This window comes from Ovis aries, chromosome 6 (genome assembly GCF_016772045.2).
Source record: "Ovis aries strain OAR_USU_Benz2616 breed Rambouillet chromosome 6, ARS-UI_Ramb_v3.0, whole genome shotgun sequence".
Classification (NCBI taxonomy): domain Eukaryota; kingdom Metazoa; phylum Chordata; class Mammalia; order Artiodactyla; family Bovidae; genus Ovis; species Ovis aries.
This window is the reverse complement of record NC_056059.1, coordinates 38,662,392-38,734,480: the sequence shown is the minus strand read 5'-3', so window position 1 is coordinate 38,734,480 and position 72,089 is coordinate 38,662,392. Positions and strand designations below refer to the sequence as shown.

The 72,089-nt window shown below is 37.9% G+C and overlaps 1 protein-coding gene across 1 annotated transcript; it reads left to right on the top strand.

Annotated features, from left to right (window-relative positions):
- Positions 1–36,117: 36,117 nt before the first annotated feature.
- Positions 36,118–57,809, top strand: LOC132660032 (craniofacial development protein 2-like; the record flags this gene model as incomplete). Its single annotated transcript, XM_060417736.1, has 3 exons — positions 36,118–36,163; positions 56,007–56,146; positions 56,895–57,809. Coding segments are annotated over exons 1-3 (1,101 nt in total), but the record flags the coding sequence as incomplete, so codon positions are not given.
- Positions 57,810–72,089: the final 14,280 nt, after the last annotated feature.

The following is a 72,089-nucleotide window of genomic DNA, read 5'->3' as shown; positions in this document are numbered from 1 at the left end:
ACCAGTTTGTTGTTCCATGTCCAGTTCTAACTGTTGCTTCCTGACCTGCATACAGGTTTCTCAAGAGGCAGGTCAGGTGGTCTGGGATGCCCATCTCTTTCAGAATTTTCCACAATTTATTGTGATCCACACAGTCAAAGGTTTTGGCATAGTCAATAAAGCAGAAATAGATGTTTTTCTGGAACTCTCTTGCTTTTTCCATGATCCAGCGGATGTTGGCAATTTGATCTCTGGTTCCTCTGCCTTTTCTAAAACCAGCTTGAACATCTGGAAGTTCATGGTTCACGTGTTGCTGAAGCCTGGCTTGGAGAATTTTAAGCATTACTTTACTAGAGTGTGAGATGAGTGCAATTGTGCGGTAGTTTGAGCATCTAATTGCAAAAGTTGGAAAATAGAATGAGACCAGGATTTCCAAGCAGGCTTTGGCATTCCTTTAATTTATGACTTTGAACGTCGTCTACGTCTCTGGGTCTGTTTCCTCAGCTGTAAAATGAAGTAATTGTATGTATGATTTCCAAGGACATGCAGGCTTTAGAAACCAGAGGATTCACGTGCACTCCTTACATTAGGAGGGCTTGTCCCCAGTAGAGGTGAAGCACAGGGACTTTAGCTATGCTGCTGAGTTCACCTCTCAATGTTGCCACCTGCTTATAGTGGGGAGCACTACCTACTTTCAGGGTTTCATGCCCTACTTTGTAAAACTGGGATAATGATAATACTCATAGGATTGTTGGGAAAACTGAAAGAGTTAAAATTTAGGAGAAAACAGTTCTTAGCACAGCATGAGGCTCACTGTAAAAATCTCTATGCTCACTACCATGCTAAATTTCTTACTTAAGTTTTATTATCCAAACCTCACATCCCTCCTGCAAAGCAAGCTTATATTCTCATCCCTGAGAGTCAGGATGCTATACAATTGGGATTGGTAAGATTGTATAGCAGCAGCTACACAGTTGGTAAGATCGAAGTGGCATTTTAACCATGCAAGAAAGAGCCCCCCAAATCTTTCCATCTTTGATCACATAACACTGTCTCCCCAGTTTTTTCTTTCTATTCTTTCTAGCCCTTTCTTTGTGCAGAACCAAAGTTCACCACATAAAAGTTAGCAAATGAGTTCAAGGAGGTGATATGTTTAAAACCTTCCCTGGATGCTCAGATGGTAAAGACTCTGCAATGCAGGAGACCCGGGTTCGATCCGTGGGTCTGGAAGGTCCCCTGGAGAAGGGAATGGCTACCTATTCCAGTTTTCTTTCCTGGGAAATCCCATGGACAGAGGAGCCTGGCAGGCTACAGTCCATGGGGTTGCAAAGAGTTGGACACAGGTGACTAACACTTGCACTGTTTTAATGCTTAAAACCACATTTGCAATGACTTGAAAGTCCTAGAATTAGATATGACTATGAAAATTAAGTTAATTCTCTCCTCTGGGGTTCTTTATTTTAGTGAACATTATCACCTGCCACAAAGTCTCCCAAGCTAAGTTTCTAAAATGAGATTACTACCATAAAACCAAAAGTTGTACTCATGAGAACAGGTAAGCCCATTTAATCATCAAGAGAGAAGTACAAAGTGATTCTCATATAGGGGCCAAATATGTCATTGATCCAATCAAGTATCTATTACCGATAAACTATGTCAAAAATATAGCATAATATATAGTAGTGTGAGTCAAAATTGATCATCGTGTTTAACTATGGCACACAACAAGGTATTTCCATTAAAATCAAAGGAGGGAAAAAACGCAACCACTGACACATATGCAGTTTCTTCTCTGGAACATCTAAACAGTGCTATAGGATATGAAACTGGTACAAGAGATGCGACTATTATAAATAATGAGAAAAAGTATTATTAATTCAAAATAATTATATGTTTGTAAATCTCAGCAAACCAAGCAAGCTTCCAGAATTATAAGAGGATTTTTAATAAAGTAACTAAATACAAAATAAATATTCAACAATTAATGGCATTGTGTCTTACCATCACCACTACAGTAGCCTCTCATAGGAGAGGCTCTTTTCCTCCTCTTGTTCACACCCCTTATAATCTATTGTACACAAAGTAGCTAGAATAATCATTTTAAAACAAATCTGATCATGCCACTGGCTATTTTCCTATCCTTCTGCGTCTTAAATACAATCAGATGTATAACTCTGGCCTCACCTTCTGCTCAGCCTCATTGCCTGCCTCTATCCCTTGCTTGTGTCTCTTCTTCCTTTGGAGAAGATGTGGACTGTAGATGAGGACTAAGACTGTTCTCATGAAATTCTAGTAGCACATCTGGAAAAAACTGACTAAACAACTCTGAGATTCATAGAAAACAATAAACAGATAATGGTGGGAATTATAATTTTATAAAGAAAGTAAAATAAAAAGAACTATCCTCGCAATATATTAAGCTCTATTATACCTATATTTCAAAGCTATAGTCATTAAAGTAATTAAGTAGAATAAGACTAAAACAATTGCTAGTGAATGCAACATTTAATATATGATAAAGGCAGTATCCCATTTAACAGGTAAAGAGATGGATTTATTCAATAGACTTTATTCAAGAATTTGTCTATATAAAGAAAATTTTCTTTGGTTTTTCTACTATACACCATAAAATAGACCAAAGTACAGATAATTTATCTGTTAAGTATTAAATACATAAACAGAACTGATAGATAACACTTTAAGGATCTCAAGGATCTTGTGATAGAGAAAAGCTTTCTCAGCTTACATGCAGTGAATGAAAAGACATCTCTACAGTAAACATAATCATGAAAAACTTTAAATTTCTTGAAAATTACTTTATCAAGAAAACTATTAAAAATGTGCTTATAATATGATAATATTCTATATAGAATGTTTACAAATCAGTAAAAAAAAAAATCATTCAAATCCAAAAACAAAAATAGGCAAAGGAAATCAGTAAATAATTCACATAAGTAAATGACAAATGTGGACATACTAAAACAATGATCACCTGTCTAATAATCAAGTAAATATGAATTTAATGACTAAATATTAAGTATTAAAGTAGTACAGATTTTTCAAAGAGAATCCCAGGGTTGGCAAGGATGCATTAGACAGTCACTCATCCATTATGATACAGTGAATTGGCACAACTTGATTAAAATGCAATCTGGCAATGTAAATTGAGAGTTTTTAGAATATTTATTATCTATGAAATCAGTAATCTTCCAGAAATACATCCTGAATAGTCAACATGAGTATATATATTTGTGTACAAGTATACTTAATAATACAATATTAATTACAATGGAAGGAGAAATGTTTCTAGCCTAAGTGCATAATAGGGCAACATTTAAACATGTGATGATATATCTCCTTTATGAAATATAGTTTAACTATTTAAATTAATGTTTTGAGAGACTAAGACTATTAGTATCAGAAAATACTAATGACATGCTGCTGCTGCTAAGTCATTTCAGTCGTGTCCGACTCTGCATGACCCCATAGATGGCAGCCCACCAGGCTCCCCCATCCCTGGGATTCTCCAGGGAAGAACACTGGAGTGGGTTGCCATTTCCTTCTCCAATGCATGGAAGTGAAAAGTGAAAGGGAAGTCGCTCAGTCATGTCCGACTCTTCGTGACCCCATGGGCTGCAGCCTACTGGGCTCCTCCGTCAATGGGATTTTCCAGGCGAGAGTACTGGAGTGGGGTGCCATCACCTTCTCTGACTAATGACATAATGTTGAGTAAAATAAAAGATTATCCTACTAAGCCACATTCAACATCATCCTAATTTTTGTGTATATTTATACAATAAAACTTTAGGTAATACAATGAATTTTAAAATCAGTTATCTTAAGATGGTTAAACTACAATTACTTTTTACTCTTCAATGTTTTATATTTTGTTTAATATGTTCACTACTATTACTTTAGGAATATTATCATTTTGGCACCAAAAGTTATTTTAAGTTTAGCAAATGATTAAAAGAAGAGAAACAAATTTAAGAATTTAAGGAGAAATTCAAAGGAAGGTTTGTTTTAGAAAAGTTAAAGTTTGATTTTCATCTGTAAAGTGATAAAATTATTAAAATCAGAATATGGAGAACAGTATAAGAAAATATGATCAATAAGCATATGCAAAAATATTACAGCTTAATCAATAAGCTATAAATAAAATAACAAGACAAATTACATGGCAAAGTATTTCATCAATTAAATCAGTAACAAGGAAGTTGATAGCCATGTGTGCAGTGAGGGGATGGGAAATCAAGTTCTCAACAATCACAAGGTCAAAATTTTGTACAAGTTCATTATTAGCGTTGATACAAACTAGAGCTGGAAACTAGTTTCCGAATGTATAAAAGCCATAAACAAACCAAAAGTTCTCCAGGCAAGCATGCTGGAGTGGGTAGCCATTCCCTTCTCCAGGGGATCTTCCCTACCCAGGGATCAAACCTGGGTTTCCCACATTGCAGGCAGATTCTTTTCACCTAAGCCTCCAGGGAAGTTCAAAACAAACCAAAGGAAACAAAAAGTTATATACTCAAAACAGGCATGACAGTATTCTTGATAAAAGTCCCAGATCAAAAGGAATCCAACTCTTGGAAATTTTGGGGATAGTTAAGTAAACGATCAAACCATCATTTAGTTGTCTTTTAATATATGAAGATTGCTACACAGCAGTATGTCTACATTGTGTCCATAAAGCATTAAGAGGCCAGACTGCAAAATTTTACATGTACATGACCGCAAGAAATGTATGACTATACATAGGGCCCAAAACTAAAAGTTTTCAAAGCTGATGGGTTTTTCATGGACTTTTATCTTAATTTTGTTTTATACATAATTCTACTCTGATTTATATTTTGACAGACACAATGAAAGAGAATAGTGTAAGTGAAGCAGACTCCTAGAAGAGAGAGCAGTGAGTCCAGCAAACAGATTTGCTCCTGTGGGAAAAATGAGGCTCCAAAGTTCTCAGTGAAAGTCTATTGGGTACTTTGAAGTACATTAGCTCATTTATTACTCAAACTATTATTCAGTTCAGTCGCTCAGTCGTCTCTGACTCTTTGCGACCCCATGAATTACAGCACGCCAGGCTTCCCTGTCCATCACCAACTCCCGGAGTTCATCCAGACTCACGTCCATCAAGTCCGTGAAGCCATCCAGCCATCTCATCCTCGGTCATCCCCTTCTCCTTCTGCCCCCAATCCCTCCCAGCATCAGAGTCTTTTCCAATGAGTCAACTCTTCGCATGAGGTGGCCAAAGTACTGGAGTTTCAGCTGCAGCGTCATGCCCTCCAAAGAAATCCCAGGGCTGATCTCCTTCAGAATGGACTGGTTGGATCTCCTTGCAGTCCAAGGGACTCTCAAGAGTCTTCTCCAACACCACAGTTCCAAAGCATCAATTCTTCAGTGCTCAGCTTTCTTCATAGTCCAACTCTCACATCCATACATGACCACAGGAAAAACCATAGCCTAGACTAGACGGACCTTTGTTGGCAAAGTAATGTCTCTGGTTTTCAATACGCCATCTAGGTTGGTCATAATTTTCTTCCAAGGAGGAAGCGTCTTTTAATTTCATGGCTGCAGTCACCATCTGCAGTGATTTTGGAGCCCCCCAAAATAAAGTCAGCCACTGTTTCCACTGTTTGCCCATCTATTTCCCATGAAGTGATGGGACCAGATGCCATGATCTTCATTTTCTGAATGTTCAGCTTTAAGCCAACCCATTCACTCTCCTCTTTCACTTTCATCAAGAGGCTTTGTATTTCCTCTTCACTTTCTGCCATAAGGGTGGTGTCATCTGCATATCTGAGGTTATTGATATTTCTCCCAGCAGTATTGATTCCAGCTTGTGTTTCTTCCAGCCCAGTGTTTCTCATGATGTACTCTGCATATAAGTTAAATAAGCAGGGTGACAATATACAGCCTTGACATACTCCTTTTCCTATTGGAACTAGTCTGTTGTTCCATGTCCAGTTCTAACTGTTGCTTCCTGACCTGCATATAGCTTTCTCAAGAGGCAGGTCAGGTGGTCTGTATTCCCATCTCTTTCAGAATTTTCTACAAAAATTTAAAAAATAAAAAACTAATTAAAAAAATTAAAAAATAAAAAAATAATAAAAAATAATAATAATAAAAAAGAATTTTCTACAGTTTATTGTGATCCACACAGTCAAAGGTTTGGCATTGTCAATAAAGCAGAAATAGATGTTTTTCTTGAACTCTCTTGCTTTTTCCATGATCCAGCGGAGGTTGGCAATTTGATCTCTGGTTCCTCTGCCTTTTTCTAAAACCAGCTTGAACCTCTAGAAGTTCACGGTTCACGTGTTGCTGAAGCCTGGCTTGGAGAATTTTGAGCATTACTTTACCAGCATGTGAGATGAGTGCAATTGTGCAGTAGTTTGAGCATTCTTTGGCATTGCCTTTCTTTTGAATTGGAATGAAAACTGACCTTTTCCAGTCCTGTGGCCACTGCTGAGTTTTCCAAATTTGCTGGCATATTGAGTGCAGCACTTTCACAGCATCATCTTTCAGGATTTGAAAGAGCTCAAGTGGAATTCCATCACCTCCACTAGCTTTGTTCGTAGTGATGCTTTCTAAGGCCCACTTGACTTCACATTCCAGGATGTCTGACTCTAGTTAAGTGATCACACCATTGTGATTATCTTGGTCGTGAATATGTGTGTTATTTTTAATCCTCATTTTCTGTACAAAGAACAATGGGCTCAGAATGGCTAAGTAAGTTGATGAAGGTCACACAGCAGTAAGTCTAAGAGTCTAGATTCAAACCCCATGCTCTCTTATTCTAAAGCCTAGCTCTATCTACTACACCTGTCCAAGGAAATCCCTTTTCCTTCAGACAGCTAGAGGAGGAGTGGTTGAATGAAAGTAAGTTTATCTGGAGTGGTGTGGGGGAGAGTGGGAAACAAATGGAAAGATGAGGGAGCATTGAATGACTTCAATCTTCTCAGTCAAATGAAGGTGAAATTGTTTGCTGAGAGTGAGATCATAAACCTTCCAGACACGGGAAACTTGCCATCAACAGCATTGTTAGAAATCAGGTCTGATACCAGCAAGGACCCAAGGGAAGATTTTGATTACTATTTGGGAAAGATGCAATTCCAAGTGCTTTCAGGAAATGCCAAAGGGAAAGAACATATACTATGAAATCACACAGTTTAAACTCTGAAAAATGTTGTCTTCAAGACAGTCTACAATGGTGATGATTCTCAACCAGGGATGATTTTTCCCATCCCCAATCCATTCCAAGGGACATCTGGCAATATCTGGAAACATTCTCGGTTGTCATAGCTGGAGTTAGGGTGCTACTGGGTCGGGGACAAAGGTGCTGCTATTACAAGCTTTAAATATTAGAGGAATCTGCTTGCAACATGAAGCGCAGTGTCCAGTCACATGGGTTCTCCTCAAGCACCATTATGTTTCCACTTAACCAACTGCCCTTGGGCTCCCACTCTCTCAGCTTCCTTAAATAACTACCAGATCCAGCCCCTGATATCTGGTCTCAATATTGACCTCCTTGTCTATCAACCAATCAGCTTAAACCTTGACAACTTAAAAGTTGAACTGAACCAATATTTCTATATATTACAAGCTAAGAATAAAGAGGTAAAATGCCAAGATATTACTCTGAGATCCAGGAAGCCATTTTAATTCTAGAACTGTGTCAATAATAAAGAAATCATCATGGATATGCATATTGATTTATCTACAAAGATGCTTATTCCAGAGTTGTTTGGGACAAGGAAGATACAGCAACAACCTAAACATTTACTAGTGGGGATTAGTTAAATTAATGGTAACACTTCCAATTTGGAGAGTCTAATTTTTTATGTAAAAAGATAAAGACTAGATTACAATTTAGTCTGTAAAACATGAAATCATTATCATAAAATACCAGTTAGCACAGAAAATACCTGGAAAGACAAACATCAAATTAGGAACAGTAATTATCTCAGGGTAGTAGAATTATAGCTCTTTTAAAATAGACTTTACTGTATATTTCAGATTTTCTAAAATGAGCTTGGTATTGTCACTTTAAACAAAATATGAGTAGTAAAGAACACAATATTTTTTAGTTAAATGTGTATTTTCATCAGGCTCAAAAAAGAAAATTAAAGGAAATCTGAAAATGTGAGAGAGGCTCAAAAGGAGAAAAAGAAAACTACTAAACTGACAAAAAGCTTCCTTTCTGTACGGAGTTGCCAACTTTAGTGTAAAACACTTGCAGCCAAAGAGTGAGACGTGAAATCTTAACTATCCCAAAGAAGCTGCTTCTCTTCCAAAGCAACAAGGTTCCCACCCAAATTTGCCTGTTTTTTTTTTTTTTTTTTTTTTTTGCTTTGTGCTGTCAAATGGTCATTTGCCTTATCTCAACTGAGAAAACTTCGTCTGAAATATCCAAGTAATTATATACAAATGATCTTAAAATCAACACAAAAAAGCTTTCCTATCCTTCTTAGGCTTTCTTCAGTTTTGCGTGGTAGAGTAATTTCCCATATTTTTAAGTGCACCTATATATAAGAATTAAAGAACGAAAACTGTGAAGCATTCCAAGTGCTTTTAGGAAATGTTTTTCATCTGTAAGTACTTCAACGTGGTGTTTATGTAAGTTGGGGAAAAGAGCAGCTTTGCAATGAATCCAACCAGCAAAAACATCCACTCTTCTTCCACAGCTAGGAAACTTCCACAGAATACACATTTTTTTTTTTCAGAATACACATTTTAAAAATGGAATTCCTAGATTCTCCTAAAAATTACCCATCATTTTCCTAATTCAAGCTGTATCTACCAAAGCACCATGCAGCGCAGACCAATAACATCCACATCCTTGTGCCGCCTAACCTGAGCGTCCTGGACTCTTTCACTTTATTCTTAGCCATATTCTCTTCAGTTCAGTTCAGTCACTCCGTCATGTCTGACTCTTTGTGACCCCATGGACTGCAGCATGCCAGGCCTCCTTGTCCATCACCAACTCCCAGAATTCACTCAAACTCATGTCTGTTGAGTCAGTGATGCCATCTAACTATCTCATCCTCTGTCGTCCCCTTCTCCTCCCGCCTTCAATCTTTCCCAGCATCAGGTTTTTTTCAAATGAATCAGTTCTTCATTCAGATGGCCGAAGTATTGGAGTTTCAGGCTCAACATCAGTCCTTCCAGTGAAATTCAGGACAGATTTCCTTTAGGATGTACTGTTTGGATCTTGTTGCAGTTCAAGGGACTCTCAAGATTCTTCTCCAACCCCATAGTTCAAAAGCATCAATTCTTCAGTGCTCAGGTTTCTTTATAGTCCAACTCTCACATTCAAATATGACGACTGGAAAAACCATAGCCTTGACTAGACAGACCTTTGTTGGCAAAGTAACATTTTTGATTTTGAATATGCTGTCTAGGTTGGTCATAACTTTACTTCCAAGGAGTAAGCATCTTTTAATTTCATGGCTGCAATCACCATCTGCAGTGATTTTGGAGCCCCCCAAAATAAAGTCTGACACTGTTTCCACTGTTTCCCCATCTAGTTGCCATGAAATGATGGGACCAGATGCCATGATCTTCGTTTTGTGAATGTTGAGCTTTAAGCCAACTTTTTCACTCTTCTCCTTCACTTTCATCAAGAGGCTCTTTTAGGACATGGGAGTAGACTTGGCTCCTGTAACTGTAACCACCAGAACTCTCTTGGCATGGCTTTATGCTTGCCGTCTGAAGTCTCTCCTTGCTGTTGCCTTTGGTGTTCACCTGGTCTGTAACACCTGTCTGGCACAGATCTATGAGGAAAGCATGTTTGCTAGGCAGCCCTATCCACTTTGTGATGTTTAATTTTTTCTGTCAACTTGGCTAAGCCAATGGTTGCTCATCTTTTCTGGGTGTGTCTGTGAAGGTGCTCTGGAACAGATTAGTATTAGGACCAGAAGACTTAGTAAAGAAGATCCAAATGATGTAATTGGGGCTCCATTTTTCTCAGGTAGATAGATTATCTCCGGGTAATGGGTGTGATGGAGTCTTAGAACCCAGCAGTCATATTCTGCCACTGGAGAAGTCCTTTTCTCCATAGCGCTGGCGAAAAAGAAATAGATCTCAAGGGGAACTCTGGCTGTTCTCAAATCACGTGCCGGTGGCTGAACCAGCAACCCTGACCAAGGCATTGGATGTTTGTCTGGACATGAATTAAGTGCCCAGACCTATGGAAGGTAGAGAAGAAGGAAGAGCCCATCAACAGAGCTGCTTGGAACTGGTTCTCCAGCAAGGTTGGTGGGTCTATTAACAGAAAGAGGAATTGATGTTGGACTGAAAAGAAGAAGGCTGGTAACTTATATGATCTTGAGTTTCTTCACAGCTAGTTTTTTCTATTTTCTACTAATCTAGGCCTCACTGCAAATAAGTACCTGAGAAGCTGTGCTAAAATCTGAAGCAAGGAATGTTTAACACCACAAAAGAGCAGAAATAGGATGTTTTAGGACAAATGGGAGCTTTGTACCAACATATGCTCTGAAGTGAACAAACAGCAATTATTAAGCTCATTGCTTTGTGCCTCACGGCCCACTAAGCCCAGTTGGGAAGACATACGGTAGTAAGTATAAACCAGTAAGGTCAGTAAACATGTTTGAAATCAGAAAACTTACCTCATGTAAATCTCTGGAGTACTCTGAATCTGACCTGTAAAATGGGTACATTAACACAAATACCCTCTCCAAATAATCGCCAAAACCAAAAGAGATAAATGTAAAACCATTTAAAAAATATGATGCAGTACAAACTTAATTATTTTTACAGAACAGATTTTAAATAGGTGCTAGGTTTTGTGAGGAGAAGGCAATGGCAACCCACTCCCCACTCCAGTACTCTTGCCTGGCAAATCCCATGGACAGAGGAGCCTGGTGGGCTGCAGTCCATGGGGTCGCTAGGAGTGGGACATGACTGAGCGACTTCACTTTCACTTTTCACTTTCATGCATTGGAGATGGAAATGGCAACCCACTCCAGTGTTCTTGCCTGGAGAATCCCAGGGACGGGGGAGCCTGGTGGGCTGCCGTCTATGGGGTCGCATAGAGTCGGACACGACTGAAGCGACTTAGCAGCAGCAGCAGGTTTTGTGGCTTCATAAGCGCTACAGAGATACAAATCAGGCAGAGGGAGTAACAGTCTGATCAGAAGGGAGGTGGGATTAGAATGGGGCCTGTAAGGGTGGATGTAGTTCGCACAGAGAGAGTCAAGAGTTATCTCTTACAATAGTCTTGTGATTTGACTGTGGATTGACTTACAGAAATTTCCAGGATCTAAGTTTTCTACCTTGTGCAGGTTTGCAGTCAAATTTACAGTTTTCTTTCATCTGTTCACTGTTTGTACTCTGCTTCCAGAGCACAGACAAATTTCACAAGTCTCAGTTGACGAAGAAAGTGCTATATGGAAATCCTGTGCCAGAGAGAAAGTTCTCTGATGCTTATAGAAAAGAACAGAGGTTTGCCAAATAGTCTGAGAACAATTTGGAATTTGATATCAATGGGGTCCTGGCAAAAGTCTGTGCTGAAACAAATATTTAAACTCATCCTTGGCATTTCAAATGACAAGTATTACATGGAGAAATTAGAGCTATTGGGCAGCGGAGCCTATGTTAGCTCCTTTCAGAAATAAAGTATTAGTATTATTAAAATAAAGTATTATTTTCTTTTCTTCAGCCTCTGAGATCTTTCCTACTCTTCTACTCCATTATTCAGCAATGATTTATTATGCCCTTCTCTGGCCAGGAGCTTGTAAGGTTCAAGGGAGATAAGGATAAAAGTCATTGTACCTGACCTCAGCAATCTTGCGTCTACTGATGTAGGCTGGGATTACTGTTCAAAGAAGATAGCACAAAAGAAGGATAACCTTTGAGATAGTACACGAAGAGACATACATGGAGACAACGGCACAATTCTAACACGGGATAGAATAGGATTGACTTGGACCAAACTGAGCTTAACCATCGATCTGAATCAATGAAATCATTTTTAGTGAATGGAAATCCCAAACTTCTTATAATATTTATTGTTTGAATTGCACCCGTTTTATAGATGAGGACCCAAAGAACCGCAGGGTTTATATAGAGCAACACTATGAAGAGATGACTTCTCTTATGCTAAATGTTGTGCCCTTCCCCTGTATTTTCTGACACTGTTCTAAGATGTCTATCCATGTTTGCCATGTCCTCACCATCTTATCAATTTAAATTTGTGAGGAGAAATTGTGAATTAATGTCAAATAATCTTTCAACACATATTATTAAGGTACTATGCCAGACACTGAGGATATCAAGACGAAAACAACACAGTTCATCCTTCTCCTCAATTTTGAACAACAGATAAATAACTTCATATTACACAGGGCATTATAACATGGTATTTAAGAATCTAGATTCTGGAAGAGTAATAGACTGAAGAAATATTCAGGAGGTAGGTATCAATAAGACATGCTAATTGACTGGAAGTTTAATCAATTTTCTCTATTTTTCTGGTTTTTATTTCATTGATTCCCACACTTTTTATTTCTCTCCATATACTCATTTTGAGTTTACTTTGCTCTTTTTCTAACTTCTTAAGGTCATGTAAGATGATTGAATACAACCTTTTCTTATTTCTAATCTGAGCATTTAAAAATTCAAAAATAAGCAAAAGACTTGAATAAACATTTCTCAAATTACATAGAAATGGCCAATAAGCACATGAAATGTTACTCAAAAATTATAGACATGCAAATCAAAACTCCAGTGAGACACTACTTCATAACCATTAGTTTGGTTATTATTAAAAAAAAATGTATACTATCATGTAAGAATTGAATCGCCAGTCTATGTCTGACGCAGGATACAGCATGCTTGGGGCTGGTGCATGGGGATGACCCAGAGAGATGTTATGGGGAGGGAGGTGGGAGGGGGGTTCATGTTTGGGAACGCATGTAAGAATTAAAGATTTTAAAATTTAAAAAATAAAAAACTAAAAAAAAAAATGTTATCAAGAAATTGGGATGCTGGTGCACTGTTGGTGGGAATGTAAAATGTTGCCACCATTATGGAAAACAGTAAGATAGTTTCTCAAAAAATTAAACATATGAAACATGTGATCCAGCAATTCCACATCTGGGTGTGTACCCCAAAGAACTGAAATCAGATATTTATACTTAAATGTTCAAATTACCAATATCACAACAGCCAAAAAGTGGACATAGTTCAAATTTCCACTGATAAATGAACAGATAAACAAAAGGCAGTGTGTATATGCAATGAAATATTACTCAGCTCTAAAAATGAATGGGATTCTGACACAACATGGATGAACCTTAAAGACATTATTCTAAGTGAAATAAATCATACAAAATAGGAAAAAATGGGCTTCCCTAGTGGCTCAGACAGTAAAGAATCTGCCTGCAATGCCAGAGACCTCCTGCACATACCACAAAAAGGCCATGTGAGGATGTGGCCTTCTGCAAGCAAGGAAGAAACTTCTCACCAAAAACTAACTCAGCTGCACATTGATCTTGGAATTCCCAACCTCCAGAACTTGATAAATAAAAATATCTGTTATTTAAGACACCAAGACTGTGGTATTTTATTACAGAAGCCAAGGACATTAAAACATTGCATCCGCATGCCACAGTTTTCTAGCTTTCATTTTATTTCAGTTACTTTTAATTTCTCTTGTGATTTCTTTTTTGACCCATTGGTTGTTTGATTTCCAGATTTGTTGGAATTTTCCAGATATTTTTCTACTATTGATTTGTAAGTCAAGTCCACTGTGGACCAAAGAACTGAAACTTGTCTTATGGAACAAAAAATGATCCACATTGGTAAAAAAAAAAAAAAAAAGAATGTGCTTTTCAGCAGATAGGTGGCAAATTCTATAAATATCTATTTGGTTAAGCTGGTTGATAGTTTCTTCTATATCTCTACTGACTTTGTGATTATTGTATCATTGTATCAGTCCATACTTTCCAGGTGGTTCAGTGGTAAAGAATCCACCTGCCAATGCAGGAGATGCAGGAGACCAAGGTTCCATCCCTGGGTCAGGAAGATCCCCTGGAGTAGGAAATGGCAACTCACTCCACTGTTCTTGCCTGGAAAATTCCATGGACAGCAGAGCCTGACTGGATGCAGTCCACGGGGTCACAAAGAATTGGACAGATCTGAGGGACTGAGCACACACACATGCACACATTATATCAGTTAATGAAAAAGAAGCGCTGGCATTTCCAGCCACATGTGTACATTTCTCCTCTGTTTATTTCTTCTATTTCTCTATTCTGTATTCTTTTATATCTATGTTTCTGCCAATTTTTGCTTTGTGTATTTTGAATATCTGCTGTGAGATACATACACACTTAGATTTGTTATGTGTTTTAAAAGGTCATCTTTTTATCATTATAAAATGTCGCTTTTATCTCTGACAGTAGTAGCCCAGAAACTTACTCTGTCTGGTATTAATGTAGCCCATCACAGCTTTCTTATAGTTAGTGGTATCATAGAATATTTTACTTCATCCTTTAATTATTTTTTTAGAAATACTTTATTTTTGGAATAGTTCTAGATTTACAGGAAAAAGAAAAAAAAGATTCTGGGACCCCAGTTACAGAATATGTGTGTTAGACAGTTGATATTATTCTCAAGCGACTTAGACTTTGTCTTTGTTTATTATTTCCCTCCTATTTATTTTGAATGGTTTTTGATGTTGTGTTTCAAGTTTACTGAGCTTTTCTTCTGAAGTATTTGTTTTAAGAGCAGGCAGTGACAATTTTATTTCAGATATCTTATTTTCCACCTTTAGAGTCTCTATTTGTTTTTTAAATCTTTCTCCCATGTCTTTCCTCTTTAGGTTCATGTTTCTTTAAAAGCTTGAGCATATTTATAAAAAGTCTTTTAAGATCTCTGTATACTACTTGTTTCATCTCTGTTATTTATGGGTCTATTTTTCTATCATCTCATATTTTTCTTTCTAGTTACAGGTCACAATTTCTTGCTTCTTCACATGTCTCACACTTCTTGACTGGATGCCAGACATTGTGAATGTTACATGGTTGAGTGTTAAATTTTGGTGTAATCTATGAGAGTTTTGAATTTTGTTGCAGTGAGCAATCATGCTGTCTGCTCAATAATTTGTTTCTTCTGAGTATGTTTTCAAGATATTTTAGGGGTAATCCTTGGCAGACTTACCTATGGGTAGAATTTATAACACTGCTAAGGCATCACTCTTCTCAGGCTTCTAATAATCATCCCATATATTTAACACATTCTCTCTATTCTGAGTGTAAAAGTCAAATGATTCTTGATCTTACGTGACTCTGCGAATTAGTCCACTTACAGCTCTCAGGAAATTTTTCTTCTCTCAGAAGTTGTCTTAGGTTCATACTTGTGAAATTTCACCCAGTGTATTCACAGACTGGTAGTCAATCAAAGACTCAAGAGGACTGCTACACTGACCTCTTTCTTTGCTAAGTTCACTTCTCTCCAGGATTCTGTCCTGAAAATTCTATTCACTTATGTCTCCCCAAACTCCAAATATCTGTCTCTTTAACCCACAAGACCATTGTTCTCTGCTTGGGTTCCCCCTGCCTGCACTATACACTGAAAATGACCTCTGGGCGGAAAGCTGGGCCTGGTGCGTGTGCTCATCTTGTACGTGTCTCTTCTCTCAGGGAGCCTGAGTCCTATGATGCCTGTTGTCCAGTGGCTGAAAACAGTAATATTTTTGTCCAGTTTTTCTAGTTCAAGTTTGGACCATTAGTCTCATGGATGTACAGAGAAAGACAGAGAAAAAGAGGCGGAGAGAAAGAGATGGAGAATTCACTCTGAAAATGGGTTGTCCATGGGAGTAAGCATTGAGTAAGCATAAATCACATGACCAGAAGCCAAATACATTTTAGTCAGCAAAGTGAGGCGTGAAGGGGGCATGGGACCCAAGAACAAATATAACAGTGCACCCTAGAGATGGCAGCTCTACAATGAAGCCAACTCTTATCAGCCTCCTACTCCTACACTCTTTTGGTGTCACGACTTTACAAAAGGTCCCTTTTAACACCAGTGATAAAGGAGAAGGGGAGGAAAAACAAGGGGGAAAAACCAAAAAATGACAGAACTAGGCTCCAAGTTACTGAGAAAGTATAGATGAAAAATATCAAGGTTTCTGCCACTGAATGAAGGAAATTAGGTTCAGTTGTAGAAACAGAAAATCACTTTCTCCCCCTTCAGCAGTTTCTTAGGAGGACATTGCAGCATCATTTATAATAACTACCCACGCCCCTCTGTTGTCCATTGTTTGCTGATGGCTCTAGGCGTGCTCGCCTTGCATTCTCAAGTGTACTGTAAGTCTCTCAAAGACAATATTTTTTAATACTTCGTTTTTTTTTTTAAATATCCCACAACATGTAGCACAGAACTGAGACCATAAGAGGGGAAATTTAACAGGTACATGGAAGTTTACCTGAAAATCACCTGCCTGTTTTTCTAAATAATTCTTCCTGAAAGTTGCATCAGAGCTTACAATCATCTCTTCTTTCTTCTCCTGTTAGGAGAAACCAGTGCTACTCATGAGCTGTTTCTTAGACATCCCTCATTGCCAACATTGCTCCCATTGCCACACGATGTATGAGACAATTTGTCCCAATATTTTGTTCAGAAAAATATGATCATTGCATTTTAAATCATTATGACAGCAAGAAATGTTCAACCTTTGTTGGCTCTCACTTTTAATGTATAACTTTGAGTGCCACTCCTCCATGAATCTCCCACTAGATAAGCATTATATTATTTATCAAGCAAAAAGATAAAAGCTGTTTAAAAATATTTTCCCATTTTCTTTTCAAAAAAAATTTTTGAAAGCAAAATATGTGCTCAATTGTGTTATGCAGTAATGATACCCACAAAATATTCTGATTGTTGGGGAAAAGATATGGCAAGTCTTAGTGAGAATATGATTTTATTTGAAATACTTGATTGCATCTTATGTTTTAATTGCAAATAAAACCCAAGTCACTGGGGCCTCTCCAGGAGAAAACAAAAGTGAAAAAAAAATCTATTGACAAGGAGCTAGGTGTTAAGAAAAGGGGACAGCTCAAATCTGCTTGATTTAGACTGGCAAGAATCCGCAGGAGTTACAGAATTAATTATACTAAAAAAATAGTGACTGACCTTTGGTAAGTGAACTTTGCTTTAAAGTAAAAATTTAAAAAGCACCTATTCTGCTGGGTTTCAGATGCATGGGCAAAGAAGGGGCTAAACAGTCTTTGGGAGTCCATGGTTGCCATAGAAACATTTATGAGTTGATCTTTCTATGCTGAGAGGTGCTTTGCATACAGGCTATCTAAGGTGAGGCAAATCCCCAAGGGACAGATTCACTCAATGCCAATTAATTATAACAGTGTGGAAGAATCAGAAGAATAGGAAGGGAGTGGAAAAGCACAGAAAAATGGTTATTGCATTATGAAAATGCTAGTTTCAGATATTTACATCATGGTTGCCTTAACCATGGTAAAGACGCAGATCTGTTTTCATCACATGGCATGTTGGTTTGCAAATTTGATCTTACAGATCATTTACTGAATGTTTGCCTTGAACAACAGATCTAATCTCTCTGAGCTTTAATTATCTCATCTGCAAAATGGAGTTATGGATACTAACTTTGCAGATTAAGAGGGATTTAAAAGGGAAAATATACGTAAAATATTGCACATATTTCTGAAACTATTCCAAATGCTTAAAAGATTTGGTTAGGGAACTGTTGACTGAAACTACCCTCCTTGGCCAGGCAGGATGACCACTCGTATGAGTTGTCGCACAACAGGCAATCTGAGTAAGGAACATGGTACTGCCCCAAAACTAACTGGGGAAATTCAAGAGGACCAAAAAGAGGGAGGAAACACTAGCTCATACTATGTCTCAGCACTATTTGCAATAGCTAGGACATAGAACCTACCTAGATATCCACTGACAGATGAATGGATAAAGAAGTTGTGGTACATATATACAATGAGATATTAGCCATAGAAAGGAGCACATATGAGTCAGTTTTAGTGAGGTGGATGAACCTAGAGCCTGTTATACTGAGTGAAGTAAGTCAGAAAGAGAAAAATAAATATCATATATTAATACATATGCATGGAATCTAGCAAAGAGTCGGAGATGACTGAGCGACTGAACTGAACTGAATGGAATCTAGAAAAATGATACTGATGAACCTATTTGCAGGGCAGGAACAGAGATGCAGACATAGAGAAGAGGCTTGTGGACACAGTGCAGGAAGGAGCAGGTGAGACAAATTGAGAGAGCAGCATTGAAACATCTGTATTACCATACATAAAACAGATAGCTAATAGAAAGCTGCTGTGTAACACAGGGAGCTCAACCCAGTGCTCTGCGACAACCTAGAGGGGTGGGATGGGGTCGGGGGTTGGAGGGAGGTTTAAGAGGGAGGGGACATATGTGTATTTACGACTGATTCACATTGTTGTATGGCAGAAACCGATAAACATTGTAGAGCAATCGTCCTCAGATTAAAAATAAATTTTAAAACAAAACAAAAATAAATGGAATGTTCAGGAGGGAGCGGACACCAGCCTACCAACCTCCCAGAATCCTTTGTGCTGAAATCCAATTTGACTGAATGATGTGCCTGCCACCAGGTAGACCTGAATCGGACCAAATATGGGTCAAGAAAGATAACTGCCCAGAGACAATCTGGAAACAACCCGTTACCATAAAACCTGAGACTGCAAGCCACGTGGCAGAGCAACGCTCTTGGGATGCCCTACCCCACTGCTCTCTGCCAGTAAGTCTCTTCCCAACAAAGTCTTTTGCTTTTTCAGTGTGTGTGCTTCCTCAGAGAATACATTTCCAAATGCTAGACAAAAGCCCTTGCTCGGGCCCTGGAGGGGGTTCCCTTTCCTCCAACAATTTTAATTCTTTTCCATATCTTGCTGGATTCTATAAGACTTAGCATACTTTTAGAGAAAAGGAAATATGGTCAGTCTCCATATTCCACTCTTATTTATAAATCTCAAATATTCATTAGACTATTGAAATCATTAGGTGTCTCTATTGCCTTCTCACCTATTTATATAGAGTATTTAAATCAATATAAATAGATAATGATAGTTGAGAAACAAGATGTCTTACTTAAGAAAACATCTGGTGCACAGAAAAGCAACTTTCCAAATAATTTTATACAACAAATACATCAGTCATTAAAACGTTGTTCAGTTGCTAATTCATGTCCGACTCCTGTGACTCCAAGGACTGTAGCTCACTAGACTCCTCTGTTAAATATAGGTTGAGAATAATTGAATCTCTTTGATGATTCAGAGGTTACTTAGTTTCTTTCAGGGCTTAGGTTTGGGAATATCCATTTCACAGAAGAGCTGAAGTGCCAATTAATGAGATTGGGTTGATAAGGTGGATAGAGGAGGTGACCTTATAAACATCTTTTGAGAATTTGTTCTCCATAAACAGGTTGCTATCAGGCAATATGTAAAACACTGAGACAAGAAAACAAATCAGGCTATTCTGAGTCCAGGATGAGCTCATTAGAGTGAAAGAAGGAAACACAAAACATATCCTAGCACAAAAATAATTTTCAGTGGAATCATAGGCAGAATTACAGAGAGAAACAGAGGCACAGAAAAGGGGCATATTAATCTAGCTTGCAATGGACACCAAGAAACGTCACATTAATCTTCCTAAGGCATAGTCTGATAAACAAGATGACAGCCCTGCTCAAAATGTTTCAGTTACTCCCCACAATCTAAGAATGAAGATAATAAGATGATAATCTATAGCCTGATTGGAAAGTTTATCCCTTTACCATCAAGACATCAGCTGCTTATAAAGGTGCTCCAAGCTCAACTCATATTCTCTTGAGGAAGCATCAAGCTCCCTAATATCCAGAATTTCTATGACACCAATTCCCACCTTTACTAAGGGCATAAATATGATAGGATTTAGATAGAAGCAACAGCCACCCTTTGTACTATAGCCTACCAGGCTCCTCTGTCCACTGGATTTTTCAGGCAAGAACACTGGAGCAGGTTGCCATTTTTCTCCTCCAGAGGCTCTTCCTAATCCAGGAATCAAACCCACATCTCCTGTGTCTCCTTCATTGGCAGGCGGATTCTTTACTTGTTGAGCCATCGGGGAAACCCAGCTGTCCAGCAGAAGCAAGAACAGATAGTGGGAGAAAATCAAGAATCTCAAGCATCTCCATCACTGATCTGACCAGATAACATGCAAATTTTCATCTTTTATTGTGTTTAATGGTGAAGCATACATTAGGCTGTATTAATTTATGGACTCCAGTACTTTTGCCTGGAAAATCCCATGGACAGAGGAGCCTGGTGGGCTGCAGTCCATGGGGTCGCGAAGAGTCGGACACGACTGAGCGACTTCACTTTCACTTTTCACTTTCATGCATTGGAGAAGGAAATGGCAACCCACTCCAGTGTTCTTGCCTGGAGAATCCCAAGGACGAGGGAGCCTGGTGGGCTGCTGTCTATGGGGTTGCAGAGAGTCAGATGAGACTGAAGCGACTTAGCAGCAGCATGACATTTAGACCACCTTAGTTCGTTCCCTTTCTCATGATAACTTGTTCCTTAATCAATCCCTGCTGATAATTATGATTCCTATAGCCTGTTGTTGCTCAGTCTGACTCTTTGTGACCCCATGGACTGCAGCATTCTAGGCTTCCCTGCCCTTCACTATCTCCCAGTGTTTGCTCAAACTCATGTCCATTGAGTCAGTGATGCCATCCAACCATCTCATCCTCTGTCACCCCCTTCTCACCCTCAGTCCTTCCCAGCATCAGGGTCTTTTCCAATGAATTGGCTGTTTGTATCAGGTGATCAAAGTATTGGAGCTTCAGCATCAGTCTTTCCAGTGAATATTCAGGATTGATTCCTATATAGATGTCCTTAGAAGTTATAAGCAGAGACAACGACCATTCTCTCTTTGTGATCACGTAGGAAGTCTACTTTTTCCAACCTCCCACAGAGTTACAGTGAGCTAATACGTAGGAGTTCTGGCAAATGGAGTGTGGTAGAAATGATATAAGTACGCCTAGCTATTTACACATCCCTTGATATCCTCCAAGCCTCTCTTCACTGTTTGTGCAACTTTGAAGGCCACATGTTCCAGATGGCATGGCTCCAGGATGCAGGAAGGTTACCTAACTTATACCAAACTTAGTATGGGCAAAATCAGACACAGTCAAGCCACCATGTCAGCTAGTATTAAGTACTCTGACTAGCACATCCAGTAAGTGTATCTGTTCCTTACTTTAAATTTTTCTGCTTTGGTTCTTTTCTTAGTACGCTGAATTGTTCCTATTCTACAAGTATTAGCTCAATCTTCACCAATTTACTAAACCTTCTATCCTTTAGCATTCATTTCCCCATAACCTTTACTGTGTGTCATTCATCTCACATATAAAATTGCTGCATCTAAAGAAAAATAGATCATTACTTTCTAAATTATACACTGTGACACATATGGTAACTGAAAGTGTTTGCATGGCAAATGGATGAGGTTGTTTTTGAACAATGATGACCACTCAAGGAATATTAGCCACCCCCAGAACCTGCTCAGCTGCTTGGAGGTCAGAAAGTATTAATAACTCAAGGAATCTATTGTCTATTCATACCATACCATCATGCCATGGTACACTGGCTGGGAAGTTTTGAAAGAAAAGAAGCCTACTCAGAGTCCTACATAGTAGAATTGTCTTTGAGCTATCACCATGCTACAGAATCTGAGCTACATTTTTAAGGTCTTCTTACTATGTATTATACTACCATGTGAAGAGCATTTATTATATTATTTATATTATAGATCATAGGTCTCATTAATCCTCAAAGAATCAAGAAGTAGTGTTCATCATTTGTAATCAGAATATAAAGAAACTGAAGCTCAGAGAGGTTGAGTAATTTGCACATGTGCAGTTTTGCATCAAAACTCAAGTGAGGCAAGCTCCAAAGTCATGTTGCCTCTGTGAAAAGACTCTCCTTTATTACTGAACCAGAGTGATTGTATAAACCAAACTTCACAGATGGTGATATATAAAGTAGAAATCCAACTTTTGCCTTTACAGTGGGAAATGTATTACCAAACAAATTAGAATACTGATTTCAATTCCTTATTGCATTCTCATATCTCAATTCTCAGAAGATAAAAACCCATGTTCACGTAAACCTGGTTGAGATATAATATTCTGAAAGTGTAAGTTACACTGTAGTGTAGATTTGCCTATAAATTTCAGTACAAGGGACCAGGGTTAGAGTTGAGAAACAGTATCTTAGAGTGTACAATATCATAACTCAATAATCCATCCTGTACCAAGTTGGCAATTTAGGGCAAAGCAAAAAGAGGGAGCCCTAGTAGAGAGCCAAACAGAAAGAAGGCAAAAAAATGACAAAGAGGGATAGTTCAAAATAATGTAGAAAGCCACTTATGAAATAAATCTAAAGACCAAAGACAAACAGCTGAATTGGTGGGCAAGAGCCAGGTAGGAATCTCTGAGAAGATGCAGCTAACATCACAATTTCTTTGTTTCAGAAAAGTCAGCATGGGACCAAAACGCATCAGCAGAGAGAGGTGTGGGGTGCACAAAATCTTAATAAATACAAAGAAAGGAAAATTACTATACTAGAGCCACCAAGTTAGCTTGATGGCACCTTCCCAGTATAGAAAGGACTGCAATACACATCAGAATATGTAGTGCTAATAACTCATCTTTCAGTAACATTGTCTGTCAATATGATAGAACTACTCAGATTATCTGGTCTCACATTTTGAGTTCCTACCTTCAGCATAGCCCCACTCTGCTTGTTCCCTGAACAAATGTAAGTAGAGGACTTGAAAAACAAGAGCATAGTCAAATACTGTTCTAGCCTTTTTGGCATTAATTTCACCTTTGTTTGGTAAAGCACAGTGATTTTCCCTTTGGGAACCACCATCTGGTTGGGAAAGAATTCACCCTCTGATTTAAGGGATGTGTAATATGCAGCCTGAGAAAATGAGTATATCCTATTCCCCTAGCCTGAGAGGTGGATTCAAAGCTGGATACCTAATTCAGGTTGAACACTGGAAACTTTAACAGGGATCTTTTGTGAAATTATTGAGAATAAAACATTTTCTTTTTGTTACTATGGTAGACTGAAAGAATTTAGGTCTAGAATTGGTTGGGATATCTTGCCACCATGAGAGAAAAACCTGCCTAAGAGTGAAATGGGGAAAAAACTATTTCACCTTCCAAGTTCGACAATACCTGATGCCAGGTCCCTTTGACTTTCAGTTATGTGAACTATCAGGTAGCTGAGGCTCTCAGGTGAATTTGAGCAAAAGTGGAAACACTCTGACAACTTTGGGTTGTCATTCACACTCTGAATCAAATTGACCATGGAACTATACTGCAAAATGGTTTGGACATTATTCTCAGATTGACTAAACTTTAGAAATGTTTTTTCCTTACTCCAGGCCCCTGACTTCCTTTTTATTATAACATTACTTTATTTTTTTATTTTTTATTTTTTTAACTTTTTATTTTTACTTTATTTTACTTCATAATACTGTATTGGTTTTGCCATACATTGACATGAATCCAGTTGTAAATTCTTCCTCTACACTTGTGAGATGTAAATCACCTTTAAGTCTCTTGTTAGTTTTATAACCCAGATATATCTTTCTCAAGGATCTAGGAGTCATATCTTTGAAATAAAATTATCAAGAAAGATAATCCCCTGTCTACCAGTCCCTTTGAGAACTTGGTGGTCTAACTTTGATAAGTGTCAATTATCAAATGCAGATGACTCAATCACATTGACCAATTCTCCTCCACCAATATCATCTACTGATTTTGCACCTCCTCACCCCAGCATGTAAAAACTCTCCTGCCTTTTGCTTCAGTGGAGTTGAGTTCAATTTCTCTCTCCTGTTGCAACAGTCTTGCATAAGACTGTATTGCCTGTTTACTTTTGATGCAGTGTTTGACACTATCTTATGTTGGGGCTTCTTTTTATGTAAGAAAATGCATTCCTTTATTTAACACAGTTGAGTCACATGTTTTCTGTTATTTGCAGCCAAAATTAATTGATGCAAAGATTATTATTTTCTTCCCTAAATGATACAATTTTAAAGAATTTGGAGCTCTTAACCATCTATGTAATCTTTTATTAGACTTTTTGCTTAATTCTTTTATTTCTATCCCCTATGGCCCCAGAGTACCTTCCTAAATTGGACATCTTATATTATCTCGGTCATTTGTCAATGTTTTTCCCATACCAGAGCCATATGACATATATTTATCCTGATTACTAAAATAAAATGTTTTGGTATTGCCTCAAACTCCTTTGAATTCTTCTATTGTTCCTTTACTCCCAAAAGAAGAGAAGAAGAAGAAAGAGGAGGGGAAAGGAAGGAGAGGGAGAGGAGAAAGAAGAGAAGGAAGTTGTGAAGGCAAGGAAGAAGGTTTGACAAGAGAGGGTGGGAGAATTCTCATTGTATGTCAATAGAACAGCAGTATGATCTCCCATGAGTCTCAGTGTAGTCTCAGAGGGAAGAAGAGACTTCTACTCTAAAATGAATTACGTCCCTGTGTAAGGCAAGGGGCAGATACAGAGGACTGTCTCCAAGCTGGCTAGAGATGAGGGAACTAACGAAGCAAAAGCAAGGCATTCTAAGAGGTACGTTTGTAAATAACCACATTCTGAAGACATTATTCAAGACCACTGGTATCTGAATTGTGGCTGAGCCCAGCTCCACGTCCATGGTTGCTCAACTTATTTTTACCCCACATCTCCCACATGGTGCTTTTCACATGTTTGTAACCTTGGCCTCCCTCCTCCACTCTAGGTAACTGACACTTTTTCACATTAAAGATGTAACATTTGTCATGTGAAAAAGTTTCATTTCCCTTCCTCTTACCTCCTAATGCGTGCCTCTATATTTCCTTTCCTAAAATGAGCTCAGAAATAGCACTTTCCTTCAAGAGGTCTAAACCTAACAAAATGTGCTTGCAGCTACTGTGTTTTCTATTGGTTTTATGGGGGAAAAGTCTCCTTTGATCAAAAATGTATCTCTAATATAGAGATTAAAATAGCAAAAATCTCTCTCCATGTAACTATCTTATCCAAAACAAATAACTTCTGGGATAATATTTAACAGAAAGTATATTTGAAAATTAATTTAAAGAAGTGGAATCCACCTTGGGACATTACACCCATCTCCTGCCAGCCTTTTTAGTATTAATTCATCTCACATTCACAATGTGACAAGGTCTCAGCAGACATTTCCAGTGATGTGATCATAACTAGAGCGACACTAGATAAAGAGTCTAGACTGCAGTTGGGCCTTGAAGTGTGAGAATGGCAGGGTAAGGGTGAGGAAGCAAGGGAGGGAAGTGAAGAATAGCTTTGGAGAGCACAAAGGTCTTGAAGCAGAATGAAGTCCACATTGTAAATTTTGTGATTGGACCTGGAGCTAAGCCTGTCCGGAAACAGAGAAAGAAGAATTCATATACCAACTCAGAGTCAGGATTCATTTCTACAAGAATCCATTGAACTCCTGCTATGTAGCAAGCTGCCTATTAGTCACTAAGGTTACAAAATGAGTCAGTCACGGCTTCTAGCTCTGAATCTCATTAGATTCCAGTAGAAATGGGTTCTTTCACTGTTCACAAAAAAACTTTCATATACATTATATTTGGTTTTCACAATATTCCTAGAAGAAAGGCAGAGTAGGCATTAACATCTCTGCTTCACAAGCAAATAAACAGAGGTGTAGAGAAATTAAAAGATTTGCCCAAACTAGGAAGCAGCAAAGCTGAACTGCAAACTCAGGTCTTCTGACCTATAATCTGATCTTCTTTTTTGGATTTTATACGATATTGTGTTTATAAAGCCTTTACTACCAGACTGCTGCTGCTGCTAAGCCGCGTCAGTCGTGTCCGACTCTGTGCAACGGCAGCCCACCAGGTTCCCCTGTCCCTGGGATTCTCCAGGCAAGAACACTGGAGTGGGTTGCCATTTCCTTCTTCAATGCATGAAAGTGAAAAGTGAAAGTGAAGTTGCTTAGTCGTGTCCGACCCTTCGCAACCCCATGGACCGCAGCCTACCAGGCTCCTCCATCCATGGGATTTTCCAGGCAAGAGTACTGGAGTGGGGTTAGCTTATAAGCCATCATTCAGTCAGTCCAATATTCCAAATATAATGTGGAAGGCATTTATTCATGAAGCATATGAACAAAAGTAGATCTTACTCATAATGCTCATCCTATCAATAAGAGAAATAAGATGATTATACCACTTTATTAGGAATAATTTATTTCAAAAAGCACTCTCAAAGGTATCAATATTTGGTTCTCTGAATTTATATGAGAGGCTCAGCATAAATTATTATCTCTGTAGTATAGAGGAAGAAACTAAGGCAAAGAGAGGGCTTTTTTGCCAAAAGTCACTCATTTAATTAATTACACTAAACAAGGGCCTAAGGCCTAGATGTACCTATTTTCAGTCTAAAGCTTTGCTGGCTAAAACTCTCTGCTAAAAGGAGGAAGAGCAATTCTTACAAGAGTGGGTGACCTGAAGCATTTAATTCTCTGTCAGTTTTTTTCATCAAATGAGGACAATATTTGCTGATTTCTTATTAATAGTTACCTGAGTTCTTTTGCTCCCACTAAATTATAAGCTTTTAAGAGCAGGATACAAATCTCATTCAGCTCTGATTAACCCCAGTATCTAGTGAGTACCTTGAGCATAGAGGCATTACATGTCTGGGTAACGAGATGGATTGAACTGAACAGCACTGAGACATTCAGGTGCTCTGAATATTCATTTGTTTTGAAATACTATAAATAAAGAAGAGTTCCAATAATATTAATTTAGGGGAATGAAAGATGGATTTAGGGATGGAAAAGTAAGCGTTATCTGGCTTACTAATACTAAATTACTAATGACTGTAAAAATACTGTGGCATAATAGAAATTCCTAAATCTTTTAAATCATGTGGACATGAACTTGGGTTAATTTTTTTATCTTCAGTTTCTTTACCTGTGAAATGAGGGATACTATATTCCCAGAAGACCAAAATGATACAAGGTCACTTTAGTAAAAAAAAGATTTTAGACACAGGATGCCAAAATTTACCATTCACCACCCATTCCCTTTAGGATTCTGGCAATGAAAACCACACAGCTAGCAAAACCTGTATAAACCTCCACAACACGATCCTTACAATGTCATTTGTATCCCATTCTCAGGCAAGAGCAGGCGTCCTCAGGAATTCAGGAACTACATATTCTAGACTACCACAACACACCAGTCTCAGGTCTCCTGAGATCTCCATTCAACTGTCCATATGTAACTGTGACCTAAGTCTTCATCAGAGGGTTAAGTACCCCAGATTATCTGCCATCACAGCCTCGTGCTATTCTAAATGACTCCCTTCTTGAAGTTGGACTAAAGGTCAGAGAAACATTCATCTTCCTTTCCTCTGCCTCATTGTAACTGCGTCTCCAATCTTCCTTCTCAAAACCCAGCTCCTTTGAAGAATATCTCTCCATTTTCCCAGCTGATACCCGTCCATGTGCTGTCCAGCCACTTCCTTTAAAGTATTGTTGACTTCAGCACCTGGTTTACTTTCTCCTTCTCTGTCACTGACTTCTATCTTTACTTGGGAAGCTTCAAAAACAATACAAATTATCTATAAAAGGTCTTGGTCAAGTTCTTTGACCTGATTGGCTCTATCACCAAATCCCACTTCAGCCGTCCACACCTATGTGTGCATTTTCAGCCATGTATTTACCAATGACTGCCCTCCCTCCATCAACTTGATATCAATATCCACTCTTCACACAACCCATTATATATTTTGAACTCATCGTCTGTAGTAATTTACTCAAACTTTCCTTTTACCCCACTGGAACTGTGAATCATACCAAACTGGCAAAACTACAAGCCTACTTAGATCTTCTAGCTGTGTCTTCACCTGAGCTGCTAAAACTTGTTGGGGAAAATACATCACTAGTGACCAAACTCACTTCAAATTTATGGATATAAGTCTCAAATGAACACTCAATATTAATAGTGTCTGCTTTGTTCCACTCCTGAATTCAGTTCCCCTACTTTGCTGCATCACTTTTTTCTACCTTCTTTCTTCTCAAATCCCCAATAAATCTCCCACTTCATTGTCTTGAAATGATTTGCAAATTTTTTTCCCCCATTTTGGCTTCTCTGTGCATCGTGTAGGATCCCAGTTCCCCAGACCAGGGAAAGAAGCCACGCAGTGGAAGTGCAGAGTCACAGTTGCTGGACCACCAAGGAAGCCCCAACTTGCAAATTTTTATAGAATAATAGACACTAACAAACAAGTACCTTAATTTTTTGCTTCATTATTTCCACCTGGATCTGCCTCCTTTCCTGTTAAAATGAAGAAAACAGCCCCAATCCTATTAAATCCCCTTCTCAGTGTGCTCTGGATCCCATCTCCTCTCACCATTTCCAAGTCCTTACCTCAATTATCTCCCATCTCTACAGCATTGTTGATTTCTTCTTTTACACTAGCTCATTCCCAGCAGAACACAAGTGTGCCTTAAAATCTCCCATCAAAAAATTATTTTTACCCTGCATTTCCTCTAACCTCTCTTCCATTATTTTGTTTCTCACAGCACAATTCTTTTTTGTTTTAAATTGAAATATAGTTGATTTAATGTTTCAGGTATACAACAAAGTGACGGAGTTATTCATACATACATGCGTGTTTTCTTTTTCAGATTCTTTTCCATTATATATTATTACAAGATAATGAATACAGTTCCCTGGGCTATATGGTAGGTCCTTGCTGTTTACATATTTTATATATAGCAGGGTGTATCTGTTAATTCAAAATTCCTAATTTATCCCTCCCCACACCTTCCCCTTTGTTTACCATGAGTTTGCTTTCTACGTCCAGCATAAGTCTTAAAAAGAGACATCTATACTCACCGCCCCTACTTCTTCATCTGTCATCTATTTCCTCCATAAAGTCTTATTCAAGTCAGACTTTCATTCCTATGACTCCACTGAAATGACGCTTATCAAAGACTGTTATGACTAATATCTTACGACAGTCGATGGTCAATACTCTGACCTCATTTTACTCAAATTCTCAGGAGAATTTGACAGATTTGAACTCACTTTCTCTTGGAGCATTTCCTCCTCTAGACCAGAAGTTATCAACTATACATTGTTATCCCCAGTGGAACTGTATTTGTAAGTGGAGCCTTTAAGAAGGTAAGTAAAATTTTTTTAATTAGATAATAAAGATGGAGGCTATAATCCTATAGGATTGGTGCCCTTTTAAGAAGAGGAAAAGACTCCAGGAACATGTACTCACCAAGAAAAGATCACGTGAAGAGACAACAAAAAGGCAGTCATCTGCAAGCCAAGGAGAAAGGCCTCAGAAGAAACCAAACCTTCCAACACCTTGATTTTAGACTTCCGGATTGAAGCACTATGAGAAAGTGAGTTTCTGTTGCTGAAGCCACCCAGCCTGTGGTATTTTGTCATGGCAGACCTAGCAAATAAATACACTAAATTATCTACTTGTGTGTATATTTGAAATGAAATTCCCTATACCAAAAAAACATTTTTAAAAAAGATCTACATATGAATGACTTTCAAATTATTGTCTACAGGCTCAGTCTTTTCTGTGATCTCTGGCATCTCATATACAACTACCTTCAACTTCTCTATTTAAATATATAATAGAAATTTTAAGCATAATATAACTGAAACAGAACAATTACTTATTTCCTAACATCTGTTCCCTTTCTAAGCCTTCCCTATCTTAGAATGTAATATGACTATCCACCAAGTCACTTAGTCCAAGTGCAAGGAATATCTTTGAGTCCTTTTTCACTCACCACTCACTTAGGGTTCAATAGCAACACCACTGACTCATCTTCAAAAATATATCCAAAATCTGCCTACTTCTCTTCATCCTTACTGCTAATCCAGCAAATGTGTTACATGGCTAAGATTACTGCATTAATCTCTTCACTGTTTTTAAAGAGAAAAAAATATGTTGATTTGGGCCATTCACTAAGAACATTATAAATAATGCAATATATTAATATAATAACAGCTGTTCTGGATTTATAAATATAAAAGATAACTGGCTTACTAGGCTTTCTTTTCAATTTCCATCACTTTGCTCACTTATAATGCATCTTCCACTTAGACACTAGACCTAGAGACCTTGCAAAAGTATAAGTGAGATCATACTACCCATGTGCTTAAATCTCTTAAAATGGTGTTTCATTACATTCCAAGTTCATTACCATATTCTACAAGGTTTAAACTGGGTCCAACCAATCCAATGATATAGACCCATTTTCCTCTCCATAGGTAAGCCTTAATGGTTTTCAGCTTCTGTGATTAATGGAGGTCTTCAGTATAAAAATTTAACCTTGCCTATACTGCTGACTGATACAATACTTAATTACTCTTAAATTTAACTATTTTTTTAAATCTTCACATTCATTTCTCTCCTGAGTAGAATACAAGCTCTTTCAGGGAAAGGACTGTTTATTCACTAGGGTACCCCCTGTGGCTGGAACATTGTCTGGCATTTAATAGGTAATCAAGTATTTGTTGACTCTCTAGTTTATTAAGTTGTATTCAAGCATATCACTTTATCTTGATGCCAAAGTGAGACTTCCTCCTTTCTGACCCAAACCTCAAGCTTTCAGAGCAGGTCCCATGCCCAGTAAGGTTCAGAGATGAAGAATACAGGCCTGCCTTACTCACTCTGCCATATTTAGGACAGAGAAAGCTAGTTTCACTCAGAAAGTCAGGTATAGGCATTTACCTGGGAATACTGACTGGACTGAATAAGGATGGGAATTGGATGAAAATGAATATGATACACTTAGAGAGAGGAAGTAAAGGGGCAGGAAGGAAGGACAGAATGCCTTCTGCACCTCACCTCAAGGAGATAATGAAAGAGAAAATGTGAGGTGTGGCTCTGGCTTTAGAATCACATCGAAGCTACCAACTAGGGAGATAAGTTGCAGTGAAGATCAGGTTGTGACTAAATGAATTAGAAGTTTCTCTTCTCTTGGAAAAAGATAAATAAAGTATTCCCTCCAATACTGCTCTATGAGGAGATGGAAGAGATGCCTAAACATCTATGGGCCACGGCCAAGCTGTACAGACTGCAAGAGAGGATCCACCTCCAACACCAAGGAACTGACTCAAAGTAGGTTTTCTCATGCCAACTGCCTCACTTTGGGGACTATAAGCCAGCAATGGAACTGTAGTCATCATAGGCACTGTGCGGGGGCGGGGGGGGGGGGCGGAATGAACGGATCCAAGATGAGAAGAAGGTTTTCTGAGTGAATTTAGATATTTCAATTGGCCTTGATTTATCAAGGAATGAGAAGCCAAATAAGTGTTAAAGGAGAGATTTTATTTAGATTCCATTATAACTTCCCCTTTGTCTTTTGGACAAAATAAAAATCGATGTATAAAACAAAGCAAGGAAGTAAGCTCTTTCAGTACACTGAATATGGAAAAAATCCTTGGTAGCACCGCCCTCCCCCTTGAAAGTTGACATGCCATTTCAGAGTAAGCTTGCTTTGTTTAAGCTAGATTTGCATCTTAGTAGAAGCTTACAAGCATGTAACCTGTGAGGGGATGGTTGCCATGACAACATTAATGAGCCTGTCCTATGACCAGAGATATTGCAAAGAGAGAATATGTTTGTGTTCCCACTTATTATCATATTGGTCTTTGCTTTCTGGACAGGGAGAGCTGAAAAATCACTCTAACAGAGGAAAATGTTTATTAATGGTTTCATCGTAAGCCATTCAAACTTTGAATAAGTAAGAGGAAAATTTTACAGCATTAAAAAAATAAATGAAAACAGGTCAGCCTAAAAACCATTTAGATAAAAATACGTTGCGTTTATAATGGGTTATTGCTATGAAATTATGCTCTTTTCTAACAAATAATAATGGTGTTGAATTTACCATTAGTCTAGCTTGGCCTGATATGTAGCCTTGTGCCGTCTTTCTCATTGAAGAGTTTCAAAGCCTTTTGTGTTTGAAAACTAAAACAGTAACCCTTCACAGGCCCTTACTTAAACATTAAGTACTTAAGCATTAACACATATTGTAATTCTGTACCATACTAGCTCTTTAAATACAGCTTTTCAGTCTCAGAATAAAAATCACCATGAATTATCCATATTTAATTTGAGAAAAGCCAGACTCAGAGATTGTGGATAGGCTTCTCCAAACCTCACAGTGAGTAAGCAGCGCTTTGCCTGCCACCTGGATACAAAAAGGCAGCAGGTTTTGACCTGTTCCTCCTTCACCATCAATACCCATGTGTTCAGTGATGTGTGAGCTTTCTGAAGGTATATATATATAGTCAAAAGAACGGAAAAAGTCCCCACCCTCAGGAGTTTTTAACACAATCAGATGAGATTCATAATTTATTTTGGAAAAAATTGAGTCTTGAGAACAGACTTTATGACCCAGATCTGCCACTAAGTAACTGGATGTTCTTAGGCAGGACATGTACTATTATTGTGCTTTAGGGTCCAAAAACTACTAATAATAATATCAGAGTCACTAGTTGTTGCAAATGGCATTATTTCCTTCTTTTTTATGGCAGATTAATCATGATATCACTTACATGTAGAACTAAACAAAGAGTACAGGAACTTCTCTGGTAGTCCAGCGATTATGAGTCCACGCTCCCAGTGCAGGGAGTGAGCGTTCAGTCTCTGATTTGAGAACTAAGATCCGGCATGCCAAATGGTACGGCCAAAACAAAACAAACAAAAAACCCACAACAACAACAAAATTTTAGAGAAGCAAATGGCAACCCACTCCAGTATTCTTGCCTGAGAAATCCCATGGACAGAGAAGCCTGGTGGGTTACAGTCTATGGGGTCACAAAAAAGTCAGACATGACTTAGCAACTAAACGACAACCATAATCAGCTCTAAAACTGTATAACGAGCATATTCCTTAATCATCAAGCAGATCTCCTTGCAGGATTTTTAGAGACACACACACAAAATAAAATAAAATATTTTTAAAGGGTACAAATGAACTTATCTGGAAAACAGAAAGAGTTACAAATGCAGAAAACAAATTTATGGTTACCAGGGGGTAAGAGGGAGAGGGATAAACTGGAACACTGGCATTGACGTATACACACTAATATATATATACTAGAATTATAGTAGAATATATATAGTAGTATATATATAATATATAGTATATTACTATATATTATATAGTATAATATAGCCTATACTATATATAATATATAGTATAATATATACTATATATAACATATGTAGAATATATAATATATATTATATGTAAAATAATAATATATATATTATATATATAATAGATAACTAATAAGGACCTGTTATATAGCACAGGCAACTCTACTTAATACTCTGTAATAGCCTATATGGCAAAATAATCTAAAAAACAGCGCGCACGCGTGTGTGTGTGTGTGTGTGTGTGTGTATACACACATAACTGAGTCACTTTGCTGTATACCTGAAACTAACACAATATTGTAAATCAAATATTTACTCCAATAAACTTTTTATTTGCACCACCGGCATGGACGGCGGCATGAGCATCTGGAACGTGAAGAGCCTGGAGTCTGCCCTGAAGGACCTCAAGATCATGTAACCTGCGAGGAGTGTGCTGCCCTCGGCCCAGCTGCTGAAGCGGGTCGGGGAGGCTGAGGGCCGCTTTGCTGAGTTTCTGGGGTACCGGGTGGGGTCCCCACCGGGGCTGCTCCCACAGGAGGGGAGGGAGAGGGAGGGACGGGAGGCTGCTTCTTGGCTCTGGAAGGAACGATTGCTTTTTCCCTGAAGAAATGCTTTAATTGTAAAAACTGTACTCAAAGCAAAAAAAAAGAAAAAGAAACTTTTTAAATTATTTTCTTTTAACTTTTCCAGTTATACTGGGGACTTTAGGCTGCCACTAGAAACCATATCCCACAGAGAAATAGAAATATATTTTTGTTCAAAATGAGCATGATGATCAACAAAACCCTACAGTACAGCATAGGGAATTCTGTTCAATACTCTGTAATGACATGAATGGGGAAAGACTTTGAAAAAGAATAGATAACCTGCCTATGTGTAACTGAATCACTGTGCCATGCGTATGAAACTAGCACAACATTGTTAATCAACTATGCCCCAATACAAAATAAAAACATTTTAGATAAGCATGATGTTAACGAGTTCAACGTTAATCTATGGATGGGATACTTAGCTTGGTGTTTCCCAGGAGTAGCCCTCTTATCCCCTGAAATGCTTGGCAGAAATAATGTTTCTTATACTCTCCTCTGCCCCTTTGGAACTGGTACTCTCAAGTGGATAATGTCTGCATTTTCCCAGAACATCTCAGAGGATTCCCATGCTCCGTAATATCCACAAGATCACAACTACAAACACAGCCCTCGACTATAACTGAACTAAGGAAACAGACCTTTTTGTTTGGTCTCCATATACACAGTATTTTTCAGAGTTCCAGACACCCAATATTTTTAATGCTGGTTTAATTAATAAGAATAGGTAACACTTAGTGCTGGACTACTCTTTGTCATGTACTTTACTAAGCTCTTTATAGGAATTAACCTACTTGAGATTTATTACAACCCTATAAATTCTACAGTTATTCCCAATTTCAAGATAAGAAAACTGAGGAAAAGAGAGTAACTTGCACAGAGCTCAGTGATTCAGCATGAGAGCTAGAATATTAATCTAAGATATCATCTCACTGAGCATCATCTCAATCCCATCAATAGACTGCCTCTTGGAGTAAGTATTGAAAGAATCTAATTCTGTGGCTTCATCTAGCTTTACACTATAAAACATGTACCTCTAGTACTTACTAAACAGTCTCACCATAATTTTAAAATTATGATATTATAGAATATTATGATTGACTGAATTCAAATTAGTAAAATCATAGGAGCTTTCTTGAAAGATGGACACTTAATTAAGGCATTAGATAGTGCCTTAATTATCATCTATGGTACCCCTACTCTTCACTATATCTATATATTAATACTTTTCCCATCATTTGAATGGTATGCTTATCAGAAGTCAGTTGTACTTATTTCCAATTTACAGCTGTAACTGTTACTGTAATTACATAATTTACTAGTATACTTATATAAAATAAAGAAGTATGAAGTGAAAAGAGGCAAGTTAAAAAAATTGCTATTAATATAACTATAAAAGAGTGGGGAGAAATTGTCAAAATTCATAAGATTATAAATTCAAATTGTTTTAATCACTGTCTTTAGGTCCTTGATCCACATAAAAGAGATGGGAAAACTCAGATGATGCTTGACTAATATCCCATCTGGCTTGGCTCTTTATCAGAAGTTTAGTGAATAGATGTTGCTTATGCATCATACATTTAATAAAAATGCTTAAAATGTAGGTTTATTTGTTTAAAATTTTCTGCTTTAAACAAATTCATATCTCTGCCCAAATATCACCTTATCAGTAAAGACTTTACCTGACTACTTCATACAAACTGGAAACCCCTTCCCTTCACTGGAACTCCCTATAACCTTTAGTTTGCTTCACTTCGGTCCTTAACTTTCATCAACAAAGCACTGTCCATATCCACATTTATTCACTCATGTTGTTTGATTTATAATGTGTGTCCTGTGGCAGCAGAATAACACTCCTCAAAGAGGCCCACACACGCTTCCCTGGTGGCTCAGCAGTACAGAGACTGCTTGCCAGTGCAGGAGATGTGCGGTCCCTGGGTCGGGAAGAGCCCCTGGAGAAGGGAATGGCACCCACTCCAGTATTCTTGCCTGGGAAATCCCATGGACAGAGGAGCCTGGCGGGCTACAGTCTGTGGGATCACAAAGAGAGTCGCACACAACTTAGCAACTGAACAACAGCAACAACAAACAGGTCCGCATCCCAATACCTGGAAGCTGTGGCTATGTGTTGCCTTACGTGGAAAAATGGACTTGATCACATAAGCCCTTAGAAGAACGTATCATTTTATCAGAGATGCAGCAATGGAAGAACAGTCAGAGAGATGCAACATTGCTGGCTTGAAAGATGGAAGTAGACCATGCACCAAGGAGTAGGAGTAGCCTCTGGACGAGGGAAAAGACATGGTAATGTCTAATAACGGAACAACAAGAAAGGAACGTGGTCTTGCTGGCACCCTGAGTTTAGCCCAGGGATCCCCATGTTACACTTATGACTTAGAGATCATAGGCTAATAATAAGTTATTTTAAGCTAATGAGGCTGTGGTAATTTGTTACAGTAGCCATTGAAAACTAATACATGGCTCCTCACAGAGAACAAGCTAAATGAATTTAGCACACAGAAAATATTCAATAAGTATATGTGGAAAGGATAAATAATGAATGAATATAATAAGCCAAGAAGCCATCTCCTTCTAGTCCTGATATCACAAGTGGGCTTCTACTAAAATAGCACTAATAATGGTACTATTGAGTGTCGTTCGTGTGTCAGCATTTACGTGTGTTTGCTTTCTCATTTACTCATCACCAGATTTTAGTGATAGTATCTCCATTTTCCACTGGAGCAACCGAAGACTCAGAGGCATTAAGTAACTCGACCAGTCTACTTGGCTAAAAAGTTGAGTCTTCCATTAATATACCATTTATAAGAATAATTAAATATATTTTAAAAATTTGTGGTTAGTAAAATAAAGTGAAGTCGCTCAGTCATGTCTGACTCTTTCCAAACCCATGGAGTGTAGCCTATCAGGCTCCTCCGTCCATGGGATTTTCCAGGCAAGAGTGCTGGAGGAAGCCATTTCCTTCTCCAGGGGATCTTCCCGACCCAGGAATCGAAACCGGGTCGCCCGCGTTGCAGGCAGATGCTTTACCATCTGAGCCACCAGGGAAGCCCAAAATAAATATTAATTAAAAACAATCCAACCCAACATATATAAATGGTAGTCTTGTAAGAAGGACTATTTATTAAAATAGTATGTAATAAAAGCATTCATGTCCAAGGCCTCAGAGTTTGTATAAGTGTATGTGAATGAAATAACACTTTCTATACTCTGATGATTTGAGTATCTCAAAAGCACAGCAATTAGGAGCCCTGCCTAATAGGATTCCTCATTAGAACTCCATACGTAAACTAATGGTCCATGAGTGTCCCTCTTTCAGGAGTTCAGCTTACAAACACAGTAAGCATAATCTTCCAGAGACTTCTGCATGTCCTATCAACAGCTACAGGTTGAGTTCCCCTTGCTCCCTGTATAACCCATACACAAGGAGTAATTCACTGCTCCCTGAACCCAGCGCTCTTTCAAACCCTACCTCTGCTCACAGTGAACAACCCTGGAAATTAAGCCTGGCCTCAGAAACCAGGGTAGCCTTGGTGTTGAAACAGTATTAAAAATCACATTGAAAAGACAGAGGGAGTTAGAGAGAAAAATATTTTATTCTCATCCATTGAAAGCAGATGTAACTGAAGTAACAGAATTTTCAGTCATACTTGGGTTTAGTGTTCAGTTCATTTATTTCCCAACCATATGGCTATTGGCAAATTCCTTAATTCCTCAGAGCTTCCGTTTTCTCATCTGTCAAAAGAGTATTTTAATACCTATGATACTGGATAAAACGAATAAACAGGACAAGACCACTGATCTCAAGGACATCACAGAATTAAAACACACCTTTAAGAATTAAAGTAACCTTGAAATTTGTAAATAATCAAAATAACTCTAAAATGGGGAACTGATTAAATAATTTCAGGTAAATCTCTACATTGGATTGAGACCAGAACCAGGCGTAGAGCACGTTGCTTTTGGATTTTCCTCATATATTTTTTTCTGAACTATAAACAAATACTCAACTTTGTAACTTAAATTTATACTTTAAATTTGTAAACATTATCATAGATTTTCTGAGAACTCAGAGGTAGAATACACTCTTTCCTCAATCAACAAATGTTTAAGTCCCTGCTATGTATCTGGTCTCTTTTGTAGGTATAAACCAAAATATCAAAAATATCTACCATCTTGAAGCTAATTCTCCAGGCTGGAGAGACAGACAGCAAACACAACAAATAAAGAAACTGTAAAGTATACGGTGTTATAAATAGACACAGGGAAGGGAAGTGGTGAGCAAAAGGATGAGAAAAAATGTTTTTCAATGCCTTCTCTTCCATATAAAATGTATCTAAAAATGAAATCTCTCCAAGGCTTTCCATAGAAAACAGTCTTTATGAGTCTAATCTAAAGCTACAGAGCCCACTATGGTATCACTAGCCGCACGTGACCATTTAATCTAAATTTAAATTAACTAAAATTTTTAAAATTTAAAATTCAGTTCCTTACTCCTGACTGTAGTTGTCAAATACCCAATAGCTGTATACATCTAAAGTGAGTGAAGTCGCTTAGTCGAGTCAAACTCTGTGACCCCATGGATTGTAGCCTGCCAGGCTCCTCTGTCCATGGGTTTTTCAGGCAAGAATACTGGGGAGAGTTGCCGTTTCCTTCTCCAGGGGAAACTTCCTGACCTAGGGATTGAACCCGAGTCTCCTGTACTGCAGGCAGACTCTTTACCACCTGAGCCACCAGGGAAGCCCTATATGTCTCAGTTCACTACAGTTCAGTCTCTCAGTCGTGTCCGACTCTTTGCAACCCCATGAATCGCAGCATGCCAGGCGTCCCTGTCCATCACCAACTCCTGGAGTTCACTCAGACTCACGCGCATCGAGTCAGTGATGCCATCCAGCCATCTCATCCTCGGTCGTCCCCTTCTCCTCCTGCCCCCAATCCCTCCCACCCAGCATCAGAGTCTTTTCCAATGAGTCAACTCTTCGCATGAGGTGGCCAAAGTACTAGAGTTTCAGCTTTAGTATCAGTCCTTCCTAAGAAATCCCAGGGTTGATCTCCTTCAGAATGGACTGGTTGGATCTCCTTGCAGTCCAAGGGACTCTCAAGAGTCTTCTCCAATACCACAGTTCAAAAGCATCAATTCTTTGGCTAGTGGCTACCATATTGGACAGCACAGACCTATAGAAAAATGAACTGTTATCATCATAAAAAATTGTGCTGGACAGTACCAATGTAGAGTCTTCTGTCAAAATCTAGGAAACTAAAACCAGTATGTCCCCTAAGGTAAAACAGGTGCTCAATAAGTATGTTTGAATGTTGAATTAAGCTAGATTCTAAATAGTTAGATGTTCAAGCTGGTTTTATAAAAGGCAGAGGAATCAGAGATCAAATTGCCAATATCTGCTGGATCGTGGAAAACGTAAGAGAGTTCCAGAAAAACATCTATTTCTGCTTTATTGACTACACCAAAGCTTTTGACTGTGTGGATCACATTAAACTGTGGAAAATTTTTCAAGAGATGGGCATCCCAGACCACCTGACCTGCCTCTTGAGAAACCTGTATGCAGGTCAGGAAGCAACAGTTAGAACTGGCCATAGAACAACATGCTGGTTCCAAATAGGAAAAGGAGTACTTCAAGGCTGTATAGTGTCACCCTGCTTATTTAACTTATATGCAGAGAACATCATGAGAAACACTTGACTGGAAGAAGCACAAGCTGGAATCAAGATTGCCGGGAGAGATATCAATAACCTCAGATATGCAGATGACATCACCCTTATGACAGAAAGTGAAGAGGAACTAAAAAGCCTCTTGATGAAAGTGAAAGAGCGTAATGAGAGTGAAAAAGTTGGCTTAAAGCTCAACATTCAGAAAACGAAGATCATGGCATCTGGTCCCATCACTTCATGGGAAATAGATGGGAAACAGTGGAAACAGTGTCAGACTTTATTTTTCTGAGCTCCAAAATCACTGCATATGGTGACTGCAGCCATGAAATTAAAAGACGCTTACTCCTTGGAAGGAAAGTTATGACCAACCTAGATAGCATATTGAAAACCAGAGACATTACTTTGCCAACAAAGGTCCATCTAGTCAAGGCTATAGTTTTTCCAGTGGTCATGTATGGATGTGAGAGTTGGACTGTGAGGAAAGCTGAGCACTGAAGAAATGATGCTTTTGAACTGTGGTGTTGGAGAAGACTCTTGAGAGGCCCTTGGACTGCAAGGAGATCCAACCAGTCCATTCTAAGGGAGATCAGCCCTGGGTGTTCTTTGGAAGGACTGATGCTGAAGCTGAAACTCCAGTACTTTGGCCACCTCATGCAAAGAGTTGACTCATTGGAAGACTCTGATGCTGGGAGGGATTGGGGGCAGGAAAAGGAAGGGACGACAGAGGATGAGATGGCTGGATGGCATCACCGACTCAATGCACGTGAGTTTGAGTGAACTCCCGGAGTTGGTGATGGACAGGGAGGCCTGGCATGCTGCGATTCATCAGGTCACAAACAGTTGGACACGACTGAGCGACTGAACCGAACTGAACTGAAAATAGGTGGGAAAGAGAGGGAAGATTCATTTTGAGGAAGCAAATATCTACACTGAAATTTTAGTAAATCTATGTATAATTGAAATTTCATGTCAATGGATTTGGTAATAAAACTTTTTGAGTTTTCTATTTATAGTGTTTGCAAAATTTCATTGCTGTGGTGATTTTTATAACTTAGAATTTCCATTTCTGAGAAGCAAATTTAAGTCAAGTAAAAATATTTAGATATATGCTATCCTTATACTTTTCTTGAATCTAGAATCCAATACATGTCTTTTCTTCAGAAACACCATAGGATATCTGTCTTCATGTAACTTCAAGCAAGTCTCTGCCCAGATCCTGCTTGCCTTGCCCACCTTACAGTGGTGAAAAACAGGCAAGTGAACATGTAACAGTGCTTTGAAAGTTTACATATATTTTTAAATTATCATTGTAATTTGAGGGGGAGCAGTTAAGCTGCCTATAAATCAGTTGTTGGAGGTTGGTATAGCTCAAAATACTAAAAGGTTTTCTCAGGCTAATAATTAACTTACCTGTTCTGTTGCTTATCAAATTGAAACACCTGTCTTTTCTGTTAATGTTTAAATTCATTTGAGAGATGTCATTTATGTTTGTTTGGTTATAATGAAAACACTGAAGCCTGGGTCCACTCTCTTCCCCAGTCACTTGTTCCAACTTCTCTCTTTGCCTCTGCTTCAGTCTCAAAATCATGCTTGTCTTCATCCCTCCACATCTTCAGGAACAATCAAGGTTTGAGTCAGGAGAGGTAAAAAGTCTTTCATATACAAAAGAAAATGTCACTTTTAAACTTTTAAATTAATTTACTTATTTTAATTGGAGGATAATTACTTGACACATCGTGACGGTTTTTGCCATACTCAACATGAATAAGCCACGGGTGTACATGTGTCCCCCCATCCTGAACCCCACTTCCCCCACACCTCCCTTCCTATCCCATCCCTCTGGGTTGTCCCAGAGCACAGGCTTTGAGTGCCCTGCTTCATTCATAGAACTTGCACTGGTCATCTATTTTACATATGGTAATGTATATGTCCCAATGCTAATCTCTCAAATTGTCCCACCCTAATCTTCTCCCGCAGAGTCCAAGAGTCTGTTCTTTACATCTGTCTCTCTTCTGCTGCTTTGCATATAGGATTGGAAAATGTAACTTTTAAAAGAACTCATTTGACAAGGAACAGTAGTAAAAACAAACGGAGACATTTTGCTATTGCCTTCCTAACATGCAACCTCAATATTATTATTCTGATGAAATCATCATCATTATTAGCACAACTTGCCTCTTCTATTCAGGTCTCATGTTGATACATCTGGTATATTTGTATTTAAATTTTATTCTTAATCTTGCCTTCTTTATTTTCAAAGCAATTTATAGTCAGTTAGGCATTTTCCCATTTGTTACTTCATCTGAATCTCTCAGCTACTCCATGAGATTGGTCAGGCAAGTACTTCTATCTCAAATTTCCCCTAGGCTCAGAGAGGTGAAATGATTTGCTCAAGGTCACACAGCTGGTATATGGGTGAGCTGGCACTCAAATTTCACTGTTATCCAGGCTAATTTTCTTTCTTTTTTTTTTTTTTTTTAGGCTAACTTTCAAAGGACGTTCTGCCTGGAAACATGGTTGGTTGACAGTTACCTTAAACCTTCCAGTGTTAAGTTTTGATTACGTCTCTATAAATATTTTTTTCTGTTAAAAAACTTAGAAAGTTATGGAAGCCATTAACTTTAACAAGATTTTTTTTTAATATTTTGTCTAGATCACCTACTTTCTATGCAAACCATGGATTATAAAATTGCCCATAAATACCAACTAGGAATAAGAAGTTCACAGGGGCCTCCATCAATACAGAGGTAAAAAACCTTCACAGGAACCTGAAATCAAATAAGCCACTAATGTAATAGTGTTTTGCTATGAAGATATTTTTCTATTCAGGCTAAAAGGATCAAAATATTGTAGACAAGATAAATTTGCAGGAAATAGAAGTAAGGTCACCCACTGACACTTTGCACAGAAATGCCACAAGCCCCAGCAGCAAAGGAAAAAAAAGGAATTATTCATAAGGTTGACTTTTCAAACACTTTCTTACCAATTTTTGCTGGGAAAGTCTTTTTCGGCTATGGCAGATAGTACCACAAATGAGTGGCACTGGAGAGAGTTATGCTCCAACAAAAATCTTTTTGCCTTCAGTAGACCCACAAAGATGGAATGTGAAAAGTGGGTAGAACTCCTACTTGGTTATGAGACGAGACAATGCAGTAAAGTGGGCAGAACATGAGATTTGGAGTCAGAAGAAGTAGCTCTTAAAATAATTAAAATTTGAGCTGTTTTAATACTTGTACAGGAACAAGTATAGCTGCACAAAGGAACACATATAAAGCAAAACATCTGAAGTTTGGAAAATGGATTTGATGGATAAACTAATTAAAAAAAAAAACTCCCTTCAAAACTGTGTCCTCTCTTTTGCTATTACATCTAAAATATTTATTCTCTCAGTTAAAATAGTCTGAATTCAGAAAGATGAAACAGTTTTGCCCAGCAACAGTTAGTAGAGATTGGTGTGGTCACCAGTATCCCTCCAAAAGAAATCTCTCTTTATTAATTTGCTACCAACAAAGGTATTTTTCTATGCCTTTAAATGATCAACAATTTTATAGATTTTCTTTAGCATGATTGGAGGATATGTCTAAGGCTTTCTCAAGCTCTTACAGAGGTAGGAGTTGCCTGCTAACTAATGTCTTCAGTCCTGTTTATTGCAACAAGGAGACATATTGGAAAAAGTGCAAAACTAATTGTCAGGCATCTGGGTCTGAGAGCTAGTCTTGAAATTAACCACCCCACCCCCCACTATTTTGCTTTTACAGCCAACTGGGCAACTAAGAACAGAGGAAATAAGAGCAAACCCCTTGGTCTGTAGGCTTAGCTGACCTCAACCTGAGTGGCTTTTCAAACAGACACAGTGACACCATTGTGATGGGAATTAAATCATGAAACACACAATAGCCGCTTTTCTCACTTTAAAATTTGGGTTACTGCTGTATTCAACCCACATCCAGAATTTCTCCACTCCTCCCACTTTATTCATTTTCTTTCCCTAATTTTGTATGTATCCACCTCCCCCAATAAAATTATAAATTAGTGTTCAGACAGGGAGAACAAGACTATAATTTATTCTGCTTTGCCTACATACATTTTAGTGATTAACACCACTCACTGAAAACAGTGTTTGCATTAAACATTGATTAAGTAAATGAATGAAAGAAATGTTCCCGTGGCCTTGGATAACTCAGCCTCTATCTCCATGAATTAGTTTCCCTATATTTTTAAGAAAAAGTATAGGGACTGGTGAAGTGGTAAAATGTGATGATTAAAACTATGGAATTTGCAACAAGGGAAATAAGGGTCAAATGCTACATCCACAGTACAACCTCGGGCAAGTTACTTAACCCCTCTGAGCTTCAATATTCTCATCTGTAAAATGAGGATAATTCTTGCACAAATTGTTGTATTGAATGCAAAAATGTATGGACACTGTATGTACAGTGTATATAACATAAAACATGTACATGCATGCTAAGTCACTTAAGTCATGTCCAACTCATTGAGACCGCATGGACTGTAGCCTGCCAGGCTCCTCTGTCCATGGAATTCTCCAGACAAGAATACTGAGTGGGTTGCCATGCCCTCCCCCAGGAGATCTTCCTGACTGAGGGATTGAATCTGTGTCTCAAATTTCTTGCATTGGCAAGCATGAAACATAGTGTAGAGATAATAATATAATTTAAAAGATTTTTTCTATTATACTTCTAAAATACTATAAGTTCATATGTTTTCTTCAAAGAAATGTTCTATTAATCATTAAGAATAGGAGGAAAATATCACAAAATAGCTCCTTTCTGCTTATTGAGTCCCTGTATACTCAGTCATTTTCTGGCCTCAGTAAGAAGAGTAGTTGTATGAGAGAAAAGGATTTTATTGTGATATCTTTTATCTTAAACTGACTGTAAGGTATGAAGAGGGAAGTAAGAGACCAAAAAGAGAAAAATAATTACTTCTAATTAAATATAGTAGTTTAGCGAGAGATACTATTATAGTATCATGATACTATTATAGTAGAAAAAATATTACTGTACAATTAACATTAATAAGAAGAAAGTCATTTACCCTATTGAAATTAATGTTGTCTTACATAGTTAGAAATTCTGCCTCAGCTGCATAGGACAAAGTTTTCTAATAAGAGAACATATACAAATATACATATACCATGCATTTAAACACCAGTATGTGTTAAACTGATTGGTTGGTCAAACTGATCTGAAGTAAAAATAAACATGGTTGAATGAGAATACAGCCAGTTTGATAGAAAAGAATAGAAAACCAAGAATCCAAAAAATTGATTTAGTACTAAAACTCTGGACACTGTAAAGTATTTTTAAAGCTAAACATTGAATATTGGGTGATTTGAGAGCCATCAACACTGGGCATTTGATTTGTTACTTGCACATTTTCTACACATATGATTAAAGTCAGTTTAAGAAAGCCACTAAGTTTTGAGCAAATAATTTTAAACGAAAATACTAAGAATGCCTTTTTTTCAATCCCCATCAGGTCCCTTCCAGTTTGCTACATTTGTTCACATCATTGCTTCTTAGGAGACTGCATACTTTGGTCTGTTTTCCATTCATTCACTAAAGATATATTTATTATAAGTTTCCTTCTTGAGATATTTTATTGGATCTATATATATAAACAGAATATACATTTCACCAGGGAGGAGACATTCAATAATTAGTAAAAAATTAATACGTAAGGAAGTATACATGTTCCCTGGTGGTTCAGACCGCAAAAAATCTGCCTGCAATGCAGATGACCCGGGTTCAATCCCTGGGTCAGAAAGATCTCCTGGAGAAGGAAATGGCAACCCAGTCTAGTATTCTTTCCTGGAGAATTCAATGGACACAGGAGCCTGGTGGGCTACGGCCCATGGGGTCACAAAGAGTTGGACACGGCTAAGCAACTAACACACAAGGAAATATGCAAATAGATAATAAGGTAATTTTACATAGTGATAAGTGCTATAAAAATTGATTCTGTTCTCTTCCAGAAATCTTATAATGTTAGTTTTTACATTTAAACCTTTGATCCATTTTGAGTTAATTTTAGGATATGATGTGAGGTATGTATGGATCAAATTTCATTTTTATATATGGACCTGTTGGGTGGTTACAAAAGCCCCACTATAGCATCAGTGGGAAGTTTGGACTTCCATCCCCACCCCACAGTAATAAAGCGTTCCTCTCTCTCTTCACTGGGTGAGGGTGGAGCGGATTATCTAAAGAGACCTAGTGAACACTCAGGATTTTTATCACTACCCAGCCATGAAGCTATCCCCACTATGGTGTTAAGAGAGGCCACATGGGAATTAGTAAAAAGGCATTCCAGACCCTCCAACCCAAAGAGACATCAAGGGAGGCTTAATGGAGAGACAGAACTTCCACCCTACCCCATAGTCATGAGGAGTCCTCACCTTGAGGTATGTCAATAGGAACCTGGAATTCTACCACCACCTGAGATTAATTAAGGAGATCCCCCCTACCCTTTGCTTCTTAAAGCAGTGTACAACAAAACTACCTAAGATAGAACCTTAAGTAAGATCCAGAGTCTTATCATATTCAAAAAGGCCAGGTTTCAGTTCAAAGTCACTAATTATCCCAAGAACTAATAAGACTCTAACTGAATGAAAAAAGATAATACATGCCAACCCCAAAAAGTCAGAGAGGTTAGAATTCACAAATATTTTAAAGCAGTCATAGAAAGAAATGCTTCAATGAGCAATTGTGAATATTATCAGCAAGTAAAAAGTACTCTCAGTTTAAATACAGAATATATAGAAGAACCAAATCAAATGTTAAAACTGAATACAATGATCAAAAAACTCAGTGGGTGAGTTTAGTAGCAGACAAGAATGACAGAGGAAAAAAATCAGTGAACTTGAAGATAAAACAATAAATAATCCAATCTGAACAATAGAGAGAAAATAAACAGACCTTCAGGGCTTTGGGGGACCATGACAAAATATATAACATTTGTGTCACCAAAGTCACAGAAAGAGAAAAGAAAAAGAGCAGGACTGTAAAAATACTTGAAAGTAATGGCTGAAACATTCCAAATTTGGAATTAACCTACAGGTTTAAGAAGTTAAGAAAATTCTAACCAGTACAAACTCAAATGAATCATATCAAGACACATCAAAATCAAAATCTGAAAAGCTAAAGACACTGAAAAAGATTTGAAAGCAGCAAGAAAGAAATGAAACTTTACCTATAAGAAAAAAGAAATTTGAATGATGGCAGATTTTTCAACAGAAATAACAGAGGCCAGAAGGAAGTGGCATAGCATTTTTTCAGTAATGAAACGTAATACTGTTAAACCAGAACCCTATATCCAGAAAAACTATAATTTGAGAATAAAGAGGAAATCAAACCATTCTCAAATTAAGGAAAATTAAGAGAATTTGTTGGCATCAGGCCTACCATAATAGAATGATTAAAGAAATTCTCTAAACAGAAAAGAAAGTATTAGAGAAGAAACCTCGGAACATCAAAAAAGAAGAAGAAAATGCAGAATAATAGTAAACAAATATATGGGTAAATACAATAGACTTTCCTCATTTTTTGACTTATTTATATCTGTTCTTTGAAGCAAAACTATAACACTAATGCAGTTCCAAATATATGTAGAGGAATTATTTAAGACATTATAAAGGATAGACTAAAATTACATAAAAAGAGGTAAGATTCTATACTCAACTCAAACTATTTCAAGGATCACACCAATTGTTCAGTCGCTAAGTCATGTACAACTCTTTGCAACCTCATGGACTGCAGCACGCCATGCTTCCCTGTCCTTCACTTATCTCCTGAATTTGCTCAAACTCAGGTCCATTCAGTCAGTGATGCCATTCAACTATCTTGTGCTCTGTTGCCCCCTTCTCCTCCTGTTCTCAGTCTTTCCCAGCTGTCAAGGTCTTTTCCAATGAGTCATCTTTTCCCATCAGGTGGCCAAAGTATTGGAGCATCAGCTTCCACATTAGTCCCTTCAATAGTCAGGACTGATTTCCTTTAGGATTGACTGGTTTGATCTCCTTGCTCTCCAAGGGACTCTAAAGAGTCTTCTCCAGCACCACAGTTCGAAAGCATCAGTTCTTCAGTACTTAGCCTTCTTTATGGTCCAAATTTCACATCTGTAAATGACAACTGGAGGCAGCACGCCAGACCTCCCTGTTCATCACCATCTCCCGGAGTTCACTCAGACGCATGTCCATCGAGTCCGTGATGCCATCCAGCAATCTCATCCTCTGTTGTCCCCTTCTCCTCCTGCCCCCAATCCCTCCCAGCATCAGAGTCTTTTCCAATGAGTCAACTCTTCGCATCAGGTGGCCAAAGTACTGGAGTTTCAGCTTTAGCATCATTCCTTCCAAAAAATACCCAGGATTGATCTCCTACAGAATGGACTGGTTGGATCTCCTTGCAGTCCAAGGGACTCTCAAGAGTCTTCTCCAACACCACAGTTCAAGAGCATCAATTCTTCAGCGCTCAGCCTTCTTCACCATCCAACTCTCACATCCATACATGACCACTGGAAAAACCACAGTCTTGACTAGACGGACCTTAGTCGGCAAGGTAATGTCTCTGCTTTTGAATATGCTATCTGGGTTGGTCATAACTTTTCTTCCAAGGAGTAAGCGTCTTTTAATTTCATGGCTGCAGTCACCATCTGCAGTGATTTTGGAGCCCAAAAATATAAAGTCTGACACTGTTTTCACTGTTTCCCCATCTATTTCCCATGAAGTGATGGGACCGGATGCCATGATCCTCATTTTCTGAATGTTGAGCTTTAGGCCAACTTTTTCGCTCTCCTCTTTCACTTTCATCAAGACACTTTTTAGCTCCTCTTCACTTTCTGCCATAAGGGTGATGTCATCTGCATATCTGAGGTTATTGATATTTCTCCCAGCAATCTTGATTCCAGCTTGTGTTTCTTCCAGTCCAGCGTTTCTCATTATGTACTCTGCATATAAGTTAAATAAGCAGGGTGACAATATACAGCCTTGATATACTCCTTTTCCTATTTGGAACCAGTCTGTTGTTCCATGTCCAGTTCTAACTGTTGCTTCCTGACCTGCATACAGATTTCTCAAGAGGCAGGTTAGGTGGTCTGGTATTCCCATCTCTTTCAGAATTTTCCACAGTTTATTGTGATCCACACAGTCAAAAGCTTTGGCATAGTCAATAAAGCAGAAATAGATGTTTTTCTGCAACTCTCTTGCTTTTCCATGATCCAGCGGATGTTGCCAATTTGATCTCTGGTTCCTCTGCCTTTTCTAAAACCAGCTTGAACATCAGGGAGTTCACGGTTCACGTACTGCTGAAGCCTGGCTTGGAGAATTTTGAGCATTACTTTGCTAGCATGTGAGATGAGTGTGATTGTGCAGTAGTTTGAGCATTCTTTGGCATTGCCTTTCTTTGGGATTGGAATGAAAACTGACCTTTTCCAGTCCTGTGGCCACTGTGAGTTTTCCAAATTTGCTGGCATATTGAGTGCAGCACTTTCACAGCATCGTCTTTCAGGATTTGAAACAGGTCAACTGGAATGCCATCACCTCCACTAGCTTTGTTCGTAGTGACGCTTTCTAAGGCCCACTTGACCTCACATTCCAAGATGTCTGGCTCTAGATTAGTGATCACATCATCATGATTATCTGGGTTGTGAAGATCTTTTTGTACAGTTCTTCCGTGTATTCTTGCCACCTGTAGGATCTTTTAATTTCGTGGTGGCAGTCACCATGTACAGTGATTCTGGAACCCACGAAAATGAAATCCACCAATTTTCACTGTTTACCCACCTATTTGCCATGAAGTAATGGGACTGAGTGATCTTGCCTGTGATAAATTATGTGTATATGATACCTAGAGTATCCATTAAAGTTATACAAAGAGATACTCAAAAATACTATACGCAAATCAAGACAACTCTAAAATCTGTTTCAAGTAACCCTTAAAAAACAAAGAAAAAGAAACACAAACAAAAAGGAGAAAAAAAAGTGGCAAGCTTACTAAGACATCAATAATTACAATAAATTCAAATGGTCTAAACACGAAAACTAAATGACAGAATTAACAGAGGATATTTTCAAACATGAACAAGCTATATACTGTATCCAAAGAACTCAATATAATATAAATGTATATGAAGGCCAAATGTAAAAAAAAAAAAAAAGACATGCAAAAATCAAAGCACGATTTCCTGTATTAGTATCATGTTAGATAGACTTTGGGCTTTCCAGGTGGTTCTTATGGTAAAGAACCTGCTTGCTAATGCAGGAGACATAAGAGACATGGGTTCAATCCCTTCCTGGGTCAGCAAGATCCCCTGGAGAAGAGAATGGCAACCCACTCCAACATTCTTGCCTGGAGAACTCCATGGACAGAAAAGCCTGGTCGGCTACAGTCCATGGAGTCACAAACAGCCAGACATGACTGAGTGACTTCCATCACCCAACCAAAAAAAGAATATACATTATTTTCAAATCACCATAGAACAAATGTCAAGATAGGGCATATCTTGGGCAATAAATTAACCCTCAACAGATAGATTTACATGAACTGAAATCATACACTGTTTGCTGACCACAATAGAATCAAATTATAAAATCCAATTAATAAAAGGAGAAAGAGAAAATTTCCAAACATTTGAAACCTAAATAAAACAATTCAAAATAATTCATGGGCCAATGAGGAAATCTCAAGGGAAATCAAAAATACGCTGAAGAGAATGAAAATTAAAATACATCAAAATTCATACAACATAAAATTAGTGTTGAGATTGAAATCTGTGGCATTAAATTCATACATTAAAAAGGAGAGAAAGTCTTAAATCAATAGTCTAAGTTTTTACCTCAAGAACCTAGAAAAACAAAAACAAAATAAACCTAGAGAAAGCAGAAGGAAGGGAACAATAGAGATAACAGTAGAAATTGAGGGCAATAAAAACAGGAAAAGTAGAGAAAAGGAAGATGACAGTAATTATTAGAGAAATGCAACAAAACTATAATGAGGTATCACCTTGCACTAGTCAGAATGGTCAGAACCATCATCAAAAGATCTACAAACAATAATTGCCTTAGAGGGTGTGGAGAAAAGTGAACTGTCCTACACTGTAGGTAGGAATGTAAATTGGTGAAGCCACTATGAAAAACAGTATGGAGATTCCTTAAAAAACTAAAAACAGAACTACCATATGATTCAGCAATCACACTCCAGGTCTTATACATGAGGAAAACTGTAATTCAGAAAGATTCACTGTAGCGTTATTTACAATGCCAGGACATGGAAGCAACCTAAATGTCCATTGATAAGTAAATGGGTAAAGAAATGTGGTACACACACACAGTGGAATATTACTCAGCCATAAAAAGGAAAATGCTATTTTCAGCAACATGTATGGATCTAGAGATTGTTATATTTAATGAGGCAAGTCAGATAGAGAAAAACAAATACCATATGATATCGCTGATATCTGAAATCTAAAATATAGGATACAAATAAACTTACTTAAAAACAGAAATAGAGTTACATATGTAGAAAATAAACTGATGGTAACAAGACTATAAAGGGGCACAGAGGGACACATTGGAAGATTGGGATTGATATATACACAGTGTAATATATAAACTAGATAACTAATAAGGACCTACTGTATCAGTTCAGTTGAGTTCAGTCATTCCGTCGCTCAGTCGCTTCCGACTCTATGTGACCCCATGAATCACAGCACGCCAGGCCTCCCTGTCCATCACCAACTCCTGGAGTTCACTCAGACTCACATCCATCGAGTCCATGATGCCATCCAGCCATCTCATCCTCTGTCGTCCCCTTCTCCTCCTGCCCCCAATCCCTCCCAGCATCAGAGTCTTTTCCAATGAGTCAACTCTTCGCATCAGGTGGCCAAAGTACTGGAGTTTCAGCTTTAGAATCATTCCTTCCAAAAAATACCCAGGGCTGATCTCCTTCAGAATGGATTGGTTGGATCTCCTTGCAGTCCAAGGGACTCTCAAGAGTCTTCTCCAACACCACAGTTCAAAAGCATCAATTCTTCGGCGCTCAGCCTTCTTCACAGTCCAACTCTCACATCCATACATGACCAGTGGAAAAACCATAGCCTTGACCAGATGGACCTTAGTCGGCAAAGGAATGTCTCTGCTTTTGAATATGCTATCTAGGTTGGTCATAACTTTTCTTCCAAGGAGTAAGCGTCTTTTAATTTCATGGCTTCAGTCATCATCTGCAGTGATTTTGGAGCCCCAAAAACCAAAGTCTGACACTGTTTCCCCATCTATTTCCCATGAAGTGATGGGACCAGATGCCATGATCTTCGTTTTCTGAATGTTGAGCTTTAGGCCAACTTTTTCACTCTCCTCTTTCACTTTCATCAAGAGGCTTTTTAGTTCCTCTTCACTTTCTGCCATAAGGGTGGTGTCATCTGCATATCTGAGGTTATTGATATTTCTCCCGGCAATCTTGATTCCAGCTTGTGCTTCTTCCAGCCCAGTGTTTCTCATGATGTACTCTGCATATAAGTTAAATAAGCAGGGTGACAATATACAGCCTTGACGTACTCCTTTTCCTATTTGGAACCCACTCTGTTGTTCCATGTCCAGTTCTAACTGTTGCTTCCTGACCTGCATATAGGTTTCTCAAGAGGCAGGTCAGGTGGTCCAGTATTCCCATCTCTTTCAAAATTTTCCACAGTTTATTGTGATCCACACAGTCAAAGGCTTTGGCATAGTCAATAAAGCAGAAATAGATGTTTTTCTGGAACTCCCTTGCTTTTTCGATGATCCAGCAGATGTTGGCAATTTCTATTCGGTACTTTGCAATGGCCTATATGGGAAAAGAATCTAAAAAAGAGTGGATTATATATGTGTATGTGTATATATGTGTATGTGTATGTATGTGTATGTATGTTTATGTATGTGTATGCATATGTATATGTGTATATTTATGTGTGTGTATGTGTATGTATATAGGCTTTTCTCATGGCTCAGACAGTAAAGAATCTGCCTACAACGTGGGAGACCTGGGTTCAGTCCAGTGATCAGAAATCTTGCCTAGAGAAATGAATGGCTACCTACTCCAGTATTCTTTCCTGGAGCATTCCATGGACAGGGAAGCCTGGCAGGCTACAGTCCATGAGGTCACAAAGAGTTGGATATCATTGAGCAACTAACACTTTCACTTTAGAGGTATAAGTACAACTGATTCACTTTGCTGTACATCTGAAACTAACTATATTGTAAATTAACTATACTCTAATAAATATCTTTTTAAAAGAATATAGATATAAAAATTAATAAAATATTAGCAAATACTATCTAGCAATGAATAAAAATAATTATAAACTATGATTACCTGGTATTTATTCAAGGAGTGCAAGTCTAATTTAATATTGCAAAATTAATAAATTAAATATACCATTATGCTTAGTCACTCAGTCTTTGCAACCCCATGGACTGTAGCCCACCGGACTCCTCTGTCCATGGGGATTCTACAAGCAAGAATACTTGGATGGGTTGCCACGCCCTCCTTCAGGTCTCCCACATTGCAGGCCAATTCTTTACCAGCTGAAGTACCAGGAAAGCCCAATATATCATATAAAAGGTTGATGAAAGAGTCATGATCACACCAATTAATGCAGAAGAAGCATTTGACAAAACTCAATACTCATTTATTTTAAAAAACGCTCAGAGAAATAAATATAGAAGGAAACTTCTCCAAGTTGATAAAGAACGTCTAAAAAAACTTACAGTTCACATTATGTGTGTGCCTGTATGTGTGTGTTAGTTGCTCAGTCATGTTCAACTCTTTGAGACCCCATGGACTGTAGCCTGCCAGAATCCTCTGTCCATGGAATTCTTCAGGCAATAATACTATAATGGGTGGTCATGCCCTTCTCCAGGGGATCTTCCTGATTCAGGGACTGAACCCAGGTCTCCTGCATTGCAAGAAGATTCTTTACTGTGTGAACCACCAGTGAAGCTTCTATAGCTAACATAGTTAATGGTAAATGACTGAATGTTTTCCCATTAAGAAGGTGAACAAGGCAAGGAAGTCTGCTCTCACTACCTTTGTTAAACACAGTGGCAGGAAGTTCAAGTCAATGCATTAAAGCAAGAAAAATAAAATTTATGCCTATCAGAATCCCTATTTACAAATGACTTGACTACCTGTGTAGAAAATCCAAAGAGTCTACATAAATATTCCTAGAACTAAAAAAGGAGTTCATCAAGGTTGACCCAATTAAAGAAACCTACAAAATTGTATACAATTGTATTTCTATATACTAGCAATGAACATATCGAAACCAAAATTTAAAATACAACATCATTTACAATCACTCAAAAATAAATAAATAAATAAAACACTTAGATGAAAATCTAACCAAAAAAATGTACTGGATTTGTTTGCTGAAAATTACAAAATGTTGATGAAAGAAATGAAGATCTAAATCAATGGAGATATATATTGTGTGCACAGATTGGAAGACTCAAATAACAAAAATATCAATCTCCTTCAAACTGATATTGCAAATTTAACATGAAAGTGAAAGTCACTCAGTCATGTCTGACTCTGCTAAGTCCACGGAATTCTCTAGGCCAGAATTGGAGTGGGTAGCCTTTCCCAGCTCCAGAGGATCTTCCCAACCCAGGGATCGAACCCAAGTCTCTCACATTGCAGGTGGATTCTTTACCAGCTGAGCCACCAGGGAAGCCCAAGAATACTGGAGTGGTAGCCTATCCCTTCTCCAGGGGATCTTCCCCACCCAGGGATGGGACCCAGGTCTCCCTCATTGCAGGCAGACACTTTACTGTTGATCCACCAGGGAAGTCCACAATGAAAGTAGACTAGCTAAAATAATTTTGAAGAAGAACAAAATGGAAAGAATCAATCTACCCAATATCAAAGCTTATTATGTTGCTACAATAATCAAGACTGCGTTGAATTAGCAAGGACATTTCTCAGTGGCTTTAGTTGTGTCTGACTCTGTAGGACCCTATGGACTGTAACCTGTGAGCTCCCCTGTCCATGGGATTCGCCAGGCAAAAATACTGGAGCGGGTTGCCATGCCTGCCTCCAGGGGAACTTCCTGACCCAGGGATTGAACTTATAGCATCTCTGGCCTTTTCTGCATTGCAGGCAATTTCTTTACCACTGAGCCACTCGGGAACATATACACATAGATAAATTCAACAAAACACCCAGAAATCAGTCCAATTGACTTGGTGCAAAAGAAATTCAATGGAAAAAAAGATAATCTTTTAAGCAAACGGTACTGGAGTAATTGGTTATCTATAGGAAACAAATGGACATCAGCATAAGCCTCACACCTCCTACAAAATTTAAATCCAAATGTATTACAGAATAAAATGTTAAACATACTTGGAACTTCAGACATCCCTACAATACTCTGCTTCATGACCTTTCATTGCTGACAATTGCTCATCTTTAAATACTAGCTTAAATATCATTGCCCAGAGGGACTTTAACCAATTCTTTTAAGGGAAACTTTCTCCCATCCTCGTTGATTTCTGTCATAACACTCTGTTCATCTTACTTAAGTCCTTATCACTTGATTGTTACATAGTTTTATTAAATTATTTATTTGTTTACTATTTGACTCTATCACAAGGCTGTAAGCTTGACACTGTGAGAACCATGTCTATTTTATTCAGGAATGTGCCCCAATTATCTAGTATAATATCATTAACATGGTAGCTGTTCCAAGAACTAGCTGTAGATAATAAATAAATCTATCTTAGAAGGCCAAGGCAAGCTTTGAAACAGAGTGATGTCTTTTTGTAACATCCAGAAATCTCGTTGTGGGGAAAGAACTCTAAGGTTCTCAAATGGGCTTGATGCCTAGCTCTTCCACTTAACACTTCAGCTAGCTAGTCTAAATGAGTGAATAATTTAAACTCTTTGAGCCTCCAAGGGTTATTACAGGTGGTAAATTAAATCACAAAAAAGTGTACATAGTAGACACTGAACAAAGTACTGCCTCTCTTTTTTCGATGGGTAGACCACTTTTTGATCTCTAAATTAACATCTAAGCAAAACTTTTGAATTCCTGCATTCATTTGAACTTTATACAGCAGTTTCATAAGAGAACATCTGTGGTTATTTGCAAAGGAGAATTATTAGCCTCAAATCAGAACTAAAAAGGAATGATTTTCCTTAAATTACCTGACACTTCACAGGCACAAGGAAGGGGAGAATTTTAAATGACCCCTTTCACTTTAAATTACACACATTTTTGTCATCACAGCAGTTCTTAGTTTCTTATATCTATCCTGGAAAGAATGATGACCTAGGTTAGGCAAAGGAAGATGCTGTCCAACAAAACCAAATCCCCCCTGCCTCCACTCAAAGAATTTTAATAGGAGTAAAGTATATGTTTGAAGTCTTTTCATGGTGTTTATAGTGATTAACCCTTAGGATTTTATTCCATTTAGATACTTCTGTTCTGAAGAGAATAATAATGGTCTTTGAAACTTACAAAGGGCTCCTAGGAACCATCCCTGATCGTTTCAACAGAAAAAACTTTGCAGTTAGTAGACTACAGAAGGACATAATTCTACTTCTTCAATACCAGGTACCTAGGGCTTGGAGAAGTATCAGCCATTCGGTAGGTGACTCACAAATATTTCTTGTAATGAGGGAATAAAAAGTGAGCTTGGGTTGCAGATGTAGATCGTTAATTCAGTAGAAACCCATAATACCATAGCAAAAAAGACTTCCAACTTTCTTATTCAGTATTTTGTCTACTCCTGCATGTATAACAAATCTCTGCTCTGAGATCTCTGTTTAAAAATTTTCCAGATGTGATAAGCCAACCTGTGGCAGGCCATTTCTTCTGCATCCCATTCTAATCACTAGTACATATTTTCTTTTGAAAAACTAAAGCCTACCTTTATTTCCTTGGACATGGGGGTATCTCTTCACAGCTGCTCAAGCAAAGCACAGCCGCTGCTCCTTACCTTGGATGAGGGGTATCTCCTTACCGCCACCGTTCCTGACCTTCAACGTGGGATAGCTCCTCTAAGGTAAGAGAAACCCAAGTAAGATGGTAGGTGTTGCAAGAGGGCATCAGAGGGCAGACACACTGAAACCATACTCACAGAAAACTAGTCAATCTAATCACACTAGGACTACAGCCTTGTCTAACTCAATGAAACCAAGCCATGCCTGCGGGGCAACCCAAGATGGGCGGGTCATGGTGGAGAAGTCTGACAGAATGTGGTCCACTGGAGAAGGAAATGGCAAGCCACTTCAGTATTCTTGCCTTGAGAACCCCATGAACAGTATGAAAAGGCAATATGATTGATAGGATACTGAAAGAGGAACTCCCCAGGTCATTAGGTGCCCAATATGCTACTGGAGATCAAAGGAGAAATAACTACAGAAAGAATGAAGGGATGGAGCCAAAGCAAAACCAATACCCAGTTGTGGATGTGTCTGGTGATAGAAGCAAGGTCCGATGCTGTAAAGAGCAATATTGCATAGGAACCTGGAATGTTAGGTCCATGAATCAAGGCAAATTGGAAGTGGTCAAACAAGAGATGGCAAGGGTGAACATCGATATTCTAGGAATCAGCAAACTAAAATGGACTGGAATGGGTGAATTTAACTCAGATGACCATTATATCTACTACTGCAGGCAGGAATCCCTCAGAAGAAATGGAGTAGCCATCATGGTCAACAAAAGAGTCCAAAATGCAGTACTTGGATGCAATCTCAAAAACGACAGAATGATCTCTGTTCATCTCCAAGGCAAACCATTCAATATCACAGTTATCCAAGTCTATGCCCCAACCAGTAATGCTGAAGAAGCTGAGGTCGAATGGTTTTATGAAGACCTACAAGACCTTTTAGAACTAACACCCAAAAAAGATGTCCTTTTCATTATAGGGGACTGGAATGCAAAAGTAGGAAGTCAAGAAACACCTGGAGTAACAGGCAAATTTGGCCTTGGAATGCAGAATGAAGCAGGGCAAAGACTAATAGAGTTTTGCCAAGAAAATGCACTGGTCATAGCAAACACCCTCTTCCAACAACACAAGAGAAGACTTTACACATGGACATCATCAGATGGTCAACACCGAAATCAGATTGATTATATTCTATGCAGCCAAAAATGGAGAAGCTCTATACAGCCAACAAAAACAAGACCAGGAGCTGACTGTGGCTCAGATCATGAACTCCTTATTACCAAATTCAGACTTAAATTGAAGAAAGTAGGGAAAACCACTAGACCATTCAGGTATGACCTAAATCAAATCCCTTATGATTATACAGTGGAAGTGAGAAATAGATTTAAGGGCCTAGATCTGCTAGATAGAGTGCCTGATGAACTATAAACAGAGGTTCGTAACATTGTACAGGAGACAAGGATCAAGACCATCCCCATGGAAAAGAAATGCAAAAAAGCAAAATGGCTGTCTGGGGAGGCCTTACAAATAGCTGTGAAGAGAAGAGAGGCGAAAAGCAAAGGAGAAAAGGAAAGATATAGGCATCTAAATGCAGAGTTCCAAAGAATAGCAAGAAGAGATAAGAAAGCCTTCTTCAGCAATCATTGCAAAGAAATAGAGGAAAACAACAGATTGGGAAAGACTAGAGATCTCTTCAAGAAAATTAGAGATACCGAGGGAATATTTCATGTACAGATGGGCTCGATAAAGGACAGAAATGGTATGGACTTAACACAAGCAGAAGATATTAAGAAGAGGTGGCAAGAATACACGGAAGAACTGTACAAAAAAGATCTTCACGACCCAGATAGTCATGATGATGTGATCACTAATCTAGAACCAGACATCTTGGAATGTGAAGTCAAGTGGGCCTTAGAAGGCATCACTACAAACAAAGTTAGTGGAGGTGATGGAATTCCAATTGAGCTGTTTCAAATCCTGAAAGATGATGCTGTGAAAGTGCTGCACTCAATATGCCAGCAAATTTGGAAAACTCACAGTGGCCACAGGACTGGAAAAGGTCAGTTTTCATTCCAATCCCAAACAAAGGCAATGCCAAAGAATGCTCAAACTACCGCACAATCGCACTCATCTCACATGCTAGTAAAGTAATGCTCAAAATTCTCCAAGCCAGGCTTCAGCAATATGTGAACCATGAACTCCCTGATGTTCAAGCTGGTTTTGGAAAAGTCAGTGGAACCAGAGATCAAATTGCCAACATCTGCTGGATCATCGAAAAAGCAAGGGAGTTCCAGAAAAACATCTATTTCTGCTTTATTGACTATGCCAAAGCCTTTGACTGTGTGGATCACAATAAACTGTGGAAAATTCTGAAAGAGATGGGAATACCAGACCACCTGACCTGCCTCTTGAGAAATCTGTATGCAGGTCAGGAAGCAACAGTTAGAACTGGACATGGAACAACAGGCTGGTTCCAAATAGGAAAAGGAATACATCAAGGCTGTATATTGTCACCTTGCTTATTTAACTTATATGCAGAGTACATCATGCGAAACGCTGGACTGGAAGAAACACAAGCTGGAATCAAGATTGCCGGGAGAAATATCAATAACTTCAGATATGCAGATGATACCACCCTTATGGCAGAAAGTGAAGAGGAGCTAAAAAGCCTGTTGATGAAAGTGAAAGAGGAGAGTAAAAAAGTTGGCCTAAAGCTCAACATTCAGAAAACGAAGATCATGGCATCTGGTCCCATCACTTCATGGGAAATAGATGGGGAAACAGTGGAAACAGTGTCTGATTTAATTTTTAGGGCTCCAGAATCACTGCATATGGTGACTGCAGCCATGAAATTAAAAGACGCTTATTCCTTGGAAGGAAAGTTATGACCAACCTAGATAGCATATTCAAAAGCAGAGACATTCCTTTGCCGACTAAGGTCCGTCTAGTCAATGCTATGGTTTTTCCTGTGGTCTTATATGGATGTGAGAGTTGGACTGTGAAGAAGGCTGAGTGCCGAAGAATTGATGCTTTTGAACTGTGGTGTTGGAGAAGACTCTTGAGAGTCCTTTGGACTGCAAGGAGATCCAACCAGTCCATTCTGAAGGAGATCAACCCCGGGGTTTCTTTGGAAGGAATGATGCTAAAGCTGAAACTCCAGTACTTTGGCCACCTGATGAGAAGAGTTGACTCATTGGAAAAGACTCTGATGGTGGGAGGGATTGGGGGCAGGAGGGGAAGGGGACAACAGAGGATGAGATGGCTGGATGGCATCACGGACTCGATGGACGTGAGTCTGAGTGAACTCCAGGAGTTGGTGATGGACAGGGAGGCCTGGCGTGCTGCGATTCATGGGGTCGCAAAGGGTCAGACACGACTGAGCGACTGAACTGAACTAAACCTTTATTTCCATCCATAGGCCCCAGTTTTATTTTCCTCCCCGAAACAGTTTACCAAAAGCTTTAAGGGGGTCATGCCCCTGATATTCTGAAATAAATATAAACTCCTAACAGTCAATAAAAAAAGGAAAAGACTTTAAAAAGAAGTTTCTGAATAAAGATATCAGGATTTACACTCAGTGAACAAAAACTGGCAAGTAAAGCGTCTCAGGAAAGTGGTGAGAAAACCACCAAGCTAATATGTTAATAATGTTTTATTTTAGAATAGTTTTAGATTGTCAAGAAATTGTGAAAATAGTACTGAGAGCCTCCAAACCAGTTTCTCTTTAGTATTTTACATTACTATGGTATTTGTTATAATTATTAAACCAATATTGATATATTATCACTAAATAAAGTTTATACCTTTTTCCAGCCTTCCTTAGTTTTTTGTTTTTGTTTTTCTACTTAATGTTAGTTTTTTGTTTCAGAATTCCATCCAGGATACCACATTAAATTCATGTCTCTGAAATACACTTTTGGCTGTGACAGTTTCTTAGCCTTTCCTTGTTTCTGATAACTATGACAGTTTTGAGAAGTATTGATCGGTTTCTTTGTAGAATGTTCTTCAAATGGAATTTGTATGATGCTTTCTTCATTATTAGAATGAGGTTATATGTTTGGGGGATTAAGACCACAGAAGCGCCATTTTCATCAAATCAAGAGTACACACTATCAGCATGACCTAGTACTTGATCATCCAGCTGATGTTAAACTTCCTCAACTGCCTGAGTCAATTTTTGTTAGGTTTCTTCATTCAAAATTACCCTTTTCTCCCTTTCCGTCACACTAGTTGGAAGAATGTCATAAGCACTGCCCACACCTAAGTGGAGAGTTATGCCCCACCTCAATAAGGGAAGTATCTACATGAATTATCTGGAACTCATCTGCATGCATAATGTGTCTCTTCTCCATCATGGATTTATATTGGTACAGACTCATAGCAATTTATTTTATGCCTTCAGTTCAGTTCAGTCGCTCAATCGTGTCCACCTCTGCCACCCCATGAATCGCAGCACGCCAGGCCTCCCTGTCCATCACCAACTCCCGGAGTTCACTCAGACTCACGTCCATCAAGTCCATCGAACTCCCTTTCCAACAGTGAAAAGCCTGCCCACCACCATTCACCATTTACTTAATTGTCTTACTTCAAATATAAATATAGAGCTGCTCCAGAATTGCTAACCTGTATTCTTGCCATAAACTACTTTATCAACTGGAATACAGTATATACATGCTTCTCCTTTTTCCTTCCATCTTATGGACTGGACTAAATCTGAAGTTACTTAGGTCAATTCCTTTCCTCCTTACCTCTTCAGCAGATTGTTTTATAATTTGAAATATAGTTACACTATTTTCTATTTTGCCACACTCTTCATTCTATCATGGGATCTCCCAACCTCTAAAATAATTTTTAAATGTATATACATTAAGTTCCCTAATGTGCAGTACAGTTCTGTGGGTTTTGACAAATGCTTAGTATCATGTATCTATTATAGTAACATACATAATAGTTTTACACCTTAAAAAATATCCTGTGCTTCACTCAATTCAACCCTCCATCCTCCCAGCAAACTCGTAGTAGCCATTGATCTTTTGTATCATCTTTATAGTTTGTCCTTTCCAGATTATCATATAACTGAAATCACACAACATGTAGCCTTTACAGACTGGTTTCTTTCAGTTAGCAATATGTGCTTAAGATTCATTTGTATCTTATTATTGCTTGTGCACTGATTTCTTAACAAATACTTTTCTTTTGTATGAATTACCACAATCTTTTTATCTGTTTGGGCTTCCCTGGTGGCTCAGATGGTAAAGCATCTGCCTGCAATCTAGGAGACCAGGGTTTGATCCCTGGGTCAGGAAGATCCCTGGAGAAGGAAATGGCAATCCACTCCAGTATCCTTGCCTGGAGAATCCCATGGACAGAGGAGCCTGGTAGGCTACAGTCCACAGGGTTGCAAAGAGGCAGACACGACTGAGCGACTTCACTTTTATCTGTTTATCTATAAAGGACATTTTAGCTGTCTCATGATTCTGATGATTATGGATAAAGCATCTGTAAACATTCATATGCAGATTTCTGTGTCAGACAGTCAGTCAGTTCAGTCGCTCAGTCATGTCCAACCTTTGCGACCCCATGAATCACACAGCACACCAGGCCTCCCTGTCCATCACCATTCCCCGGAGTCCATCATGTTGGTGATGCCATCCAGCCATCTCATCCTCTGTTGTCCCCTTCCCCTCCTGCCCCCAATTTCTCCCAGCATCAGAGTCTTTTCCAATGAGTCAACTCTTCGCATCAGGTGGCCATAGAGTTTCAGCTTTAGCATCATTCCTTCCAAAGAACACCCAGGGCTTATCTCCTTCAGAATGGACTGGTTGGATCTCCTTGAAGTCCAAGGGACTCTCAAGAGTCTTCTCCAACACCACAATTCAAAAGCATCAATTCTTCGGGGCTCAGCTTTCTTCACAGTCCAACTCTCACATCCGTACATGACTACTGGAAAAACCATAGCTTGATTAGACGGACCTTTGTTGGCAAAGTAATGTCTCTGCTTTTGAATATGCTATCTAGGTTGGCCATAACTTTTCTTCCAAGGAGTAAGCGTCTTTTAATTTCATGGCTGCAGTCACCATCTGCAGTGATTTTGGAGCCCAAAAAGATAAAGTCTGACACTGTTTCCATTGTTTCCCTATCTATTTCCCATGAAGTGATGGGACCAGACGCTATGATCTTCGTTTTCTGGATGTTGAGCTTTAAGCCAACTTTTTCACTCTCCTCTTTCACTTTCATCAAGATTTCTGTGTGGACATAAGTTTTCAAGTCACTCAGGCAAATGTCTATGGCATACAGTTGTTTAAACTCCATCACATCACAGGACTATGGATTACTATGTAGGAAACTGCTGCATTGTCTTTTAAAGTGACTGGACCATTTTGCATTCCAAGTAGCAATGAATAGAGTTCTTGTAGCTCTGTATCCTCATTAGCAATTGGTTTTGCCAGTTTTATTGATTTTCTCCAATTTAATATGTGTGTTCTCTAATTTTTAACCCAATAATTTTGCTGCTGTTACAGTAACAGGCTGCTTAGGTAACTGGCATAAATTGGAAAGCCAGAAACCAGTTACTTTTAATACCAGTTTGAACACGAGAGGAGAACTGTCCATATGAGGATGGCTAGTATACCTAGATAGTTGAGTACATGGAACAATAACAAATCCTCAGCATCACATTCGAAAAAAAAAATTCTTTTTTAATTGGTAAAGGACAGGAAAACAACTTATTTTCCAATAGCATTCAATTACCTCATAAATTCTCTACAAATTTGTATTTACATTTCTATTAGTTATCGATTTGTTTAAATGTGGTTTCTTCCCAGTCTATTTCATCTTTATTGTTGAAACTCATCTTACACATTGGAGGAATTTGTTCTCCTCAATTAAAAAAATTAAAAATAATTTTCCAAGTGTTCCCTCCCCAAAAACTGTGCTAGAATTATTAGGATTTCTTTGAATTTCCTGACTGATTTGAAAGAAATGTATTTGTTTACAATGAAAAATCACCCTCTTCATGAACACAGCATGTTTCACCATTTAATTCTTATTTTAAATACTTTAAAGTAACTAACATTTTCTCCCTAAATCTTTTATTTATTTATTTTTTACATTAGGCCCTTGTTGGTTATCTATTTTAAATATAGCAGTGTTTATTCACTTTGTTAGACATTCCCTGGATCGTTCACCATTTTTGTTGCTTTTATAAATGGTATAGTCTTCTTATGTGTGTGCAAACACTCGGTTGTGTCTAATTCTTTGTGATCCCATGGACTGTAGCCCTCCAGGTTCCTCTGTACATGGGCTTTCTGAAGCAAGAATACTGGAGTGGGTTGCCATCTCCTTCTCCAGGGGATCTTCCCAACCCAGGGACTGAAACTGCATCTCTTGTATTTGCAGGCCGATTCTTTACCACTTGAGTCACTTGGGAAGCTAGATTAGTCTTCACTTCTTTTACTGATGAATCCCACTGATTTTTATTGCTGATTTTAGATCCAGCCTTTTTTGCTTTATTTTCTTGGTTTTCACACTTTGATAATTTTTTTTTGTTTTTTTTTTTATACAAATAACATCTTCTTAAATTAAAAAAAAATTCTTTCTCTTTCTTTCCAATCTTTATATTTCATGGGGCTTTTTCTTATGTTATTACTTTGATGAAGACCAGTAGTAGGTTTACCAACTGTCCAGGTTGCTTGTGCCTAAGAAGGTTTCTACTTTACTTTTAATACTACAGCTGCCCAGTCAAACCACTCAGGTTTCCTGAGATTGAGGAGTTTTCCAGGATGTACTGTTAAATCTGGTAAAGCTCTGGGGAAAGCAGGATGACTTGATCATCTTGCCTATAGAAACTGGTTGAGTGGTGGCACAAAAAATGAGAATCACTGTCTCGCTTCCTATATTAAATGTAATGTGGCTGATGATTTCCATTAAATAGGAAATCCTATTCTTATAGGGTTTTTTTTAATAGTCTTTTTTAAGTCAAGGAAATTAATTTCTAGTGTTTGCTTTCTAACTATTTTAAGCATGAATTAATTATTGACATTTATCCAGTTCTCTGTATATACCTGTCAAGATGATGGATTTTGTTCTGGACTGAATCATCCTGGCATTTTGGGGACAGATGCTATTACATTATAATACAATTGTTATGCCCTGTTATATTTGCTTAGCTAATATTTTCTTTTGGAAGGTCACATCTATGTTCATTAGTGGAACTGGCCAGAAAACTTCACAATTCATTAATTTGATTAATTTAAAGTTGCTCAAACTTTCCTTTTTAACATTTTTTGAAATAATGTATATAAAAAATAAATTATTTCATCCCTGACAGCTTGTTTGAATTCATGTGTAAATTTACCTTGGATTGGAGGATAAGAGAAATTTTGAAAATTCATGTCAGTTACTTTAGTGGTTATTAGTCTATTCTAGTTTTCCTTGCTTTTGTCTTTTTTGCCACTTAAGGGGAAACTTATCTCTTATTGTTATTGATTTTAAAATTTATTCAAGCAGTATTTGTAATATATTTTTTTATTCTCAGCTCCATTGAGATATAACTGACATAAAACATTGTGTGTAAATTCAAGGTAAACAATGTGTTGATTTGATATACTTCCACATTTCTATATAATCAGTGCTGCAGTGTTAGTTAATACATCTGTCACTTCGCAAAACTACCATTTTTTTTCTGCAATGAGACTATTTAAGATCTACTCACTTAGAAACTTTTAAGTGTATAATATAGTGTTGGTAACTATAATCACATTGTTGTACATTAACTCCTCAGAATTTGTTCATCTTCTAACCAGGAATTTGTACCCTTTGAACATTTCCAGTTCTGCCTCTCAGCCCCTAGTAATCACCATTCTACTCTGTTCCTACAAGTGTGGTGTTTTAGATTCCACATATAAGTGATATCATAAATGTCCTAAATATGTACCATGTGTATAATTATCTTTAATTTCTCACTCTACATTTTGTTTATTTAAATATTCTATTATTTTTTTTCTTATACATCCTGCCATTGTTTTACCTATCCATCCTTTGAAAGAGCAAGTTTCAGGAGTTATGAATCATGTCTAAATTCTTTTGATCATATTTTATTCAATTCTACTTTTACCTTTATTATTTCTTTTTTTTTTTTCTTGATTCTTAGGACTTATTCATCTGCTCATTACCTCACTTCTTAATTTGAATGCTGAGCTAATTTATTTTAATAGTTCTTTTTCTCTGATAAATGTTTCAAATTCATTAATTTCCTTCTAATCTGCATCTCACAGGTGTTAACATGCAGAGTTTTCATTGCCATTTAGCCTAAATATTTTGTAGTTTTCCTTATTGTTTTCTCTTTTTATTTAATACTATGAATGTTATGTTTAGTATGCTGTCTAAACTTTAGGCTTTATTGTTCATTCCCAATTTTCTTAAATTAATATATTTCATGTTCTGAATGATACTGAGTTTTGGAATTTATCAAGGCCCTCTTGTCTAGTGAATTTTGTGAGACCTTATACTTGATAACTTGATTAATTTATAGGTTATACTTGATTAAGTTATAGGTTCAGTTTTTTCAATGGTTTGAAAATATTTTATCACTGTCTTCTTGCATCCAGTGTTACTGTTGAAAAGACTGATATCATCACTTACTTTGTAGGTATCTGGGTTTTCCTGCCTGAAACATTTGGAAGGTATTATTGTCTTTTATGCCCTCAAAAATCATTATAAGGGTCTAAGTGTAGCTTTTTCTTATCAATTCTATCAGCACCTAAGGATTTATATCTTTGTCCAGTTCTAGGAATTTCTTACTATTATTCTTAATATATATACTTAATATAACATACTTAATATATATACTTAATATAATATTATTATTTCTTAATATATATAGGATATACTATAATATTACTTTCTCTCCTCCATTTATTCTTTGCTCTTCTTCTGAACGTCCTTTTAGCTAGCCATTGATACATCTACTTCTATCTGCTACCTTAATCTTTCTTTCACTTTTTCCATGATTATTTCCTGACATATTCCAGGAGAGTTCTTCACCTTTATCATATAGTTCACTTATTTGTTTTTCAGCTATATGAAGTTTATTATTCAAGATACCAATGCAGCAATTTAGTTTAACAATATTGTTTTTCAAATCTAACTCCTTCAGCTGTTTCTTCATAACTATCTGCTCTACTTCATGTTTCCCATATCCTGTTATATCTCTGATAGCATAAACTACGTTTACTTTAAATCTTTGCTGTGTATGTTCCATTAATTCTACTTCCTCTTTTATGCATATTCTAATTGTGCCTTTCCTTCCAAGGACTTGTTCTTCTTACATGTCTCATGATTTCTCCATGATACATTTTTAGTTCTTATTCTTCTAGACTGAGGTATGAAAGGGCCTATAGTATCTCCCTGGGAGTGATGGTAAGATTCCAGGTGTCAGGCTTTAAAATCCAGAGTTGGGACCCTCTAGCACATTAATTATGTGGTAGTTTCTCAACTATTCTTCTTTCAAGGATTTATGCATGATAAATCCTTGGAATCTATTCCAGGAGCTAGGAATTGTTTAAAAGGGTCATAGGATATTACTATAAGCTTATTTTAGCTAAAAAGATGTACAAATATATGGAGACTAGAAGAGTCTACCTAAAGAATCTTAGGAAATCAGCTATGGTCACCAAATCTATGACAAAGGAGGCAAGAATATACAACGGAGAAAAGATAACCTTTTCAATAAGTGATTCTGGGAAAATTGGACAGCTACATGTAAAATAATAAAAACTAAAATACACCCTCACACTACACACAAAAATAAACTAAAAATGGATTAAAGACCTAAATGTAAGTTTGGACACTATAAAACTCTTAGAGGGAAACATAGGCAGGAAAACACTGACATAAATTGAAGCAAGAAATTTTTTGACCTACCTATTGGAATAATGAAAATAAAAACAAAAGTAAATGGGATCTAATAAAACCTAAAGTCTTTGAATAAGCAAAGGAAACCATAAACAAAACGATAATTCTCAGAATGGGAGAAAATATTTGAAATGAAGCGATTGATAAGGGATTAATCTCCAAAATACACAAAGAGCTCATGCAGTTTGGTATCCAAAAAAAAAAAAAAACCCCAATCAAAAAATGGATAGAATATCTAAATAGACAGTTCTCCAAAGAAGACAGACAGATGGCCAAAAAGCACATGAAAAGATGCTTAACATCACCAATGATTAAAGAAATACAAATCAAAACTACAATGAGATATCACCTCATACTGGTCAGAATAGTCATCATCAAAAAATCTACAAACAAGAAATGCTGGAGAAAGTGTGGAGAAAAGGAAACTCTCCTACATTGTTGGTTGGAAAGTAAACTGGTACAGCCACTATGGAGAACAGTATGGAGATTCCTTAAAAAAACTAAAAATAGAGCTACCTTATGATTCAGCAATCCCACTCCTGGGCACATATCCAAAGAAAAGCATGGTTCAAAAGGATACACATGTCCCAGTGTTCACGGCACCACTATTTATTAATGTAATAGCCAGAACACGGAAGCAGTCTAAACATCCATCAACAGAGGAATGGATAAAGAAGATTTAGTACATATATAAAATGGAATATTATTTAGCCTTAAAAGAACAAAATAATGCTATTTTCAGCGACATGGATGTACCTAGAGATCATCATTCTGAGTGAAGTGGGTCAGACAGAGAAAGACAGTATCATATGATATTGCCTATATGTGGAATCTTCCCCCCAAAATGTACAAATTAACTTATTTATGAGACAGAAGTAGAGACACAGAATTAGGAAAAAAAAATATCATGACCAGAGGATAGGGTGGGAGGGACGAATTGGGAGATTGGGATTGGCATATACACACCACTATATATAAAACAGATAACTCATAAGAACCTAGAGTATACCACAGGGAACTCTATGCAATGCACTGGAATGGCTTGCATGGGAAAAGAATCTTCAAAAAAACAGGAGTAGATATATGTAAAGGTATAACTGATTCACTTTGCTGTGCACTTGAAACTACTATACTCTGTATTAATAAATCAACTATGTCCCAATAAAATTTGTTTAAAATATTGGTTCCACAAAAATGTATTCTAAGTTGCTAAAACTATAGTGAACTCCGGGAGCTGGTGATGGACAGGGAGGCCTGGTGTGCTGCGATTCATGGGGTCACAAAGAGTCGGGCACGACTGGGCGACTGAATTGAACCGAACCGAACCGAACCAAACACTAGAATGTGGCACTGATGAGTCCTCTGAGTATAAAAAGGCCTGTCTTACATATTAAATTTATATATTTTCCTAAATATTCCCCAGAGCCATCCCTAATTTTGAGGAGGAAATAGAGAAACATTTTTCCCTAATCAACCATAGTAGACACTCTAAAATGTGTCTAGCAGGTGAAAACAATAAATCCTATTAGCTGAAATAAAAAGTATAGGCTATCATGATCTATAAATATTGGTTACCTGCCATAATACAGCTTTTATAGAAGGAGGAAATGGAAGGATAGTTATGCAATTATGACTATTAGACATCTGACTAGGGCAAGTATAGTACTCAATTTCCTGTCAGTAAAGCAATAGTAATATTTGATCCACATATGCCCTCATACTAATAGTAAAATAGCTGCTTTAAAAGGAAGTAAATTTCACGGGGCATTTATAGCTTAATGGTTAAAGGCCGAGGCATTCTTGTCAGCGGGCTAAAGTTTCAGGGCTGACACTTCACAGTTGTATGATCTTGGACAAGTGACTTCACCCCCTTGTATTTATTTCCTTATTGGTAAAAGAGAACTGACAACAGCCCATACCTCTACAGGGATGTTACGGGAATTTAACAAAGTGCCTACAAAACACAGGGCACATGGTGAAAAGTAAGAATGTAGACGTGTTAGTTGTTCAGTTGTGCCCAACTTTTTGTGTCCCCAGGGACTGTAAGCCACCAGGCTCCTCTGTCTATGGAATTTTCCAGGCCAGAATACTGGAGTGGGTAGCCATACCCTTCTCCAGGGGATCTTCTGGGCCCTGGGATCAAACCCATGTCTCGTGCACTGAAGGTAGATTCTTTACTATATGAGCCACCTTTATTTTTTTTCTTGTGTGAACATGAATATCAAGCATAACATTTAGACTTTTAAAATATGGTGGGTATTGGTCAAAGATTAGAGTCTGAGCACTTCAAAGAAACATTTCTTTCCTCTAAGCAATTGAGTAATCATTTAACTCAGTCAGTAGACAGAATGCAATTTGCAATTCAACATCAATTAAGAGCTCTGAACAGGGAAGAGATATGATCAAAGTGAACATGAAAATAGGTATGCAATAGTTTGAAAAGCAAAATCTCAATTCACCATAAACTTGGAAGAACAGTTGCCAGCAGGAGACAGGAAGAACCTTTACAATGTTTATGTTTTTAATATGATTTGAGATACCGCTTAACCTAAAATTTATTTTATATCCTCAACACTATAACACTACAGAGAGAAGACAGTTCTGATTTTTTACAATAGATGTAATTCTGATATAATTTGTGGCCAGTTCAAGAAAAACGTAAGTAAATAACAATGATATCAATCCAGAAAAATAATCAAGGGAAATCAAGAATGGACCAAGGCAGGAATTTACCTTAACAACTCCTGGTTAAGAGTTTCATCCACATTTGAAATTAAAGTTTGGTTTATGAAATTAATAATTTTAATAGTTAAGTGAGAAAGAGTTAAAAAACAACTGAGGCAGTTGTGTGTGTAGGTGTGTGTGCACCTGCGCATGTGGTAGGAAGAATAACAGCCCCCTAAGATGTCTATATCCTAGTTCCCAAATTTGTGAATATGTTATATTACTTGGCAAAATTGTGTTGAATGCTTTTATCTGTTTAGTTGCAGATGGAATTAATGTTGCATATCAGCTGTACTAAAAAGGTGAGATTTTTCTGGATTATCCAGGTAGGTAGCAGGAGGCACAGTGACCCAATCCCATATTCTTGCCTGGAGAATCCCATGGACAGAGAAGACTGGCAGGCTACAATCCATAGGGTTGCACAGAGTTGACATGACTAAAGTGACTGAACACACACAGCACACACTATGTAGTCACACAAGTCCTTAAGAGTAGAGAGCCTTTCCACACTGGGTTGGAGAGATGTGGTGTGAGAAGGACTGAGCTGCTCTCACTGGCTTTGAAGAGAGAGGACGAAGCCACAAGCCAAGGAATGTGGTAGCTTCTAAAAGCTGGGAACCACCCTCAAGTAACAGCCAGCAAAAAACAGGATCTCAGTTGTATCACTCCAAGGAATAACATTATGCCCACAACTTAAATGAGTAAAGAAACAGGTTGTCCCCTAGAACCTCCAGAAAAACAAGCTGGCCAGGCAGCACCTTGACTGTAGGGCAGTGAGACCGGTGATGGAATTCTGACCAATAAACTTTAAGATAATAAATTTGTGTTATTTTAAGCCATTAAGCCCATATATGGTAAACTGTTGTGGCAGCAACAGAAAACCAACACTAGAGAAAGATAGAGATTTTAAGAAGACAACTGCAGAAACAGTGAAACTCAATTTTATTACAAAAAGCTAATAAGTAAAAATGACACAGAACCCTGTGTTGGGGTCCTAGCAAAAACCTCAGAAGGCACGCCCACATTCCTATTCTTGAAAGCAGGTCCTTCCTCTTCTTGAAGGCAGGTCCTTCCTCTTCTTGTATATTATCCTTCCATCCCACCTCTGCTCTGCAGCACACACAGAGGGGCTAAGCCAGCCCCATGAGGACAGAATACTCACAGAAGTGCTGCTCAACTACATGCTAAGTCCTGGCACCAGAACTGTGAATGCTAAGATCAAGGAAGGGCCACTCAGCTCCAAACAAAGGCACTTCTCTGTCAGGAGTAGAATTCTAAGATCACTTTGAAAGTTTAAAATTGCATGTAACACATATTATGCTTGATAAATCTCTTAAATTACCCGTAAAGCACATTTTAGATTGTTTTGTGTATTTAACTCAACAATGTAATGTGTGTATGTGAACGTGTAGTGGTTTAATATATATGAGGAATATATATATACAAAATATTATTCTACACGGTTTCTTTATTTTTCCAAACACAGTTGAATGAAGAGTAAGCTCAGTGCAGCCTCACAGTATATACAAATGTATTATTACATACATTTATTCACAAAGGATGTATAGTAGTTAGGTAAGTGGTAAGCTATAAACACACATACAAATGTGGATAAAGACAGTCATCCTTGACTTCTGCACTTCTCTTTCAACCTACATGTGAAGGGTTGGCAAATTTTTCCAGTTTTGCCTTCATGTGAATCCGTTTTAACCATCTCCACTGCTGGTTCAAATCACCATCATCTCCCACCCAAATCATTGGGCCAGTCTACTTAATGATTTTCCTGTTTCACTCTTGATGTCCTCAATCTATTCTCAACACAGCTACCAGAGTGACACTGTTAAAACAGGTTGGATCAATTCCCTGCAGATGATGCCACCCGAATGGCAGAAAGTGAAGAGGAACTAAAGAGCCTCTTGATGAGGGTAAAAAGGGAGAGTGAAAAAGCTGGCTTAAAACTCAACATTC